General features: G+C 34.5%; 1 protein-coding gene and 1 long non-coding RNA gene across 5 annotated transcripts in view; both read left to right on the top strand.

Annotated features, from left to right (window-relative positions):
• Positions 1–7432: 7432 nt before the first annotated feature.
• On the top strand, positions 7433–50731 carry LOC111893565 (probable serine/threonine-protein kinase PBL6). 3 transcript variants are annotated; one of them, XM_023889650.2, is made up of 10 exons: positions 7433–7721; positions 8412–8629; positions 23125–23225; positions 48434–48552; positions 48627–48720; positions 48820–48909; positions 49013–49099; positions 49186–49296; positions 49369–50286; positions 50410–50731. In XM_023889650.2, the coding sequence occupies exons 2-10, from the start codon at positions 8461–8463 to the stop codon at positions 50440–50442; spliced, it is 1722 nt and encodes a 573-aa protein (XP_023745418.1). In that variant the 5' UTR covers positions 7433–7721; positions 8412–8460; the 3' UTR covers positions 50443–50731. The 3 variants fall into 3 exon arrangements, with proteins under 3 accessions (XP_023745418.1, XP_042758337.1, XP_023745417.1); XM_042902403.2 differs by lacking the exon at positions 7433–7721 and adding an exon at positions 7738–8003 and having other exon boundaries at positions 49378–50286; XM_023889649.3 differs by lacking the exon at positions 7433–7721 and adding an exon at positions 7739–8003.
• Positions 50732–71147: 20416 nt separating this feature from the next.
• The window catches only part of LOC111893560 (uncharacterized), a 4693-nt gene continuing 3751 nt past the window's right edge, over positions 71148–72089 (top strand). The window contains exon 1 of one of the 2 annotated variants that reach the window (XR_008223933.1): positions 71148–71517. This is a non-coding gene — a long non-coding RNA (uncharacterized LOC111893560). Of the gene's footprint in view, positions 71518–72002 lie in introns of those variants that run through there. The other variant, XR_008223934.1, reaches the window with a different exon arrangement.

Raw genomic sequence — 72089 nt, forward strand, 5'->3', positions numbered from 1 at the left:
GATATCTTCCCAACATCCCTACAATGAAAGATATGTCGGGACGTGTACACACTTGAGCATACATAAGACTCCCAACAACCGATGCATCAGGAATCTTCTGCATCTCTTTAACTTCAAGGTCATTTTTAGGGCATTGATCGAGACTGAATTTGTCTCCTTTTGAAATAGGGGTGTCTCCTGGTTTGCAGTTTTGCATGCCAAATCTTTCAAGGATCTTTTCAATATAGCTCTTTTGTGATAATCCTAGAATTCCACAAGATCTGTCTCGTTGAATTTGGATTCCTAATACAAATGAGGCTTCCCCAAGATCTTTCATCTTAAAATGCTTCAAAAGAAATTTCTTGGTCTCATATAAGACCCCCTAAATCATTGGTGGCAAGTAATATATCATCAACATACAAGACCAGAAAAATATATTTACTCCCACTGAACTTGTGATATACACAATCATCTACTATATTTGCCTCAAAACCAAATGAGACAATGATCTGATGAAACTTGTGGTACCACTGGCGGGAGGCTTACTTAAGTCCATAGATAGATTTATTTAGTTTGCAAACCATTTCCTTTGATTCTTTCAATACGAAGTTTTCTGGTTGCACCATATATATAGTTTCATCAATGTCACCATTGAGAAATGCTATCTTAACATCCATCTGATGTAACTCAAGATTGTAATGTGCAACTAGTGCCATGATCAACCTAAAAGAGTCTTTTGTTGAAACTGGAGAAAATGTCTCTTTAAAATCAATTCCTTCCTTTTGATTATAGCCCTTAGCAACAAGACGTGCCTTATGTCTTTCCACATTACCTTTTGAATCCCTTTTGGTCTTAAAAATCCATTTGCAACCAATAGGCTTCGTACCTTCAGGTAATGGAACAAGATCCCAAACTTTATTGTCTTGCATGGACTTATACTCCTCGTTCATGGCATCAATCCACTTTTGAGAATTTGAACTTTGCATGGCCTGAGAGAAGTTGATTGGATCATTTTCAATCATTCCATCTGGTTCTTGATTTTCTTGGAGATATACATGGAAATCCGAATGGATTGTACTTCTCCTTTCTCTAGTGGATCTCCTAAGTTGAGGTTGTTGAGGTTGTTCATTATGAACAGGAGAGTGAATAACATTGCCTTGTTGAGGTTCCTGAATTACTTCTTCTCCGACAGGCACAATAATTTGTGTATTGTCAAAAGTAACAGTAGGAATCAAGATTGATTCCTCCTCAAAGACAATATCTCTAACCTTATTTCTCCCCCCAAACTCAACATCCTCAAAAAAACGTTGCAGTTCCTGTTTCAAAAATTGATTTTGTTGTAGGATCATAAAACTTATAACCCCTGGATCGTTCAGAATAGCCAATGAAGTAGCTGCTAACGATTTTGGAGTCCAATTTCTTTTCATTAGGCCTATAAGGCCTTGCCTCAGCTGGACATCCCCAGATACGAAGATGAGTTAAACAAGGCTTTTTCCCTGTCCAAAGCTCATAAGGTGTTTTAACAACTGCTTTAGTTGGTACTCTATTAAGAATGTAAGCTGCAGTCTTAAGTGCTTCACCCCAGAGTGACTCTGGTAAAGTACAATGACTTATCATACTCCTTACCATATCCTAAAGAGTTTTGTTGCGTCTTTCAGATACACCATTCATGCTAGGCGAACCTGGCATTGTGTATTGTGGGACGATTCCACATTCCTCTAGGAATTTAGCAAAAGGTGCTGGACGTTGTTCACCTGATCCGTCATATCTACCATAGTACTCACCACCACGGTCAGATCTAACACATTTAATCTTTTTATTAACTTGGTTCTCAACTTCAAGTTTAAAAGAGTTAAACACTTCCAGTGACTGAGATTTTTCATGAATAAGATATAGATACCCATAACGTGAGTAATCGTCTATGAATGATATAAAATATTGTTGACCATTCCAAGAAGCCGAAGGGAATGGTCCACAAATATTTGTATGTATCAATTCTAAGACATCTGTAGACCTAGTGGCATCTAATCTTTTGGTTTTTGTCTGTTTTCCCTTGATGCATTCAACACAAATTTTTAAATCTGTGAAGTTGAGGTTACTTAACACTCCATCTGACACAAGCCTATCAATTCTCATTTTTGAGATATGGCCTAAGCGTTTGTGCCATAATGTTGCTAAATTTTCATTATTTAATTTTCGCTTAGTACCACGTGAATCCACGTGCAAGGTTTCATTATATGAAGTAATAATATCAAGCATATATAACTTATCACAATACGTTAGAGAACCAGTACCGATAACATTTGAATTTAAAGACAAACTGAATTCACCATTTCCAAAAGAACAATAACAACCAAATTTATCCAATTTAGAATAGAAACCAAATTGCATCTAAAAGACGGTACAATGCAAGTGTCTTGAAAATCCAAATAAAAACCAGTATCTAGTAATAAACGAAATGTGCCAACTGCTTTGACTTCTACCTTCTTTCCATCACCCACATAGATATATCTTTTAACATCATTTGGTTTTCGGTAGTTCAGGCAACCCTGCATAGAAACACTTACGTGAGTAGTAGCACCAGAATCTATCCACCAAGTATTTCTAGGTACAGAAACTAAATTAACCTCAGAACAGACCAAAGCACGGATTATACCTTTCTTAACTCGCCAAGCGTGGTATTTTGGACAATCCGGCTTCAAGTGACCAGGCTCTTGACAAAAGAAGCATTTAGGAGGTCCCGATTCCTTTTTCTTTTGATCATTGCCGAAATGTTGTTTCTTTTGCACTGGTCCCTTATTAGCAGCTTCTTTTCTATTTCTTTTGCCCTTACCTTTAGAAGTACTAGCAAAATGAGCACTTTCAGTTGTTTCCTGCTTCATCCTTTCTTCTTCTTGCACACAAAAGGAAATGAGCTCATTAAGAGTCCATTTGTCCCTTTGGCAGTTGTAACAGACCTTGAACTGGTTAAATTGTGCAAGAAGAGAAAGCAATACCAAATGAATTAGAAAATCATCAGAAATTTCTAGTTTCAATGCCTTAAGTTTTGAAGCCAGATGAGACATCTCCATGATGTGCTCCCTTATGTTTCCTTTTCCTTTATACTTCATTGAAATCATCTTTTGCAAAAAGGTACTTGTTTCAACCTTACCATTTTTTGCAAAACGTTGTTCAATTTCAGCAAGAAAATCTTTAGCATTAATAGATTGCTCGTTTGCACCTCTAAAGGCTTCTGGAACACCGCGCTTAATGGTCATTAGACTCATGCGATTTGAGCGATCCCATTTTTCAGCATCCCTTTTATTCTCCACTGAACTTGTGGCAGTAAGGATGGGTTGCTCAATCTGAAGTGCAAGGTCAAGATCCATGCAGCCGAGAACTAACATAATGTTCTCTTTCCATTCCTTGAAGTTAGTCCCATTGAGAACTGAAATGTGATTCAAGTTGGAAGATATTATGCCACAATTAGCATTCACTGTATTTCAAAACAAAATATTAATTCGTTTTTTTTATGCTCATTAAACCATAAATATAATCAATAAAATTCAAATTATGACATCACAAGGTATCAACACAACATTAATATCAAGTCTTTAAACAACAATATTAACTTTTAAGAGATATCTTGTTTAAGTAGTAAAAATATTGACAATAAAACATGTTAATTAATAAACCCCTCTTTGGATTGACTAATTAATCACATGAAACCCAAAAATTATCATATATTTACCACTATATATATATATATATATATATATATATATATATGTTTATCCGACCAAATATTAACCTACCTTTGGGTCGATTAATATCCGCATTGACATACACATAAACCATAAAATTTAATAATAATATTTGACAATAATTCATCCCGTTTAACAAGCCCCTCTTTGGATTGACTTGTTAACGATATGTAACCAAAAATAATTGTCACATATTCATTATCATATACGTGTTTATTCGACAAAATATCAACCTACCTTTGGGTCGATTGGTATCCGCAACAATAAACACATAAACCGTAATAAATAAGGTCATAACTGAATTTATTAACCAAAATATATAAAATAATATGAAAATAATTCCGTATTTAATCAACTTTGCATATCAAAAGGTCAAACTAATACGCATAAATTTGACAATATTGTGTCAAATATCATACAACTTATCAATGATTTAAAAATAAGAAGCATATGACACATTAACAATGAATTGAAAATATATCATCATTAATTAACTGTAGAACTAAAACTGTTGTTGGAACAAATAACCAGTACCAAGCATACGAATCCGTGAATACATATATAAATAAAATATGACGATGATTAACAATAGAGAACTAATAAATTTATTTTGACCATCAAGCAACAAGGTACAAAAGATATCTCATATGAAAATCTGAAGTCGTTACTTTAAAAAAATATATTAGTTTTACATGCACGGAATTATCATGAACCTTGAATTTCATTTACGTCATAGTGTCATAAATAAATGTATCAAAAGAAAATCACTCTTTAAACCCACGTGATTAAACAAACACCTAAAAAACCCAATTGGTTTCTTTCAAATAATAAAATAAATAAATAAATAAATAAATTCACTTATCAATACCTAAAATTAACAAAATATGATGACAACTATTGATAAGCAAAAGAAACATATCGTACGTCCAAATCAATAAGAAAATAGTATTTGAGATATTTAAAGGCTGACAAATCTTTTGATTTGTCACAATCATGAAAGGCTTTGCATTATTTATTGATTTTGATTTACTAGTTTTGTGTACGAATACGGAGATAAACCACAAACTTTCTTCGTTTAATAATAAAATATGAATTCAAAAGAAAAAAAACTCATTGATAACTTATGTCATAGATGCATACACAAAAGTCAAAAATATGTACTATTCAATAAAACTTTAAACCAAACAGTTCTTAAAATATCGCATGAACAAGAAACATATATACACAACTTATATTTTCTCATTGTACGTCAAGAAATCACGTGAAGCAATATTCAAGCAACAAAGAGAAGAGAAAATTTCTATTATCAAATTCGAGAATACCAATTGTAAGATTTTTATTAACTCATTCTATATATGCGGAAGCTTTCAAAACCAGATCTTAAACTCTCGAATCTGGATAAAAGAAAATACGTGAAGGAGATTGTGTACCTGCTTCTATTGAAGATTTTGGATCTGAAGAACAAGCTTGGTTTTCCAGTTGATCTCAAGACAACTCTAAGAACCCTTTGCACTCAAGAAAAATGAATTTGTGAATTAATATCGTCCTTTTTGATTTGCTCCTCATCACATATATTTATAAATGGAGATAAACCCTAATGTGACAGATGGAAGGGATCTTGAGGATCTTGAATCAAACCGGAAACTCAAGCCATAAATGGTAAGTGAATATCGGTCCATCAACAATCTTATACACTTGGCATAATATTTGGATTTAAATGATAACAATATATATGTTCATTTATAGAATGGTCCCACGATTTTCTAACACTAACTTCACAAAAAGGTTTGTTTTAGTTGTTTCACTATTTGCAAAGAACATGCCTGCAAATGGAATGGAAAGGATTATGTTTTATGCTTTCATCTATGAAATATATGTCATCTACAACCACATATTTTGCCAAGTTTTTTATGTACAACACAAAAATAAGACTTACAACATTATAATTTTACAAAAAGTAATGCAAACTTACAATAAGTGTAAACCTTAATTACTCTATAAAGGTAAGAATTACCATGTACCTTACTACATCCAACCTTTTCTTAGAAAGTATCAAGTAATTGTGAACATGAAATTTAATTACCTCAGCTAAAGACTCAAACACTAATTCACCACTAGAACGATCTGCAACAATGGAGTTTGTACACACACAAATTCCTGCATTAGAGTATACACACATAAAGATATATAAATCAACTAGTTTAGTTAAGAACCTTCCACTCCCATTCTTGAACCTTCCTCACAAACATCAAACAAAACATGCACCAACCAAAACAAACCAAAAAACTGAAAAAACTATCTAAATAACAAATATCATAAATATTTATTTTGTGTAATCAGACCAATTTAGAAAGAAAAAACAGAACAACTTTTGTTTCTATGAAATAAAAACACACAGTTAGATAGATAAAACCTTGGTGAGGAATTAAGATTTTCGTCAGAAAGGTTGAGACGGTGGTTCATGGGATTTCAGTCTCGGCGGTGATGAAGTGGTCAAAAGGAATCAGATGTGGTGGTCCTATTCTCGTCTTCATGTCTCTCTGTCCTTTGCTTCTTTCCATATCTAAAAGTCGGAATAGAAGAAAAGAAGCCACATACGAAGTGGAGAAGATAAGCCATTAAATCAACAACACATTAGCTACAGGAAAGAAGCCAAAGACATAAAAACTTACTAGGGTTAAATTTCATCGACAAGAAAGGTCGTTGTGATATCGAGGGTCTTGGCTAGGGTTTCCTTCTGTTGGAATCGAGTTTTAGGAACATAAAGAAGACGACTATTAGTATCGATTTGGGATGAGTGCCGATTTGCAAGACGAGTGTCGATTTAGGCTTTGGATTTCAGAAACAAGCATGAGAGATAACTGGTGAATGTCGATTTAGTAGGGAGAATGGGGGGAAATGAAAATAATTGGGATGAGGAGCGGGGGGAATGAAATATTTGGGAGGGGCTTAACAAAAATTAGCGACCGAAATATTTGTGAGTTTCTGATTCCGTCAGTAATCCCTTTCTAATCCCTCGCTAACATGCTAAAATTTACACCTTACCTACAAAAATGATTTTCGTCGTAGAATCTGTCACTAATTAGCTAGGGATTTATTCCGTTGCTTATTCTGTCGCCGATGCCTAGTTTTCTAATAGTGGTGTTCAGCCAAGAGTGGAACTCTTACGCGTCGTTCCCGAGTTTAACAAAAGAAAAGAAGAGAAGAGAAAAGAAAGTCACGAGAGAAAAGAAGAGAAAGGAAAGGAAAATAAAAATTTTCTTTTGTGTTCCCGAGTTGGAGAGAAGTGGAAAGAAAATGAATCATTTTGTTCTTTCTTTCCAAATCCTCCCAAATCGGAAGGAAAGTTAGGAGGGAAAGTGATCCTCCCATTTCCCTCCACTTCCTTCCACTTCCCTCCTTTAATGAAACTCGGGAACACCAATTTCTTCTATTTTTTTTTCACATTTCCACTCATTTCCTTTCCTTTCTCTCGTGAAGCTGAACTCGGGAACGGGGTGTTAACCCCAGTGAGGTAGGATGCATCACAATCAGCTAGGCTGGCAATCGCTTGCAACTTTTGTCCCTAAAAATAGAAAAAGGTAGAGGAGGAGATTTCTTTTTTATTATATACGGAGTATAACTTCAATTAAATTATATTTTATAAATAGAAAGCCTAGCCCCACTTCACCTACCGCTGATAAATTATTTAGTTTGAATCTGATGCAAATTTCGATTATTTTGCTTACAGTGTGATACAAATTTTGATTTCTTAGACTCTTAAATTCATTTTTTTAATTAGATGTTGTCATTCCACGATTCTGATTCTTGTTACATTTGGATTTATTATTCTAACACAGTTACACAGCTTATGAAAACCCTTATTTTTTATTTGTCCCGGATTTTAAATCGTCTTTGGATGGTTCTGCATAAACGGTGAAACAAAGCGATGAAATAAGGATCAAAACTTCAAGGAAACGTCTCTTGGAGTGAGTAGACTGCAGGGACGCGTTTTATATGGTAAAGTTCACTTTTTATCCGACCATGATCTCATACATATGACAAAGACTGCTTTACTCGTTTAGGATTTGAATCTCTCTCTCTCTCTCTCTCTCTCTCTCTCTCTCATATTTTGGCGATTCTTCGCTGTAGCTTCTCAACGCTTCTTCTTACTAGCTAACTTACTGCTTTAAAGCCTGCTTAAATACTCTCACATAAAAATTCATTTCTATTTTGCCAAACAAAAGACTACGGTGATGAGAAGTTAGTTTCCATCAGAAGTTTGACGCTTTCAGTTACTTGGTAATTTTTGTAACTATAAATCTCGTTATTTGAGCATTCTCTCACTATCTTAATGAATCTTTCCTGTTTTAAGAATACATAAAATATGGTAAGGCTTGTGATCTTTAATTCGAATAGTAAGTGGATTGATTTCATGGTTTCTATGAAATCAAGATGTTTGAAGAAATGGGTTTCATACGATTTTAATTATTTTAGTCAAGTAGTGACAAACTGAAGCGAATGAAGCTCTTCTTTTTAGGTTTAATCGGAGAATTTTGAGAATTTGGCGGTGGGCTTTTAACCTAGTTTCTAGAATGAATTTAAGCCATTGTGTAATCAATTCAATTAAATCTTTTCTGATCTAAAGTAGACTCCGTTTTCTTTTTCCTTTGGGATATTCTATATGATTCTACTTATGTGAACGAGCAGGTATATAAAGTGAGCTTAAGCAATTCCATAACAAGAATTTGAAGAAAAAATGGATTACAAGCGACGTGAATTTGCTGCGGCTCTTAACCTAGTTGGTAATTTCGGTACGGAGCACGTTATGGCAGACGTCGAGGTGGCTTCATTTCTTGGTGATATTTTGCCTATTTCTCGTGCTGCTAATGAAGTGGAACAGAGTAGCCCAAGGGTTGCCTATCTTTGTAAGTCCTTATTTCTTTGTCATTTGGTGTGGGTGGGGTTGGGGGCAAATGGGTTTTTTATTCCTTTCACATGTATACCATGAGAAAATACTAAAAATAATATTAACTTATTAACTACGTATATATTCTAGTCAAATTTTAGCCCTTTTGGCTTTTACATAGCCCAACTTATATGCCCATGTAGCAACACGCCACATGTTTATTTTCGATCCGCCACTAGTTGTGATTAATGTGGTTGATAAAATAATTTGAAATGGTTAAAGTTAGAAGTGCTTGTTAGTTTGTCCTATGCTTGAAGACTGTAGGAATTATACATAACATCAAAATCAAAGAAAAAGTTAAATATGTGTTTAATACAGTATCCTTAAAACAAATATGTCCAGAATGACACTTTTGTTTCTCATGATACAGTTAACAAGTAGAAGCAATTCTTTGAGACCGATGAACCTAACAAAACCTAGATATTGCTTTGGCTGCAGTGGGAAAACAGAATCAATGAAAGGGTTAGGTTGTATTTAGTGGGTAAGAATAATTACACGCATAAAAGGTAGGAGGTAATTTAATTTCTCTAGACATAAATATGTAACTCATAAAAATCAAATATAGATATTACTCACTAGATTAAAACATAAAATATGTGATTAATTTTGTGTTAAATCCATGTCTATAACTTAAATTGTAATAACGTTTCAAGTACGGAAAAATAAATAGTTCGTAAAAAACTATCCTCTTTTCTGATCGACTGATAGTGCATTTTTGTCCGTAGTAAACCTATTTTTTTCTAGTAATCCCCGACATAAATGAAAATTCTATCAAATATTTTCAAGAACATAGATAAAATCCAACAATTGTAGTATACGTAGGATATGTAGGTCTTACTCTTTAAACCTTCTCATATGAGACATGTTTATTTTACTAACAAACCAGTAAAGTCAATGTAATAAAATTGTTCTGTTATTTGTGTAAATAAGCAATATGTGTATCACATGATTCGTACTAACCTAGTTAGTGTCTTATTGTTATATTCTTTATGGCCATGAATATCTATATGGCTTTGTAAAGAGCTTATGGGAATTGTCCCCTTGACAATTCCCTATAAAACGACCCACCTTCTCTCTTATATAGACAATTCTAATAAATCGTTAAAACCTACTGCTTGATCATTTGCAATTACCATCAGTAGCTATAAATTAACTAGTATCATTGTCTACTTTCGAATAGGTTGGTTGACGTTGACCCCACAGTGATTCACTTTTGTTATATGCAATTAGGGTATCTAAGAAATTAGGTTGAATATTTCTTATGTAGTAACTTATTCTTTCATAGGCTTGAGTCTTATTCCCTTTAATAATCTTGAAATCAACTCCTTGTGTAACCCTTTTGTTAGACAATCCGCAATGTTGTCCTTTAAGTTTCTATAGTCGGTACAATAACACCAACAGTCATGGGATCGAATGGATGACTGACAAGTGCATAATATGAATAATAGTAAAGATAATTGAGATATAAGATGACATAAGTGACAGTTTGAAAAGATAATTGGACAGGACACTGCTCCGAATACGAACTCTACCAATCACCTTTACAATAAACAGTGACCATATCTTAATCCACAACCCAAAATACCCCAAGGTCAAACTTGGTCAAAATCCTAGTCAAATTTGAAAGTCAAAGGGCTCAACCGAGTCAACTCAGCTGAGTACACCCAACTTACTTAGCTTGTACGTGCGGCGTAATACGCATTTTGAACAAATTGCAAGGAGTTGACCACGTACGCGCGACGTACCATCAACTACGCCCAACATACATGTGTACCAACTTTCCTTTATAATAAGTGCTTAATCCATTTAGAGACTTTGTCTAAAACTCAAATGTAGTCCTCAAATGACGTTCTTAAGCATAAAGCTTCCATCTTTACGATCTTGCATGACTGTCAAGTGCCCAATACCAAAACCCTAACTTAACAAAATGGCTAAACCAATAAAGAGCATGCTTGGAGGGATATGAATAATCAATATTCCATTTTTATCACTCTAGACATCTTAAAATGTCCAGAAGGACAACTCATTTGGTATAGAGTAGCTCATAATCAAATGGACCAATGCTATGAGACTAATAAGCACAACACTCTACCTCTAACAATATCTAAAGGAATAATCAACAAGTTCAGAGCTTTATACCTTCGAATGAAGCTTGAAAGAAATATACTTTTGGATCCAAAGTGTTTTACTCTTCTAAGGTGGTTTCCTCTCCTTCTCCTTCCATCAAGGACACCACAAAGGCACACTTTCAAGATAAAAAAAATGCACACACAAGGAATTAGAGTTTTCTTGGGACGAAAATGGGATGGAGGTTGATGAATGAAGGAGGTCTTAGGATTTAAGCATGTTTAAATATAGTCCAAAACCTAAAAATTAGGGTTTTGTCCCTGACCACGTATGCCTAACGTACCAAGCATACACCCAACGTACCTAATAAACCCACGTTTTTCATTTAAAGGATAAAAGGGCCAACTTTGCAAACAATTCTCATACCGGGGTTAAAGACGTAAATTATCTAAATCAAGATGTTACATTATTAAATATAACTACAAATGTTAAGTGAATTTTGTTTTCTTATTCATAAAAAATCAACATTATCAAAGTAAATAACAAGTACTAATAACATGGTACGAATTAACAAAAATCAACTGCAATAATAATAATAATAATAATAATAATAATAATAATAATAATAATAATAATTATTATTATTATTATTATTATTATTATTTACATACCATTTAGTTTTGACTTTGTCAGGAAAGGCGGGATTACATCTTTTAAGTTCCTGCCAAAAGTCCATCTTCTTCAACCATATCATTGGCTTGTTAATAAGTATATACACAAGAAATAGGACAATGCCTCTCAAATTCGTCCATTCCAGCTTGAAATCATGAACATCTTAATAAGTTCATCATTTTGTATTATTTTTTATTGGTCTCGGTTTTGTCCATGTTAATATTCCATCCCGAAATTGATGAAGTTTCACAAGTTCATGCCTTTAAAGTTAATTATTTATTACGATGCTCGTGTAAATTGATTTAGCAGTTTACATATTGATTTCGCTGTTGCCCATGTACTTATAAAAGTTTGTTAGATTAAGCATGATATATTTTTTTCGAAATAGTTGGTAACTTTTATTAAGGTGCAACTAGCTAATAAGTTACTAGCAAGAGCACCAAATGCACGATTACAAGAGAGAATGGAGTAATGGTTCTCAAAGGCGAGACCCGACCCAATAGGGCGGGCAAGTTGGACGATGGCCCCATGCCTCTTTACGTTTGGGGCCCCAAAATTAATTTTGTTTCATATTATATAGATATAATTTATTTAAAAATATTATCAAAGTTCCAATACTTTAGTTGGTCACCGGCGTTTGTTTTAGGCGCTCCAATATCATAATCATACTAGTATTATTATAAATCTTTTTTATATACGTTTTAATACGCTAAAGAATTTACATTTGAATCATACCTACCAACTTCAATGAATTGAAATCTAAATTACAAAAATGGCCTTTGTATTCTTTTTTAATATACATAAATCATCTAAATTATAGAAATAATTATTTTTAACTCTTTTTATTTTTCACAAACCATTCAAACATTTTTTTAATACACATAAATCATACAAATTATAGAAATAAATTTTTTTTGACTCTTTTTTATTTTTGACAAACCACCCAAACAATCGTTTCATTTTAAAACTTTGGTATTTTTATGGCAAATTACCATTCATAATTTTTCTCTTTATATATAAGATTTTTAATTTTACACCGTCTTTTAATGTATAATAACTATTATTTATAGTTTTTTTTTTAAACAAAAATCATAGTAACCTACATGTTAGACCGGTCATTCTTCAATTGTTTTTATAGTCTTCATCAACATAAGATTTTTTTTGTTTTTTTCACCCAAACACACTTTTTTTTTCAAACGCCAAATTGGTCGTTTTTCAAAATGGTTCAGCTATTCGATTATTCAATTTTTTTTCATTAGTTTTTCTAAATCAAATCCTTTATATATATATATATATATATATATATATATATATATATATATATATATATATATATATATATATATATATATATATATATATATATATATATATATATATAGGGTTAGGTTATTTTGTTTTCACTATCTATTGTGTGCATGTATGACTGATTCTGAACCAATCATTTTAGTTATTTTAAGAAAGTAATTAATGCATATTACATATTGAAGATATAATAGGTATTAATTATATCTTCAGCATTTAATATGCATTAATTACTTTCTTAAAATAACTAAAATGATTGGTCCAGAATCAATTATACGGGCACACAATAGATAGTGAAAACATTTGAACCTAACTCTCTCTCTCTCTCTCTCTCTCTCTCTTTCTCTCTCTCTCTCTCTCTCTCTCTCTATATATATATATATATATATATATATATATATATATATATATATATATATATATATATATATATATATATAAGTCCTCCGGTACTCTTATCCACCAAAATCATTGAATTATTGTTTGTTATTACTAAATTTTGAAGGGCCTAATTTTTTGGTTTTGCCCCGAGTCTCATATCGACTTGGGACGGCCTCTCAAAGGCCCAAAGAAACAATATAGTATATTGCTAACTTCCTCTGCTTAATTGTCTGTGTGTGATATGTTAGAGTATGTGAGTATATCGGAAAAAAAAATTGTGATTGTGTGTATGCTTCTTTCAGGAAAAATGTGTGTTATTGTTTGTGTGTGATATGTTAGAGTATGGGTATAACTAATTTCTTCTTAGTGCACAAAACATATATGTGATTGTGTCATATGTGTTTTTATGTGACTGTTTGTGTATATGAAGTTAGGAAGCTATAATAGAGAATCAATGAAAGTACACTTCTATTTCATGTTTTGTAATTACAAAGCAGGAAGAAGGATCATACTTTCACATATTCTTTACTATAACTTCCTACTTTCACATACATATAATATTTTAGGTTTTGGTATTGTTTGTTTTAAGAGGAAACGACATGAAGAAAATTGAGGATAACGGGCATAATTATCATTTTGAATTACTCGGTTCATATTGTTCTTATTATTTAATTATACTTTGAAATTCTACTAGAGTCTAAAGTATAACATTAATTGCACTTTCATTTGTTTGAGAATGTTCACTACGATTTTCAAGTATTTGATGTCAGTGGGTGCTCTTGCCATTGGCCAAAGATATATCACCACTTCTTGATGATTTCCTTTTTGCTAACTATTTCGAGACAAATGTTCCCATAATCTTGTAGTTTAGTATGACTCTTAATGTACTAAAAATGACAAAAGGGTAAAAAAAAATTAAAATAAAACAACCATTTAGTTTTAGAATAATTCCATGCCTTGAGTGTTTTACGATCCCAACATATCACTTGCATTTTTACATGGTGTTAAAAGGTTATTCTGGTCCAAATACCTTTTTGGTTAGCACTGAATTGAAGGACAAATAAGAAAATTTGAAAAACGATCGATTTGTAGGTTTTTTTATTAATGGTAATAGCATGTGTATTAATTAGGTTGGTTTATTGTAGTATAAGACTATAAGTAAGGATCAAAATAGTTGTCATAACTCAATAGCTTAGCCCTCAAATGTCAATAAACTCTTAGCATAACTCATTTGTCAAAAAACCCTCTTGAAAAACAATCTCCAATTGCTGTCCTTAAGTCAAAAAACACGGTTACTATTGGAAAATCGGGTTATATACTTTTCCAACAAAAGGAAGCGGTTATAACAATAAATATGGGTTATTTAATTTGAACATATGTCCGGGTTTCTTACTTCTAACCGGGCCTTATGACACTTCCCATTATAAAACCCGGTTTTTGTATAATAAAGCCCGGTTTTTTCAACAACCGAGTCCTATATAACGTATCCTATGTGCCTTTTTGTAATAGTGATAATACATCGAAGAACAGTCTTTGAATGGAATTGCCTACCAAAGTTCTCTCCCTATCCTAATGACTATTGACTATGTTATGGGTGCATACATATAAATGATTTATTCTCCACTATTTATACAAGTAAGAGAATAAGTTTGACATAAAGAGAAACATGGTAACTTAAATATTACTCATTATTGTTTTATCTCTATCAGTCTCACCCTAAAATGATGGAAATGATGAGAGATACAAACAGGATAAAGCTACAATAAAAAATGTCTTACTAGCAAGTCTAATGCTAGAAAATGATAGTACACTAAGATCTTTGAATTATGAAACTTCTTTGATCTCTAGATCTAGGACATGAAATGTTAGAAAATAGGGGATGAATAGATTGCTTGGATTCTCTGAAAGTTGTGATTCACTATAAAATTGAAGTATTTCAATGGTACATATCGAACACTCAATTGGATGAAATTCAGAGAATGAAATCTAAGAATATATGTGAAAATGCTCTTCAAGATGTACCAGAAAAATGACCAAAAAACAGATATATCATTCCTATCTGAAAACTATAAATAGACAGTTACAAACTGTCATAAAACTACCAAACCTACCATTAAACGGATCTTAGCTCGATCCCAGCCAGGGGCTCTGCCCCTTGGACCCCGCCAGGGGCTGCCGCCCGTAGGACCCCGCTCCCAAGGGCGCTGCCCCCAGACCCCCGTTCGTTTAGGGGCTTCGCCCCTAAATAACAATGTACTTTGAATCTTGAAAAACTTGAACAAGTGTGCACTCCTACACCATCCTAACTTGTTCAATATTCAACAAGATCACTTCTAGTCAACAAATTTAATCCTATTACACTTAAATAATATTTGATGATATAAAATCACCAAGAAACCTCCCCCATTTAAGTGTAATCCTGATTAAACTTAAAACAAAACATAAACAAGAACAAACTGATGCATAAATGAAATGTCGTGACGATTGAATTTCATATTAGTATATTACTGAATCAAATATTCGAATATCAGGGTGTCTCTAAGGATTGACCCCTTTCTATTCAAAGTGAACACATGAAGATAATACACACACCAATTTACATTCTCATAATTTCCAACTTGACACTATATTTTACTAGCTTGTGTCCCATCCTTCAATAAGCATATCAAAGCCAAGTCCCAACTTCTTGAAGCAATTAAACTTCATGCTTATATAGGTAGTTCTTTTATTCTTGCACCTGCAAATGCAACTTTTGAAAGAACTATTAAGAAATAAATTTTCAACCTCCTTAACTTGCAGTACTGAACACATACCTTGGGATGATCATAAAAATGCGTTCCAATCTTTAATATCAAGCTTTCCACATTGAATTCAACATCTAATATTGCATTAGATGGGAATTGGATATCTTAATATAAAAGATTTTAAGTGGACTTTAAACTCATCCCTATAGCCACCTTGTGTACAAGATCTCTTGCTAACCATTTGGTTAGATGATCGGCTAAATTCAACTGAGTTCTTACAAACTCCACAGATATCACACCAGTTATGATGAGATCACGAATCATGCTATGTCTAACACCTAAATGTCTAGACTTCCCATTGTACACTTGACTATAAGCCTTAGCTAAGGTTGAGGCACTATCACATCTGATAGAATTGGTAGATATCGGTTTGGGCCATAATGGAATTTTATAAATCAAATTCCTTAACCACTCAGCTTCTTTACCAGCAGCAGACAATGCAACAAACTCAGACTCCATGGTTGAGTTAGTAATACAAGTTTGTTTCTTAGATGCCCAAGAAATGGCACCTCCTCCAACAAGAAACACCCAACCACTTGTAGAGGAGTGATCCTCTAAGTTGTTAATACAGCTGATATCTGAATAACCTTCCAAAACAGAAGGATATCCGCTATAAGTTAAACCATAATTCATGGTCCCTTTCAAGTACTTGAATACTCTACTCACAGCTTGCCAATGATGTGAACTAGGATTACTAGTATATCTACTAATCCTTCCCACAACATATGCTCTATCAAGCCTAGTACTAACCATGACATACATTAGACAACCAATAGCCCTAGAATATTCAAGTTGAGATGCTGGAGATCCTTTATTTGGTAAAAGCTTGAGACTAGGATCTATAGGAGTGCTAACATGAGAACAATTCTCAAAGTTAAAATTTTTCAATATCTTCTCAATGTAATGAGATTGATAAATTGAAATCTCATTGTTTCCTTGTTTAATTCTTATACCAAGAATTACCTCAGCCTCCCCCAGGTCTTTTGTTTCAAAATTGGATGATAATAATTTCTTGGTTTTATTAACTTCTTCTAAATCGGTACCAAAAATTAACATATCATCCACATATAAAAAAATCATAACTCCTTTACCAGAAGTATAAAATCTGCTATATACACACTTGTCAGCTTGGTTTAATGCAAAACCATTAGACAAGACAACATCATCAAACTTTTGATGCCATTGTTTTGGTGCATATTTCAAACCATATGATGATTTCTTCAACTTGCACACTTTGTGTTCATTTCCAGGCATGACAAACCCTTCAGGTTGTTTCATGTATATTTCCTCATCCAAGTCACCATTCAAGAATGCAGTTTTCACATCCATTTGGTGAATCACAAGATTATGTATAGCTGCAAGAGCTAATAACAATTTAATAGTAGAAATTCTGGCAACAAGAGCATAAGTATCAAAGAAATCAATGCCTTCCTTTTGTCTAAAGCCTTGGATAACCAATCTGGGGTTATACTTATCAATTGTGCCATCCACCTTCATTTTTCTTTTGAGGATCCATTTACATCTTAATGCCTTGCAACCAGGAGGTTAATCAGCTAATACCCAAGTATTGTTATGCATAATAGAATCAATCTCATCATGAATTGCCTCTTTCCATAAATGAAAATCCCTAGAAGCCATAGCTTCACTGAAAGTCTTTGGATCCTCTTCAATATTAAAACAATATTGATGTTGAGAAATAGTTTCATTCCTTCTTCCTTCAACTAAATATAGTTGAAAATCAGATCCAAAAGACTTAGCTTTTCTAGCTCTGATGTTTTTCCTAGGTTCAGGTATAGAAGTTGCACCACCAGAAACATCTTCAGCTTGATTAGTACTTTTGTTGGAAGATTGATGAATCGTGTCCCTTGGTCTAGGTATATATGTAAATCTATCTTCATCAAAGATAGTATCTCTTGACTCTATCACTGTGTTTTTAGACACAAAGTCATTAGATTCTAAAACATAGAATCTATATGCTTTGGAATGCTCAGCATATCCAATAAAGATACAATTTATACCTCTCTCACCCAATGTTTTCTTTTCGGGTTCAGTGAGCCTTACAACTGCTCTACAACCCCAAATTTTGAGATAACTCAAATTTGGTACCTTTTTACACCAAAGTTCATAAGGAGTAATCTTACTCCTTTTATTTGGAGTTCTATTCAAGATGTAACATGCAGTTAACATTGCCTCACCCCAAAACCCTTCACTTAAACCAGAATATGACAACATGGAATTAACCATTTCTTTCAAAGTCCTATTCTTCCTTTCAGCTACACCATTTTGTTGTGGTGTATATGGAGCTGTGGTTTGATGTATTATTCCAGTTTCATTCAAGATAAATTGGATCATAATACTCACCACCTCTATCTGCATGCAATACTTTTATTAATTCATTTTTATGAAGCTCAACTTGTTGTTTATAAATTTTAAATTTATCAAGTGATTCGTCCTTAGAATGTAGAAAATAGATATAACAATATCTAGATGCATCATCAATAAAAGTAACAACATACTTCTTGTTTCCAAGGGAAGGTGTTACATGGAAATCACATAAATCACTATGTATAAGATCTGGCACTGTGCTTTCCCTAACAACATCTTTGAAAGGTTGTCTAGTGATTTTATTTAGTTAGCATGCATGTTTTACATTTTTCATTATTTTGCATATCAAAAGCAGGAATTAAACTCATTTTAGACATGTCTTTTAATCTCTTGTAATTAATGTGTCCTAGTCTAGCATGCCATAATTCAGATTTATGAAAATTATTGCTAGTACTACTAGAAGCCATACAAACAGAATTATCACTAGAAGGATAATTAATATTAAGCCTAATCATTCCATTACATATATAGCCAAATCCCATAAAAGAACCATTTCTTGAGAATATATACTTGTCACTTTCTAACACTTGTTCGTAACCAGAATTATTTAATACAATTTCAGACACGAGATTCTTACGAATCCCTAGAACATATAAAACATTGTTCAAACACAAACATTTCCCAAAAGTAAAAGTAAGTAAAACAGATCCTATGCCCTTGATAGGTTCAGTTGCAACATTTCCCATCTTCACAACATACACATCTTCAATTGGTTGAAAGTCCTTGAACTAATATACATCTTTGCAAACATGACTTGTTGCTCCTGAATCAACCCACCATGCAACTGTATCATCCTGCACATAAAATGCTTCAGAAATCACAGAAATATAATTCTGAATATATTTAAAATTCTACAATGAAACAGATATCTGACCTTGTTGCTTTTCTGGATCCTTGGATCTACTTGGTCCATCACCATCCTTATTCACTTTGCGAAGATGACAATCTTTCTTGAAGTGACCCAGTTTGTAACAATTCCAACAAACCAACTTCGCCTTCTTGTTGGAAGACTTGTCATCCTTTCCTTTAAAATTCCTTTTTCCATTAGACTTCTTGGGATTCTTTGAACTTTCTCCTTACACCAGGTTCACAGAAGAGGAACCAACTTGTTTGTTGCCTTTAGGATTGTTATCAAGTTCTTGAGTCCTTAAGGACTCTTCAATCCGCAAATGACTTCCAAGTTGAGTCAAAGTTAGTTCCTCTTTGTTATGTTTTAGATTATGTTTAAAATCTTTCTAGGAAGGGGCAGTTTGTCAATTATCACAGCCACAACAATGACTTCATCCATTTTTAGATTGTGTTGAGCAAACTGTCCTAGGATCCTTAACATTTCATGGAATTGTTCCATAACAGGCCTAGAGTCAATCATCTTGTAACCCATAAAGTTACTGACAAGAAACTTCTTGCTAGAAGCATCTTCAACCATGTATTTGGAGTCAAGAGAATCCCAATGTTCTTTTGCAGATTCGAAATTTTGATAGATATCAAAAAGAGAGTCAGACATACCATTGAGAATATGACCACGACATATGTAATCATCATTTTCCCACTTGATCTCCTTATTGTTGCCTCCAAAGGTTCATCTTCAACAAATTCTGGTAAGACTGGCATCAGTGTACTCAGAACATACACCACTTTCATAGTGGTAAGGAGAAAGTGCATATTCTTCTGCCATCTACAAAAATCTTGCCCTTCAAACTTGTTCAATTTGTCAAACTTGCTTGTCATATCCTTCACAGAATCACCACTTTCCATGATTACAGATTACTTCCATTTAAGTAGGGGAGGTTTGTTGGTGATTTTATATCATCAAATATTATTTAAGTAGAATAGGATTAAATTTGTTGACAAAAAGTGATCTTGTTGAATATTGAACAAGTTAGGATGGTGTAGGTGTGCACACTTGTTCAAGTTTTTCAAGATTCACAGTACATTGTTATTTAGGGGCAAAGCCCCTAAACAAACGGGGGTCCGGGAGAAGCGTCCCTGGGAGCGAGGTCCCAAGGGCGGCAGCCCCTAGCGGGGTCCAAGGGTAGAGCTCCTGGCTGGATTTTTGATGCATTTTTAAATATAGCAACATAGTCCAAATAAAAAAATTTCGTGCTGACCTGGCCAGGGGCGCTGCCCCCGGACCCCCTTTCGTTTAGGGGCTTCGCCCGTAAATAACAATGTAGTTTGAATCTTGAAAAACTTGAACAAGTGTGCACTCCTATACCATCCTAATTTGTTCAATATTCAACAAGATCACTTTTTGTCAACAAATTTAATCCTATTACAGTTAAATAATATTTGATGATATAAAATCAAAAAATTTGTTGTGAAATGTCTTTGGCATCAAAGGAACCAACTCTGAGAAAAAACCAAAATCCCAATATTTAAAAGGTCATTATCCAGGCTGATTAAGTTTCAATCAAATCACACAAAGTCTTCAAAAATTCTTAACCATATCATGGTTCACGTCATCATAACACATAATAATTCTCTTAAAAAATAACGTAAAGAAAAGTATGAGAATCCAAAAAGTTTCATGTGGCGAATTAGTGTAAGGACTACCAAATAATTTTTATATCGGAACTGAAATCCTTCTCCGTGATTTCCAACAGAAGGTTTGTCCACTTATAAATTAAATGAACAAGTAGATAGCCCACCTACAAACGAATCTCCTTTTTTCCTAATTTTTTTAATAATCAATCTTACCAAAATCACATATTCCTTTTGGATGTCCACGATTCTACACTTATTTCTTATTTTTTTTATGGAAAGAAAAAAATCTATTGGACGTAAATGAGTATATATATATATATATATATATATATATATATATATATATATATATATATATATATATATATATATATATATATATATATATATATATATATATATATATATATATATATATATATATATGGTTAGGTTCATGTGAGACGGCCTAATTTTTTGTGAGATCGTGAGACGTATTTTTTTATTATTTTTATTTTTTTTAGTTAATTCAAGTTCCGAAAATAATATTTAAAAAAAGAATTTTTGAATTTTACCATTTATTTTGCATTTTAAAATTATTTTTTAGAATATGTACAGTGTAATATTTTATTAGAATATTTCACGTGTTTTTAAAAAAAAATGGATTTTTTTTAATTTTTTTTAGTTATTTCAAGTTCCGAAAATAATATTTAAAAAAATAATTTTTAGATTTTTCCATTTATTTTGCATTTTAAAATTATTTTTTAAAATATGTCAGTGTAATATTCTATTAGAATATTTTATGTATTTTTCAAAAAAACGGGATTTTTTTTTTATTTTTTTAAAAAAATCTTTTAGTTAATTGAAGTTCCGAAAATAATATTTAAAAAAGAATTTTTGGATTTTTCCATTTATTTTTCATTTTAAAATTATTTTTAGATTTGGTCTCACGGTCTCACAAAATTAGAATGGTCTTAAATGAACCTGAACCTATATATATATATATATATATATATATATATATATATATATATATATATATATATATATATATATATATATATATATATATATATATATATATAAACATGATCATTTGAGGATTCTTTTTACAGTAAGAACTTGTGAGGACATCTTAAAAAAATGAATTTTTTTAAAAAAAATACAAATCATAAAATCGAGCATAGTACTATATTGTGGAGAAAAAAAATTGGAAAAAAAATTATTTATCATTATAATTGAATCATGGATCATATTTGTGATCCATGATTCAATTTTAATTATAAAAAAAATCCAATTTTTTTTCTTTCCAATAGATTATTATGCTCGATTTCACGATTTGTATTTTTTTTTTTCAATTTTTAAGGTGTGTTCACGAATCCTCACTGAAAAAAGAGTCCTAACTTGATTTTCTTTCAAGATTTTCAAGATTTCACTATGATCATCCTGTGACATCACATCTTTGTGCCGAACACCTAATAGACTATATATATTATAGCTAAATATGAAAATTATCTAAGAGAAGATAAATGTGAAATTTATAAAAATATTGATAGTAAATGAAGTTAGTAGATAAACTATAAGAATATTGGACAATTACAATGTCCAATACATGTGTGTGTGAGAAGCTTTTGCTAGCAAAAATTTGTTAATGACATGTTACTATTTATAACACCATTTTTAGTGTTAGAAATGGTATTTGGTTAGAACATTTTTACACGAAAATGGTCAAAACATAATTTTTGGTGTTTGGGTTGTCGAGATACCTAGTCAAGTACATCCATGAAAATCGAATATCAGACGGAAACAACGATTCGCCATCTGTTATGTATTTTTTTGATCAAACAAAGTCAAACAAATATAGCCACACTTGCAAATACACAGGATTGAGGACCCTAAGATAACATTGATGTAGTTATAAGCAGCAAAATCACCCTTGTTATAACTCTAGTTCCTCAATCATTGGAAGCAATCAGTGATATTTGTCAGTGGAAATCTTGTCTGACTTTGATTTTATGTTGATTCCTTATGATTGGACTAGTTTAAAATTTTACATTGTTAGTGTCTTGAATATGATGACGGGAAAGAGGTGTATATGCCATATCGTGGAGAGGAGATGATAGAGAAAAGTCTATGGCAGTTTAATTTTACATAATTTTGTTGAGAGGTTTTGTTTGTTCCAGTTTGTTTCATTATTTTGGATATAGGGCAATTTAATCTTTGCTCTTGCTTCTTTTCCAGCCATGCCAAATGTCATCATAAATGGATTTTTTTTTTGTTTTGTGTTGTTCTAGTCTTATCTACCAAACACTACCTAAATGTGTGCCCAATTTGTTAAATAATAACTAAACTACATTTATATAAACTATTTCATCAGGTCGATTGCATGCCCTTGAGAAAGTTGGCAAACTAGATCCAAGATCAAGTGATCGTGGCGTTCATCAATTCAAGATTGACTTAATTCATCAGCTAAACGAGGTGCATATCTCTTATCCATAATTCATCAGTTATTATATCTTTTGTAGTCCCTCCTTACCATTTTGTTGACTGTTTTGAAACTTTTAGATTTATATGTACATTTGTATTATGTATAGGTCGTAATCTAATTTTCCCTTTGTTAGCCTAGGTATAAATACTTTCCCTCTTTCATCATTTTATGTTTAATGCATCAAAACATTATCTTATCAATGTTGATTCAAGATTTCAGCCTCATGACGATTTTATCATCAAATGAATCCTAACAGCAATCCTACTCGATTCTAAAGAAACCCTACCAATATCACTGGTTCATCGTCAAAACCACTTCCAATATTACATTCCAAAAAACTAACCCATACCACATTATACACAACTAGTACACTCTTGCATCCTACTATTCTTATAGTCATTGCAAGTTTGCAACCAATAGCAACCACTACAAGAAAGATGGGCATTAGCGGTGACTTGTGTCGCCGCAAAAGATAGGGTTTGTCGTCGGTAAAGGTATTAGCGGCAACATGTCACTCCAGAAAGGTCACCGTTAATGCTTCGTCACAAATGCTCTACAAGTCGCCGCTAATGCAAAACAATCACCGCTAGTGGCCTGTCGGCACTAATATCCACTTGTCGCCGCTAATGTGTTGTCGCCGCTAATAGGTAACTGACACCGCTAAAGGCGTCGCCGCAAAAATATTTTTTTTGTTTATTCAACATTAAAATTATAAAAGACAATATAACATGTATAAAAGCTGCTACAATTTTATAGAAATATTAACTCAAAATATTAATCTATACATAGCTAGTCCAAAATATTATTCCATACATACACAACCAATCCAAAATATTCTTTCAAAGAAAGTGCAACGTATCCAAAATATCTTCCAAACAAAACAGTTTATAAATTAACTACTAGTCCTCGTCACTCTCATTATTTATTTCATTATTATTTGGTGGTGGCAACGAGCGAAACCACTCTTCTAATGCCGCAGAATAGGACGGGTCCTTTAGTATTGTTTGTAGCATTTCCAACTACAAAGAAAACAAAATATATTACCAACATATCATGATAGCATTGTATTTTCCAAAAATTACCAAAATAAAAAAATACCAACATATCATTATAGCATTCTACTTTCCAAATACACAATATATACATTATAGCATTGTACTTTTTCATTTCTCTATAATAGCAATGTACTTTCCAAAAAATTACCAAACTACAAAATACCTACATCAAATTATACCAAAACACATGATACACAATATGACATGTGCATTAACATATCAAACCATAACCAACATAACATTTTAGCATTCTACTTTCCATTATAGCATTGTACTATATACTAAACAAACATTTACCAACATATCATTATAGCATCCTACTTTTTTCGTGTTTCCATTATAGCATTATACTTTTCAACGTAAACTAACAATTACCTGTGATTATGGTGGTTCCTATGTCATCGGTTGTTCCTGATCGTACATAGGCATAATCGTAGGAGGTTTACATCCAGTGCCTCTGATATGTCCGCATCGAATACCCAATATTCTTTCAAAATATTTTCTTATATCACTTGGTGTTAGACCGCTTGCTGAAGAATAAGCTTGGGATTATGTTTTTTCAAAAAAATGATAAACATCATAAAAATTAGATTACTAAATAACCTTAACAATATAAACACTTATACGAAAATAAAAATTAACCACTTACGTATTGTTGCTGACTATAAGACTATAAAATACCACTTGGCAACTAGAATTAGCCTTACGAAATGTTTATGTTCGAGTGATATCTTATTTAACATTAAAAATTAGATTAATTATACTTTAAATACCCAGTTATATATATATATATATATATATATATATATATATATATATATATATATATCATAACTAGCTTCTTTGAAACATGCATTGTTGTACGAGGTAGACCCCCCTATGTTTACAACTTGTTGTTTTGCATGAACATCTTTGTTTGACATCAAAAGCCTTAAAAATTCGGGCGTTTGAAAATGTTCGATTGCTTTCACCCAATTTTCAGGTGACATACCCTTCAGGGGAAGGGGTTGTTTAATGCCATTGGGATATCTGCAAGCCCCTCGATTTCCTTAAAATAAGAATGGGCTTTACTTTTTCGACCTCTGTAAACTTTTGCAAGACTCGAATCAATGCACCGCAAGAATTGAGCACGCTCCAGATCTAAGTTAACCTTATCCAAATCAAACTTATTCTACAAATATAAAAAAGTTAGTTAATTAAATAACAATCACAACTAAACTTAAAATATTATCCAAGTTATCTTTAGATGGACGACTGTTGCATTCCTTAAAGCCAGGAAAACATTGTCCAAACCAGATACGCTAAAAGGGATGTTCCGTAAATACCTCCAAATTTCATGTGCAAACAAATTAGTGGCTTACCAATAGGGGAATATGTGATCTCCCTGTCAAAATCCAGTTCCAAATTCTTTCCCTTGTTTTCCCATATCGACTTTCCTAGCTCAATGTTTTTTTTATAAACCCATTATTTTTCTTGGAAGCTCAGCTGAAAAAATACAATTAAAAATAGTAGTCACGATAACTTATAATAAATTAATAAAAACATCTAATAAATATATCATAATAAAACTTACCATCCTATTCATGCTAACCACGACCAAAGCCTCCTGGAGGTGGTGGATCACCAGCTCCATCACCTTCGTCTCCAAGGCCCATAACATCGGTCATCATGACAAAGAGTATCGCCAAAGTAAACCTCACTTGTAGCCTGTAAAATTACAATATGTACAATATAGAAGTAGAATATGAATAAAAGTTAGTTACACTGTAAAATTATAAGATATGTAATATAGACAAACAACATAAATAAAAGTTAGAAAAACAATATGAATAAAAGTTAGAATTCAAATAAAGTTATTGTAGGGTTTCAAAGTACTCCATGAATGAAAGTTAGACACCTTTAGCGGCGACAACCACTATTAATGGCGACATGTAACACGTCAATTACGTGTTGCCGCTAATAGTGGTTGTCGCCGCTAAAGACGTCGCCGCTAATGCTACCCTTACTTGTAGTGTACATCCCAATGTCCACTGATCAACATCTCGGTATCACTAAGCCAATCAAAATTTAGCAACCAACTCATTCAAATAGTTCTGACTATTCTTTAATGAATATTGTCTCCATAACCCTATTGCCAATTGAGATTAAGAAGAAACCCACCCATTATGAATGAAGGAGCTGGCTAGCCATTTTCACAAAATGACCGACTCACCCCGAATCACTATAATAGTTTTTGTCTCCCACAAGGCAGAATGGCGTTTCATGATTATTTCCTTGTGCCAATATTTACAGATGAACAAACTCATACTCCTTCTATAATTGTTTAACGTCCTCTTCTAACTCTGATGATTGCTTTTTGGGTGAAGAGGCCTTTCACAACAATATATATCGTTAATATTTATACAAGTCATTTTATTGTATGTCTCCTCCCTACAACTTACTGAAAGTGCGGGGTTATGCTTAAGGCGTCTTTGAATATGTCATCATGTTATTTTTTTGGGAAAAAAATGTTCTCTTCCATCTCAAAGTTATAGGTACCATGTTCTTCTATCACTCTCTCATTTGTTGATGCCATGTCTGTCTAGACTCACACCTAGTTGACACACACTCACACACACCCAACAATTTGATAACAATTAGAATGTTTATTTATGTTTGTTCAGACATTCGAGAGGTGAGAGACTCACGAAAGAAAAAGCAACTACAAAATATCAGAATGATTCCTTTTTCTAACTAACCCTCTTATTTATACAATTTTCTTCTTCTAAGTCCTTACTATATCAAAACTAACTAACCAACTAACCACCTTTAATCTCCAAATGGATTGACTAATCTACCCTTACCATTCATTAAAGAAGTGGAATAATATAAACACCCCTCATCTTATTTCTTTTTAGGGGGAAGCTCATCCCATTCTCTCTAAAGAAGTTTACATAAACCACAACATGACATCTTTTTCCATCAAATCATATTTTCCGGTTATGTAATGATATATATGGCTTCTAACAAGTTCCTCTTGTTTGGTTTGATAAAATTTTGTACCATGATATTTCTGTTGGGCATCTCATCCGTTCATTATGATTCTAGTTTGATTATTCATACCACTTTTAATGGTACCTTCTTTTTCTGCTACGTGTTGATGATATGATTATTAATAAGTAATGATATTAAGGCGTTCAAAGTCTTGGCTTGTTTTGAGATGACAGATTGTGGCACACTGCTCTCTCTGTTTGTTCCCCTTGCATCTAACTTATGTTAGGTAACTTACATCTTAGATCTCCTATTTACAACGACTATCATAGATAACAAGTTTTTTTTGACACCTCTACAACATAATCTACTCCTAGCTCCTCGTTTCACCCCCACTTCATGAGCCTACTTTATATGGTCATTTGGTTGGCTCTCTAGGCTACGCTACAATTACTCAATCGGAGCTTATGACTCTTTAGTCCAAGCCACAATTACTCAGTCGTTTCTTGATTACACGACATTAGTCGATTCCATTTTTCACCTTGCTATGATCATTATGTGATAGTGTTGTTAAAAGTCGATTTCTTGTTAGGAAAATCTTTCATGGTCTTCATTCATCCTCTAACTTATCCATAACTCTTCAGGCTGCTAGAGATTTGAAGAATTGTTGTTGTACGACAGGGTACTGTTTCTTCTTCAGTGATTCTCTTATTCTATACTTTATAGACTAGTAAGAAATAGTCCTTGATATCTAGATCTAATATTGAAGCAAAATCTCATTCATTTTTGGTGATACAACTCAAAAGTTGATACGGATCTGTTGACTTTTATGTAACAGTTGAAGTGTCATTCCGATTTCTCACAATGTTAGGCATATATGTTCATTTGTATTTTATAGTGGCTAATAATGCCATTTTCCTTTATGAAACTAGGTATAAATAGTTCTCCCATTTCCCTGTTTTATGTTTAATACATCAATAACATTCTTTTGTCAATGACTAAGTGGGAATTCTTTACACCTATGTTCATAGTTTGTGTGGAAAATAATTCTTCATGTCAAGAGAAACAAAATGAATTTAATTGGTGCAAATGGAATTTGTTGATGATGGTTATTATAACATCCCAATTTTCAACCATAATTTTTTTTTTTGAAAATTAGACTTTAGATTTTACTAAAAGGTTTTATTCATAACCGTTAACAAATCATAAAATCATATTTTCACGTAACATCAACATAATCTAGTAACAATGCGGAAGCTAAATCTTGTTTTGATAACTAAAAAATAACATAGAATGGATAAACTAAATGTCATGCCCCATTATTCATAATAGTGGTGGGTCCAGAACAACATTTCAAAGGTAGCATGTCACACCCCGAACTAGACGGCGGAAACGTCTGAAGGCTCGTGTGAATATAAATTGAAATATCATCACAATGCATATAAATGAAACATAACATCATCATCACCATGCATAATATAATACAACCTCCACTGTTTACATCAGGTAAATCTTTTAAATTACATGACCAAAACATTCAATGTAAGATGTTTAACAGTACACAAAACAAAATCCCAAATTCTTGTTGATTCTTCCGCTTAACGAGTCCCTGAGAATACAAGTTATTTTGAAAACGTCAACATATATAATGTTGGTGAGTTCATAAGCATGTTTGATTGAAAAGTTTTGTATGGTTCGTAAAACACCAGAAAACCCGATATTATCTGTAAAAGTAGTTTGAAAGTCATGTGTCAAAATCAAGTATTAATGCATGTGTGTTCTGCTTTTGAAATGTATAAATAAACAAAAATATAATCCAGATAAAAACCCTATATTTTCTGTTGTAAGTAGAAGGTAATGTATAAATGTATTTATCCGAGAAAATCCGATATTTTTTTATTATAAAAGTATCGTAATCATAAAATCCCAAGACCGAGTATCGATGTATGTTTTTAGTATAGTCAAGATTTGTATAAATATACCAAAATCTTTGATGAACTTAGTCTCTAAGTGAGCCATTACAACCATGTTTGATAATGACTAATGCGCCTGTCTTGGCATTTTCAGGCGCCGGTTTTGATGTAGGTAAGGTTTGTCGCCCTAGACTGACCTAGTCTAGCTGTAGCGAACAACTAAGGCGTGGGGGTCACCCCGTATAGATCTATACAAACTGCCGCTCTCCCTCCAGGAAACTCTGGTTATCACTACAGGCTACGATCAGATACTCAAATGTGTCAACCGACAAATCTCACTAGATTCTCAACTTGTTCACGAGTAATGTATTCCACCAAGTATAATGTTTACGTGTATGTTTTAAGTTTTCAAGTCCAAAAGTATGTATATGAATATATGAAGTTCAATAAATATGTAGAGGTATAGCTAAGGCCCAATGCACATGTAAAAGGGTAATTTAGGCCCAATAGGCATGTAAATGGGCCACTAAGGCCCAAAACATGTAAATGGGCAGCAAGGCCCAATAAACATGTCATGGAAAATATTAGGCCTAATATACACTTAGATGGGCCCCTTAAGGCCCATTGGCCATGTAACGAGAGTATTAGGCCCAATAAAAATTGTTATCGATGTATTTCGTCAATTCGTTATTATTTCGTTGTTTGTTTTAGCTCGAGGTTTATCAAGACAACAATAATATCTAATTTTTGTAATAGTGACATTTTTGGCCTACTAGGTCGAAAATATACATTTTTGTCACATTTTTGGAAAAATTGACACTTTAGATCCCTTAAGACTGAACGTCTTCACTTTATGGGCTTAATTCAAATATAATGACCATTTGTAGCCCATTTTGGTTAAATTTTACTTTCGGCCCAAAATTCATAAATATTTACAATTTTGGCAAAACTAAATATAATTTAACATTTTCGACCCAAATACATCTAAATGAATATTTTTGGCCTAAATATACAAATTTTCTGATTTCGACCCATTTCTACAAAAATTACATTTTCAGCCCATTTTTCATAGAAATGACAATTCCGGCCCAATTTTTTTTTTTATAAAAATAACATTTTTGGCTTAATTTTTGGAATAAGTGTCATTTTCAGCCTTTATTTTTGTTCATTTCCAGTTTTAGCTCAAGTTTTAATTAAATAACATTTTAGCCCTTAAAATTTCACATTTTTCGCATTTTGGGCCCAAAAATCGTAAGGCCCAATATTTAAGCCCATTATGCCAAAATTTACACTTTTGGTCCTTCGAAAATTGTGATTATCATAAAAACTCAATTTTATGCAAATATGACCTTTTTGATCCTTATAAACCGTAAGTGGCAAAAGTTATCCCAAATCTTTTGTTTACTTGTCAAAAATAATCCTTATACAAGGTCTTTGTTTTGTTTTTCACATCTTAGGCATGTATAACACTTTTATCATTGTAGTATGATGTTTAAAGTGTTTTAGTTTATGAATATTGCCCATTTTTGTTAGAGTATTCGAGATTCATCAAGATTTATTACATAATCACAACATAAACCAATAAAATCACACATAACATGCATAAATACATAGATCTACACATACACTTGTATTCTGCCCCAAAATAATGTAAAAACCGAAAACAAGGGGGTATGAACTCACCTTTGCTTTGATGTTTCGGTTTTAAAGAGGAAATGGAAGAAGATGATGTGATTTTTGGCTCTAGCTAGCTCCTTGAGTGGACTTTCGAACTTAGATGAGTTCTTGGGAGCATGATCACAAAATTAAGGTGGTAAGAAGAGTGAATGAGTTTAAAAAGATAATATGTTACTTAGGTTTGTAAGATCTTACCACTAGAGTGTAACTTGAAGTATTTTTGGATGCAAAACCTCATTGGAATGCTCTAAATCTCGAAAATTCTTGATGAAAGCGGAGAGATGTCCTTGAAAGTGTATTTGGAGAGAGTTTGATATTGTGTGTGTGTGTATGTTTCTTGCTCTCGGCCAAAGGGAAAAGAAGAGAGGGGAGAAAGGGGTGAGGATGTGATGGATACCTAGATGCATGAGATATATGGATAACTTAGTGGTTAATTTGCATGGAAGTCCATCATGTAATAATGATGTGTCTAATGCTAGTTAATCCTCTTAATTATTTTTTTACATGGGTCGAGAATTGGGCTAGGAGAAAGGAAGTGGATTAGTTTGGGCCATTCCTTGACTTAGCTTGAAATTATAAGGCCCAAATGAGTATTTTTTTTTGGTCTATTGGGCCCATTTAGACATTCATGGCCCAATTGAAGTCTATTAAGGTGAATGGAATCATTTATGGCCCATTAGGATTAACATGAACCATTTTAGGCCCACTTGGCCCAAAATGTTAAGTTTTATGAATATGGGTCCAATTAGAACTTAATTAGGGTTTTTAGGCCCAAAATAGTCGAATTAAATGCTTATTGGTCCGTTAGGCCTAATAAGAAAATCCTACTCCATAAAGAACTTGAACCGGGATTTCTAAGGTTTTCAGCCCTTAGTTGAACACATGAGATGTATTTGAATGAACATAGAGTACGCTATTCTCTTAGAGTACAAGTTGTTACACTAGGTGAATGATTACATGAGAGTAGAAGTTCCTAGCTAAAATGCTAGTTGTGACATAGCACACCTTTTTTACGGTGTAATATGCAATATGATTTTCTTTTTGGGTTTGGGTTAAACGTGTTCGGTTTTTCGGGTTCGGGTTAAACGAGTTCGGAATTTTGAGACTTTAACAGAAATGATTTGTGTTTCTGTCAAAGTACACGTTAATGTCAATAGAAACCTGATTTCAAGATATAGGCAATGGAAATCTAATTTAAAGCGTTAAGATGAAGTTTGGAATTATGATTTTCTTAAAATTGATGCAATTGAAACCTAAGGACATGTTAATTTCAGTGGAAACCTAGTAAAGTAGTCAAGTACAGAACTGCTTTCTAACTTCAAAGAAAAAATTGGAAACTTACTTGTTTCAAGATTCGGATTTTGGAGGTTGAGATCTCTAAACATCCAATGATTTCTTTCGTGTGCACTTTCTTCTTCCATCGCGTGCTTATAGTGATCTTCTAGGTTAGGCAACAATAATTTTATATTTTTGTTCCTTGATTTGTGTCATGATTTCCGTCGGTCCTCCCACTCCTTCACAATTATTCACAATTAGTCTTCCAACCTTTTGAATCAGCCCAAATTATTCACAATTAGTCTTCCAACCTTTTGGATTTTGCAACAACTTAAACTAAAACGGAAAAAAATTATAATAATTATGAATTTTTTAGGAGTAGCCCGTGCTGCACAGGCACCAACATAGCTCCACCAATTGTTCAGATATCCCAATCATACAAGCTCCATGCCCTTCAATCCAGAAGAACCTGCAACTAAAAACATGAATTAGCAACTATCAGCGTAAGACTTCGTGATTAATCATAAAAACTAATGGGTTTTGAGCATAACATATAATTCTATGTGTTCATGCAACCCTAATTGAAGATCTATGTTTTCTCTAATTGAACACACAATAATGAACAACAAAGTATAAACCCTAGATCTATGGATAATAATCAAAAATCAAATAAGAAGGGTTATGATACATACATTTTAGATTGTTATTGTAAACAATCTTGAATCCTTGATTGAAAGAACTTTGGTAGCAAGCGCCATAAGTGTCGTGCCTCAAATCGTTCACAAACAAACTCAAGCAACCAAGCAAAACTATATATATATATATATATATATATATATATATATATATATATATATATATATATATAGAGAGAGAGAGAGAGAGAGAGAGAGAGAGTAATGTAAGAGAAATTTCGGCCCTTAGGTTCTTAGAGGAGTCATTACCGAAATTTAACCCTAAGGAGGGTTTATGTACGTGTTAGGACGGTATTGGATAAGGAAGGTGTATCCAAGATAACCATAATCCCTTAACTTCCTCCCTAAGGCATCCAATGCACCCTTAGTGCCCAAGGAAACCCCATAGATGCTCTATATTTCGTTCCCCCCTCTTTAAGGAGGTTCTAGAATTACCCAATGCTCAACTATTGAGCATTGTCACCTTTAGTCCTTGTAGTTTTAATTAATTCCTTTAATCCCAATATTAATTCCAAATTAATTTGTGATTAAATATTAATTAAATAATATGATTTCTACTTAATATATTATTTCCATAATACATTAATAAATCATTTATTTTGATTTCTAATTATTTTATTAACCAAGTAATAAATTAATAAATCATTCTTCTCTCTCCAAAAGATATCCTATTCAATTGTCAGGTTTGAAGGCAACCCAAAATGACCGTGCTAATATCAATTCAAGTATATACCATTTGTAGTTATGGGATTAGACACCTAATCCAATAGTCTCCCACTTGGATAAGTGTAATAATTATAACTGCAAGTATAACAACTAAATCGACTAGCAAATTATAGCTACCAAAAGTCGTTGTTGAACTCTGACCTATTCAATAATGTGTTCTTAGATAAGTGATCAAATACTCTTCCGTTCTACAATATATTGTATGAACATGAGACATGGATTATAATCAATCTCTCTGTCCAATATTTTTTTCCCGATTTCTGATATATGACGATTGGAATCAGACTACTAGTTGAACACATTAATTCAGTCTTGGCTTGGCCAAATGCTTTAGATGTCATCATCAAATCATTGAGGAGCCCATAAATATCGCTTTTGTAATGCCCATTTTTCTAGCTAAGCATTAGTAGTATGATGTAATAGTTAGGTTCAACAACTATAACCTACTTTGAAGTAATAAAAAGGAATTATTTAAATATTATGTGAATTATGTGATTTAATGTGCATTATACTTATTTCTAAGATATAATAAATTAAGAATGAAAAATAATCATCAAAAATAAAATGATAGATAGACCTAATATTTATAAAGGAAGTTGTAGTGGTCGTGACATGGATTCCAAAGATATAAAGAACATCGAAATATGAGTTATAACGAAGAAGTTATGACCTGTCGAAGCTTCGCGACAAAACCGGCACGCCGCTGTGTGACGTAAAAAGTGAGTTTACGATAAAGTTCTATTTAGCCTTAGTGATCTAAATGAAAGTTGAATTATACGTTAAACTGAGAGCATTCCAAAAAAGAACGCCCAAATCTACTTCGTATGAGGAAGTTATGATTTTTCTAAGATTCGGCATAAGCTCGGAGTTCGAATATTAGGTTGACTAATTTTTAGCCGACATAGCCTCAAGGAGAATCGAAGATCTCGTTAATAGTATCTCAACGGTAAAAAAACGATGAAAACGGACGTCAGATGAGAAAGTTATGAATTTTTAACGGACTTTTCCTATCCCGGCCTATTAAAAATATAACTTTAAAAATAAATTCAAAATTAGCCAACAAAGTCTAAAGAAAAGTTGTAGAATACGTCCCCACCTACCTGTGGATATAAAGAACATCAAAAATAGAGCTCATATGCGAAAATCATGAAATTTAGAAGTTCGAGGTGGGTTTTTGCAAAGTGTGATGACGTGGCATGATTCGGACCCTTCCTTGCTCCCCACGGTCCTCGCCTCGGATGCTGACATGTGGTCTTCGCACACCTAGCGTAACATCTAAGACTCCCTATGTAACGAGTATGCCCCGCGTAGACCGAAGGTATGCCACGCGGTCTCCTATTGTGCGGTTTTGAAGCAAGCCACGATGCCCTGTCCAAAATCCGACATGTGCCCCTTACGCGCAGTGTACCACCAAGGGTAGCGCCAACATACTACGAGGCTCCGACACTATAAATAGAGGTACAAGGCTCTCATATTTCTCACACCTTAAATTCATTTCTTTCTCTCTCTACTCTCTCTCTCTCTCTCTCTCTCTCTCTCTTTCTCTCTTTAACCCTCCTAAACACCCCAAGCCCTAGGAAACTTCCTTAGTGCAAGAAGAAAGCCCAAGAGTGCCCGAAGGCTCCAAGAAAAAGAGCTTTTTGGCACGGGATGCTCTGCGCCCGCATAGCCCGGTTTTTAGCATAACCTGTTGTAAGTGAGTTATGCTTACCCTACTTTAAGTATAACTTTTGTTTAAGTTCATTATCATTATTATGAACCTAGAAACAAGATTTATCATTGATTCTGAGGCGTTATACTGATTGATCTACTTACGGGGATGATGTCTAGGTTGTGAGTTAGTGATGTGTTTAAAGTGGGATTTCCAAACAGTATACTTCGTATACCAAATAGACCCTACCTCTGATATGATCCTACCTGGTTGTTCCTTACTTGATAGATCATGAAATTAGACTTTGATTTAATGATGAATCTAGACTAATAATTAGTCGCAATAAATATTAGACTAAAAACTAGTGGTAATAATACTAGGTGTCGTCAGAGGGAAAGACAAGTGCTAGAAGCGAAGCGCTGCTCGAATTTCGAGTCGTCACTTTAACAAGTGAGTGCATAATTACTTTCATCTTACACATAGATATGAATTATTTTATATAATTTACGTGTTATGTGTGCATATTATCAGTTTACTTGATATCTATGCTGGATGAATGATTTATACATGTTTTAAATGATTTAAAATGTATATGTATTTTATATCTACGAATATGTTGGGTAGAACATGGGTAGATGAAATAGTTGATATGTGATGAAATAAAGTGATGAGAGGTCTCGATTTTGATGATGATCCAGTCATCTAGCAGATTATAGATGACGACCACAGACTATTCTAGACAGTCTAGTGGAACGCTATCAAGCTCACAACTGCAGATGTTTGTGAACAATGTGTTCATCGGTGTACTCCATCCCCCCTCATGGTTGCCTTACGGACATATATCGCTGAGGAATCCCCTTAGCAGTAGTGTCCATCTCGATGAAAATCCTTAGGCTAGGTCCCTTGAATTAGATGCTTTAGGGACAGAAATTGAGGATAACAGGAATGGGTAATCGGGTTGATTGATGTGATGAAAGTAATAAACTTAATTATTGTGGGTTGAAAACCCTATGTGCTCACCAGGATCTAAAGCCTGACCCACTCAGTTTCTTGTATTACAGGTAGTGGCACAAGAGTATAGATGTGATGATCGGATGAGAGTTTATGGATTATAGTCCAGTAGATATAAATAAATGTTGTAAGGCCTAAGTTGTTTTGGTTTATGCTTTTGATCTATATTGACAATGACATCCCGAGGTCTTAATATAATATAAAATACATTTCTTCGGAAATGCTTTGATAAAATCTTTATCATATTTTTGGGAACAAATTCTGCAACACTTTCTTTAAAAAGTTAGTATGAGTTTCAAATAAAACATAAACAAAATCGGTCTTTTTTGGCCGTGAAATTGGGGATGTCACAGTTGGTATCAGAGCATTAGTTTAAGAGAAATAGGAATTTGTAGGAGTTCTAGGCTTAAGCTTAGAATTCTTAGCGATGATTGTAAGATGAGTGTCGATTATATTTTAGACTCGAGCACTAGTTTATTTTAAGAAAGATGCCTAAATTGCTATTATGTGCTAAATGATTTATGTTATAGCTATAAAGATGCCTTATATGCTACTATTTGTTTAGATATATGGTTTATTGCCGACCGAATTCAGAAACCTTATGTGTTCAGGATTCTAAGCCTTCGACTACGAAATTAGAACTAACATGTAACGTTTCGGAGTGGTAAGGAGAATTTAAACGTCTATCGTAAATAAAGATCTAAATTCACCTAATTTTGTGTATAGATCGAAATGGAAAGAACCCGAAGTGGAGTCGGAAATGCCAATGCAAATGGCAATCAATAGCCACAATCCCAAGTGATTGAGCAAGTGCCTATAGTAATAGTTGTAACTAGCCAATCACAATGGCTGGAGTACAAGCCATGATTCGGGCTATGATGGTCGAACAAATAGAATAGATGAGGCAGATGTTGCATGAAAATATGGATGAACCTATAGTACCCATTGTGCAACCTGATTTGATCGTTGAACGGTCAGAGGAAGGGAATTATAGTCATATTGTCAGTCAAGTTGAACCCCCAGTGGCAAGAAGGAATGTCCCGGAGAGGGGAATCGACAGAGATAGATGTATGTATAACAACTTCTTGGGTGCCAAGCCACCAAGTCTTTCTAGAAGCCCAAATCCAATAGAGATTATGGACTGGATCTCCAAAATGGAGATGGTATTTGGAAGCTACAACTGTAGTGATAAACAGAAAATCGTCTTTGCGTCAGACAACTGAAGACCAGAGTTTTAAGTTAGTGGAAGTTATTGGCAGATACGATGCCACGAGGATAAACCCTGAAGATGTCTTGGGAAGCGTTCATGGAGCAGTTGAAAATGCATTACTACTCCGAAATAGATCTGATAGATCTAAACAATGAGTTCCAAAACCTGATGAAGGGGAGAATGAGCATTGATGACTATGCTACTGCATTCACCGAGAAGATGAATTTATTTCAATACTTGGTGCCTACTGAACTCGCGAAGATAGAGAAGTTTGCTAACGGATTGCCATCATACTTTGCCCAATAGTCAAAATGGAAAGAATGTTGAAGGCAGCCATTAGAGAAGCCAATAATGTTGAGACAAATTAAGAGAAAGAGGTCTAGAGAGAGCTGAGGTTGGTGAGAAAAGGAAGTTTGATAGATCTTCGAGGTCCAGCAAGAAAAGTAAACTCTCGACGTATGGTTTGAAGAAACTTGGAGGAGGATGAAGAGGAGGTGAAGCGAAGTGGTGCGAAAAGTGCAAGAAGAAGCACCATTGGAAATGTGACGGAGAGGTTACTTGTTTTAAGTGTGGAAAGCCGATGTTGACGATGATCCAGTCATCTAGCGGAGTATAGATGATAACCACAAACTATTCTAAACAGTCTAGTTGAACGTTAGTAGGCTCGCAACCTGTAGGTGTTTGTGAACGATGTGTTCACTGGTGTACTCCATCCCCCCTCATGGTTGCCTTACAGACATATATCTGTGAGGAATCCCTTTAGCAGTAGTGTCTATCCCAATGAAAAGCCTTAGGCTAGGTCCCTTAAATTAGATGCTTTAGGGATAGAAAGTGAGGATAACGGGAATGGGTAATCGGTTTGATTGATGTGATGAAAGTAATAAACTTATTTATTATGGTTTGAAAACCCTATGTGCTCACCAGGCTCTCAAGCCTGACCGACTCAGTTTCTTGTATTACAGGTAGATGCACAAGAGCATAGATGTGATGATCGGATAAGAATTTATAGATTATAGGCCAGTAGATAGAAATAAATGTTGTATGACCTATGTTGTTTCGGTTTATGCTTTTGATCTGTATTGACAATGACATCCCGAGGTTTTAATATAATATGGAATACATTTCTTTGGAAATGCTTTGACAAAATCTTTATCTTAAATTTAGGAACAAATTCCGCAACACTTTCTTAAAAAAGTTACTTTGATTTTCAAATAAAGCATACACAAAATCGGTCTTTTCTGGCCATGAAATTGGGGATGTCACTGCTTTTCCCGTTAAGGCAAAAGGAATGGATAAACTTAGACTTATATGCTTCTACTAATTATATACTCATCAAATCATGCACAACAATACATTTTATAACATCAAGTTACTGATACGTTTATGTATTATCAATGCACAAATAACATGAAAACAACAACTCATATATCTTTGTTTCAAGAATATAAGATATTATCGTCTCAAAATTACTTGTGATAAAATCCATGAAGTAATTCTTTGAGTGTGGATTAATCCAATACTTAAATCCCCATTGCTATGTCTAACCCCTTGGACAATCTAAAGTCCGATTCATGACAGTCTTAATTCACTACTTACTTCCATAAGTATAATCGATTGTGGATGTTTGAATAATCCAATTATTCAGGAAGTAAAACATACGAAGTGAAACAAAATATTAACCTAATTAACTATGGTCTCAAAACTATTGAATATAACTAAAACACTTATTATTTAATCACAATATTAATTAGACTTTATTAATTATATAATGTTTCGATTAATCAACTAAACACTTTTATTAAACATCAGTCATGGGATTTTATAAACATGCATACTGTGTCTCTACATGGTCCTTCCTTTGAGAACAGATCAATTGGACATAATTTCAATGATGCTTATATCACAATTCCAAATCCTTATTACAAGTGTGAGAATTCCAAATTCTTGTTACCACTAAATGTGTTAGAGTCTAACCTTGCATGCAACATCCTTTTGTGATGATGTCGCATCAAAGTCACCGAGACTTAGCCAACGATGTCACAAAAATACCCCATTGAAACTTTTTTACTAAAAGAATTTAATGGTGATGAAGTATGAAATGCAAGCTAACTCGTTGAACACCTTCCTTGCGTTAAGGTTTCTAACTCACATGTAGATTTCAATAACCAACTCTTATTATGGAAATATTTCCATATGACCATCAATTCTGAACAAGAATCGTCTTAATCCAAAACATGTCAATATGGTCCTTCCAAACAATATCGTAATTCCAACTGTCCACAAGTAAATATCATAGCACATGCAATCGATCCTATATCTGAAGCATCTAGGACTTGATCCATAACATCTTACATAAAGATCTTATATCTGATCAGTCTCTTGCTATAATATTTCTATATATCAAATTTCCTATGTTGAATCATTTCAACATAATATTCATATATTTTCAAGACTAAGTTCTATCAAAATTTTCAATCTAAACTTTTAGATTTGAAATGAAGTATGAGTGCCCTCTCCCCAAAGCCTATCACAGCGAAACAATTCTCAAACTTTGCAACTTGGAAATTTGTAAACTTTGTTTCCTACATATAGTATTTCCAACTTGCAACACTTACCATAACAATTACGCTTCAACTAGCATAACATTTATGCTTCTATCTGCATGACAATTATGCTCCCACTAGCTTTGACATGTACCCATAAATCACCTGGACTTCCAGAAATCAATACTTTTTGACTTTATTAAGAAAGTGCAAATTTATGATAAGTAATGCTTTGATGAGTCTTCAACTAGACTTCTTAAGCTCATACACCTTCATTAAATAACACATGTGTGTTTAAACCCCTTCAGAACTTATAGTTATAAGTCCTGAATGGTCAAAGTATTTCTTGCCATTTCTCACAATTCGAACTATAAAAAGGGATGTCGTAATCATATGCGAATTTGAGAACACAATTATCACAACCTCTAATCATAATGATATTTATTAAATCTTTGAAATCTACTAGCTAAAGAGGGGAAAACTACAATAAATTCTTTACATATTAGTCTCATAATCGATTTAGTCATTATATTTTTTTATTCAATTAAGTCCCAAAAACCGGTAATCGTATTCAATTTAACCCTGTTACCCGGTCAAAAAGTCATCCAACTTTCAAAAATAATATTTTTGGCCCAAATTTCAGAATTTATTACAATTTTTGGTCCAAAATTTTCACTTTTGGCCCAGATTTTAAACTTTATTATAAATTTGGTCTAAAATTTACCATTTTGCCCAGATTTTAGAATTTTGTTATGAATTCATCATGACTTTAGTTGGTTTTACAATTTTTTTTTCAAATTTTTGTTTCAAATATATTTTTTCTTTATAAAATCATATTTATACAAAAACCACCCACAACCATCACAAACTACCAACTCTAACCACTCATCTTCCCTTTCACCACCATCTTTCACTACTTTTTTCTTTCTTATGAAATACCCATCAACCAACATTACCCATCCCTATTATTATCTTCACCTACTCTACTAACTTCGTTGGAGAACTATACATTAAAAACCACCAAATTCCATCTTTTACCACTAATCTCTATCTTACTGCTCACCAACATTACCCATCTATGTGGTTAAGTGGATCGTGGTATTTGTTGGTGTTTTGGAGATGTTCTCAAACTTCGATGTTGGTTGTGATGAAGGTAATGACCGAAGAGGATTGTGATGTAGATGTTTGGGTTAGAGTGATGACGGTGGTTCAAGTTATTAAGGCTGAGATAGTGTGTTATATGACTGTGAAAGGATTTATCAAATTATAGGATTTTAAATTAATAATATTTAATTGATTTAAGTTGTCTGAATTAGTGGAAAGTTTTAAAGAGACTAAATGATTATTGTGTTAATTTACCTATATATCCTTATTTGTTGATTGGTTGAAAATGAGTTATATAATTGCTTATATATGATCCTAGCTCTCTGTGTGTGTGTGTGTGTGTGCGTGTGTATATATATATATATATATATATATATATATATATATATATATATATATATATATATATATATATATTCCTTGGAATCATAAAGATTTTAAATTTATTAAATACTTAAGAAGTACCTATTTTTATAAACCGAAAATTTGTATACAAAAACGTTTTTTTAAGTTTCTATATATAAACTATATGATTTTTTTTATGTGAAAATATGTTTTTTGTTATGTAAATATGATTTTATAAAAAAAACCATATTCAAAATAAAATTTTGAGGAAAAAAAAGTTGTTAAAAAAACTAAGGTTAGGATGAATTCTTAACAAAATTCTAATATTTGGGCTGAAAGGTTAAATTTTGGACCAAATTTGTAATAAATTTAAAATTTCGGCCAAAAGGGTAAATTTTGGACCAAATTTGTAGTAAATTTCAAAATTTGGGCCAAAAATGTAATTTTTTAAAGTTTGATGACGTAGTTGACCAGGTAAAAGGGTTAAATTAAATATGATTACCAGTTTTGGGGACTTAACTGAATAAAAAAAGATATAAGGACTAAATCGATTATGAGGCGCTTATGTAAGGACTTTATTGCAGTTTTCTCAGCTAAAGTGTTTCTTCATAATCATTTAGATCAAAAATTTTCCACCTAGATTTTATGGTGTATGCATTCCTGTCTATGTGAATTTATCAATTCCAACCTACAATCATAAGATATGGTTGAGGACAAAATCAAAGTCAATTTTAGTTTTTTTTTTCATGGACTGACCTTGCTTAATTTCTTGCCTTCTGGTAGCATAAGAGCCTACCAATGCATCAATGTTGTTAAGTAGCTCACTTCCATTGACCAATGTACTATCACTGACCAACGTGATTTGCCTTTTTTAGTCAAATGAGGACCATAGAACTCATAAGCATTGCCAACTCAACTTGAAGATGCACATAAACAAGAATGTGTCAACTTAACAAGATAGGTTATCAACTTTAAGTCGTGTGCTAGTGATAACTAAAATGTTTATTCTCAATTTACTCCTAAGACTCTTCAGGATCAATAAGAGTCCCACTGACTTCTTGACGTATAAGTTTCTTTCTCAAGGAGAGAAACTTATATATTGATTCTCATCAAGAAAACACTTCACAAAATTAGTTTTAGTTTATCCTTTGTTTTAACCAAAACATCACAACTACCAATTTCAAATGTTCCAGAGTAAGAAAACATTATTACTCTACATTTCATGAGGTGTTATTAACCTACTTAGTTTGAAATAAGCTCCAAGATACGATTTGAAGTAACAAGAGTATGACTCTAGAACTTGATTGGAAACGAAGTATGACTCATCTCTCGATTGAACCATTTCAAGACTATCCGATTCCTCTTCTTAGTCAAAACAATTTCACTAAGATGTTCTTTAGGGATCAATTTGTGACATAGTTCCATAATCATTAAGATGATCATAAAATATGATATTAAAGTACTCTCATTCCTTTTAGATTGGAGAAACATTTATCTCTATGCCTAATAGATTCTTCTTGTTCGTTCTATGACACTTTGAAAACTTTTCAAAGTGTTAGAATTTTGCTTAATCTTATAAACACAACCATGTTCGCTAAAACATCGGTAAACCATAACGAATAGAGATATCGTTCTTTGTGGTGGATCTAAATAGTCCACATCAATGTGTACTAGATCCTTTAGTCCTTCACTTCACTCACATAAACATGTGATCAACGAATTAGTCATGATCTTCCAATGATCAAGATTCTCAAACATCACACAATACGAATTGTATGACTCCAAGTTTCTATCCAATTGAAACTTGGGTGGTGAGAATTCCTTTTCATTTGATAAATGCCATTGCAAGGAAATACAAAGTAAATAAATCAAAAAATTCACTTTATTGATAATATGCGGACAAATTTTTCCTTACAATGCAAATATATGAAAACTATGTTTCTAGATATTTCCTAAGCAATATATGATCTATCATAACTCCTATGCAACAGCTTCCAAAATCTGATCATTGAACCATGCAATCGAAATCCATCTCTCACGATCAGATTCAGCTTACTCTTCTTAAGCTTCCTTCTTTCTCTAAGATTCTATAAAACATCAAAATCTGACTATCACATCATGTATTAAGAATCTATGAATAAGAACTTAATAAAATAATGGAGTTATATAGTGGATGTACCCGAAGTAGAATCACACAACTTGACTTTACTATCTCTATGATCTTTCAAGTAGTATGGACAGCTTCGCATCCAATGCCCCTTCAATTGGCAATAGAAACACATGGACCTTTTGGGAATAGCACATGGAATTATCTCAGAATTAGCCTTTCTCTTTACTATATGGTCAAACGGTTTGACCTTGGCCGATCCCTTTCCATTGGGAATAGAAACCTTTTCAGGACTACCAATATTGCCATTTCAATGTCCATGGAAACATCGGAGACAGATCCTTCAAACATATTTGCTTGAGTTGCACTCTTAAGCATTTATGCTTCAACAACAATATATGTCTGATTGATTAGGTTCACGTCGTGGTCCCTCTCATAGAAGTCTTTAATGAACTGAATATATGAGTCAGGAAGTGAAAGTAGAACCAAATCAATGGCTAGCTCCCTTGGGAAAATGACGTCCAACATTCCCAATCTGTCAATCTGCGATTTCATGCGCATACACGGACTTTCCATCTCGATGTTTACTACCCAATAGGGCTTGAGTGACTTCGTATTTTTCAGCTTGAAGAAAATATGGCTCAGGGGAAATTATTGGAGGATGTGGAGGAAGAATTGGAGAAGCACAATTTCTAGTTCCATCAATTCTCGAAGAAAGGAACATTCTTTCACCTTTATCAACATGTCAAAGATCATCTTCAGAAGGAAAAACATTTCTAGAAGGACGAGGAAGACCATTGTTGTCTGAATTCGACATCTATAATAGGAGAAAAGAGAATTCAAGTTAGTTGATTTTAATCCTTAATTATTAACCCAAAAATTTTAATTAAGGTTAGTATCCATATTTTCGATTCGAATTCTGAAGATGGATGCCATAATCAACTTCAATTCTATTTTAGGTAGGTAAATCATTTACCAATTTCAATCTTATGAAACTCCTAGATATTTTGAGATTCATTAAACTATTCAATGGCATGTTTAATCTTAATTATGCTCTCACTTTGTGACTGGGATGTCGAGGATCACAAACGAGATGTGAATAATCATGCAAATTAGTTTGCTACTCCCGATGTCATTTATCATTTGAAATTAACGTGCCGGTTAATCACACGTGCTCCATTAATTCAATGATAATTTACGAAACACCCATTGCCAACAATATTAGTCTCATAGTAGTGTGCCGGTTAACCACACATGCTCCACTAACGACCAATAAGGTGCAATGTGCAATTTCGTGGGTTAGCATCAAAATCACATTTTTCCTTAAGTAACTAAGAGTGAAATTTTTGGGAAAAATGATTTAGTTACTTTATAATTCATTATACTTATTAATGGGAATCCTTTTGTCCTATCAAACCCGTTCGACTAATGACCCTCCACTAGTCAAGAAAGCAGCGGGTGAGTCTGGACACCCATTCAATCGGCATTGTATAGGCAATTTCCTTATACCCCCTTATAGACCAGTTTCATGAATGATGCCTAATAATGGTAAAAGTGACTTTTCTTATACATATATAATATTAAACATTTAATTTTATAATATATATATATATATATATATATATATATATATATATATATATATATATATATATATATTTATATAGATATATACACACACACACATATATAAGGTACATTTTAAAACATTTTAAAATAGCAAGGGTTTAATCCTTTAATAAATTAAACCTTTTAACTAAATTAAATTTAAACCAATTATGGATTTATTAATTATCTTTTAATTAATCAATTAATTAAATTAATAATAAAATCCATAAAGATGTAATTTAGGGTTTACATTTTAAATTTCAAAAATTAAACTTTTAATTTAAATCTCAAACAAACCTAAAATTAGCATTAATTATTAAGTCCAATTAATAATTAAATTAACCAATTATGGATATACTAATTATCTTTTAATTAAACAACTAATTAAATGATTAATCATATCCATAATGATAATTATAATTAAATAAAATCAACATTATCCAATTCATAGTTATCTCCTAATATTTAGGTCTTATTTAAGTATCTAATATTAACAAAAATCGGATTATGGTAGCTTTAACAAAAGATAATTACCAAATATTAACCAAATAAATCAAGTTAGGCAAGAAAATTGAAAATCAGGATCTGACACGCAAACATGTCGAGTTGGAGGACCAACACGTCATGTTGCAGTCCAACACGTCGAGTTTGAAGAACAACTCGACGAGTTTGAAGAACAGAATGACGATTCTGTTTTCTCCTCCTTGTTCAAGTTCATTTAAGTATCAATTCAGTAGAAAAGTAAACCTAGGCTCTAATACCACTGATGGGTTTTTGAGCATAACATACAATCCTATGTGTGCATGCAACCCTAATTGAAGATCTACGTTTTCTCTAATTGAACATACAATAATAAACAACAAAGTATAGACCCTAGATCTATGGATAATAATAAAAAATCACATAAGAAGGCTTATGATACATACCTTTTTAGATTGTTATTGTAAATAATCTTTGAATCCTTGCTTGAAAGACCTTTAGTTGCAAGCGCCACAAGTATCGTGTCTCTAATGGTTCACAAATAAACTCAAGCAACCAAGGAAAATATATATATATATATATATATATATATATATATATATATATATATATATATATATATATATATATATATATATATATATATATAGAGAGAGAGAGAGAGAGAGAGAGAGTAATGGAAGAGAAATTTGGGCCCTTAGGTTCTTATATGAGTCATTACCAAAATTTAACCCTAAGGAGGGTTTATGGATGTGTCCTCTAGATTTCGTTCCCCCCTCTTTAGGGAGGTTCTAGAATTGCTCAATGCTCAAATATGGAACATTGTCACCTTTAGTCCCTATAGTTTTAATTAATTCCTTTGATTCCAAAATTAATTCCAAATTAAATATTAATTAAATAATATGATTTCTAATTAATATATTATTTCCATAATACATTAATAAATCATTTATTTTGATTTTTAATTAATTTATTAACCAAATAATAAATGAATAAATCATTCTTCTCTCTCCAAAAGTTATCCTATTCAGTTGTCAGGTTTGAAGGCAACCCAAAAGGATTATGCTACTATCAATTCAAGTATATACCAATTATAGTTATGTGCTCATACATATAATCCAACAACAATAAACTATTATAAAGATCATATGCATTTCACATCTTACACATAACATCAAATAATAGTCACATATAACTAATCACATAACATACGCTAGCACACATAACCCAGTGAACTAGATTCCCTTTCTGAGAGGCTTTTCTCAAGTTGACCTACCATTGATCACTTCCCTTTCTAAGAGGCTTTTCGAGATCTTAGATTCATTTAATTCAACTAGATTCCCTTTCTAAGAGACTTCTCCCAGTTAACATACATCTAACATATAGTCTATATAATAAGTAAGTTCATGAGAACTCACCTAATACCGACAAGATGAAATCCACAAAACAAAGCTAGTGGCTTCAAGTCTTCCTCAAATCACTACACAACACATAACCCTAATTAGCAATTAAGGTAAAAACATTCAAACAAATAAAAAAAATTCAACTATCCAATTCATCACGTCGCTACCACCTTAGGGTTGCGACGCTAATAGCTAGGCAACAAAATAGTCTCGATTTTCCCCAAAACTCACGACGCGATTTCAACAATTCAACCCGATTTCATCCAAGGTTTTAATTATTTGAGATCTAATCTCTAAACCTCCATATCACTTCAAAATGTATAGTCTTAGTGGATAGAATTTTAAACTTTATCCATTTGCATATCCTTAACAACGTTGTTCCATGTCTAGGTCAAAAGTGGGACCAAAATGCTCCGAAATTCATGTACGGACAAAATGCCAATATAAACCTCTCATCTTCTTTCCACAGTGGGTCTAGAAGGCATGAAAACACAACCTCTAAGGATGGAGCTCTTCAAACAACAACCCAACGTCATTCCAACTACCAATACAAGCAAAAAAAACCTTAGATCTAGACCTAATAACTTATAAAGCTCAAAGTTTGAAGACTTACATAGGTCCAGAAGATGCTAAAAAGGTTGAAACTAACTTGCTATGTGACTCCTTGCTCACTAAATGCAAACTCTTCCCCCTCAAGGTGCCTAAACAAGCATGATAAGATCAAAGATCAAAGGGAAAGGCTAGGGTTTGATGAAGAAGCTCTAAGGGTGATGGGGGATGAGGGTGGAGCAAACCCTAGACCTAACATTCTTTAAAAGGGCTCAAAATTTGAGAACTAGGGTTGTGGGCCCTGACGGCTTTGCGGTGCTAACCTTAAATCTCACGGCCCAAAGGTCGGCACGCCTCCTCACGGCATTATATAAACCTTGTTACGGTGCGACTTAATTATTGAAACCCTAAAACCTCAAAGTTAACAATCCAAAATAATCAAATTAGTTCATACTTGAAAAGTAGGTGTTACAGCTAAATTCGAATTTTCTCTTTTTTGGGTGACATGCATCATCGCCATATTAATGTCAAATTCTATCATGTAGTGTCTCACTTATAAGTTATTTTGCACTATAATTTGTTAGCGATTATTAGTCATAACCTTTGAAAAGAGAAGATGGAGTCGTACAGGTTAACCTGTTCTAGCTTTTGTATGAAGTATTGTATTTCATGGATATTTCTAAAACATATAATCAGTGCATTCCAAAAATGTCAAACATATAACAATCTTTTGTTCTTCACCTTTTCATGCTAGACGCCTTAGTTTCCTCTATGAAATTGACCAACTGCATAAATGGCCACCTTTACTATCCTGCCACTTATCCTGTTTTACTCGATTTTATAAAATTATGAACCCCATCTATGTATTCAATTCAGCAATTCTTAGCAACATTAGGAGTACAACGAAACAGTGATGCTCAGGAAATGCATGCCTTTTATCGGCATTATTGTGGAAACTACATTCAAGGATTGCAAAATACTGATGAAGTTGACAGGTAGTCATCTAGTTGTTTCTATATCTTCTTTTTCTATTTTTCCCTGTCTTGATTGCGAAAATTTCCAATGTCAGTATCCATCTTGAAAAAGCATATAAAACTGCTGCTGTTCTGTTTGAGGTTTTGAAGGCTGTCAGTTGGCAAGAATCCGTTGCGGTGATGAATGAGGTAAATGTTGGATATTTCTTTTCCTTAAGAAATCATTTGATCACTGCTTATATCTGTTAATGCGATTTTGGTTAACTGTTACTATGGACCTGTGCATAGATATTTAAAATACACGAAGAAATGAGTACTCGTAAGATATTGCAACTTCAACCTAAATATTCAGATCAAGCGCTACCAAGACATCCAGAGGTTAGTCCTAGAAACTCATTTGATGATTGCTTATAAATTTTGATGAAATTTTGGTGAATTACTACTCTGTATGTATGTATCATTATTGAAAACACATGCACAGATTGAAGAGGAGGCAGAAATGTATACTGATGATATATTTTCATTTCACACTGAAAGTTCAGTTCAACCTTCAGTTAGACATTCAGAGGTTAATTCTGGAATTCATTCTACCGATTGCTAATAGTTTTTGATGCACTTCTGGCAACTTAATTATTACTGTTTATGTGTGCATAGATACTGAAAGCACACACAGAGGTTGCTGAGAAGGCAGAAATGTATACTCATAATAATATACTTCCAATCGAACCTGAAAATGAAGATCAAGCAATACTAAGACATCCAGAGGTTAGTTCCAGAATTAATTGTTGTATGTAGATTTGTTGTATCATTAATTTATCCAGATCATTTAATTCCCAGATGAAACAGCAAAACCACCTCAGAATCCCTCTCCAGGTCATAAAAAGTTGTACCCAAGACTTCAATGAAAGAAATTCTATCGGGAGGGGTGGATATGGAAAGGTCTACATGGGAATCCTCACCTGGGGGGATCATGTAAACCAGCTAGTTGCTGTAAAACGGCAAAATATCAAAGGAGGTCAAGGTAAGAAGGAGTTCCACACCGAGGTTACAATGCTTTCTGCATATCAACACAAGAACATTATAACCCTTATAGGGTTTTGTGATGAGGACGAGGAGATGATCCTTGTCTATGAATACGCTAGCCATGGTAGCCTTGACACATATATACATAAAAGTGCTGTGCAGGGTGGACTGCCATTGCCACAACTCCTCAAAACATGCATTGGAGTTGCTTCTGCATTGAACTATCTTCATAATCATGTGGCAGAAAAACACAGAATAATTCATCGTGATATAAAATGCGCGAATATTTTGTTGGATGAGAATTGGAATGCAAAACTTGCGGATTTTGGGTTGGCTAGGATAGGACTAGCAAATCAAGAGAACACATTTGTGATAACTAATCTTGCCGGCACACATGGTTATTGTGATCCAGAATACGAAAAAACAGGGTTCTTAACAAAAGAATCCGATGTGTATTCATTTGGTGTGGTTTTGTTTGAAGTTTTATGTGGAAGGTTGGCATGTGCTTATAATTACCATGATGAGCGGCGATTCCTCCATCATTTGGCCCGAACCCGGTACAAAAATGGGGAGCTAGAGAAGATTATCGATCCCAACATAAGGAAAGTTATCAAACCAAGAACGTTGTTAATATTTTCAGCTATTGCTTATCGATGCTTGCAAGAAACTCGGGAAGCTAGACCAACAATTGCAGAGGTTGAATCCCAACTTAAGGACGCCATGAAAGCTCAAGTAAGTTTGAATATAGTTTTTATCAGTTCCATCGATATGAAATTTTTTTGAGGGAAAAAATAGCATCTACAGGACGTCACTTACTACTTACTGATCACATACCATTTTTTTAATCATCATCAGTTAGAAGATTCGAACTCCCAAATGAATGGATGAATTTACTCTTGAGAATAGCACCACCATCATTACTTCCCACCATCCTCCAACACTAACTCCTTCAGAGCGTACGGACAAGGCATAGCTAGATACTCTCAACGTACTGTTTGATGCTCACCTTCTTGATTTTGTTATAGGCTGTTCGATGTTTCTCTATGATCCATGGCATATCTCCTTGTTTTATTTAATCTATAATTATATAGTTTTGTTTATTATCTTTTTCTTAGACAAATTATGTAACTTTTCCCGAGTATACAAACCTATTTTTCCTAAAAGGATTATTCATTAACATTTGTAAACATACAAAAAGTACGTAGGTTTGCCTTGTGGAAATTTACAACAAAAGTTAATTCGAGCTAGGCATGCTTAATGTTTGATTACATCACAATGTGGTTGAATCAAAGCATCATATTTTTGTTTTTTTTCTAAAGAACAAATATATTGATAAATAGCCCATCAAAGTGCCACATAAAGCTATTCTAAAGAAAAGAGGTGTTGGGGGATACAAACTGGTTATTTACATGAAAAAGAAACATCAAAAAACACAGCTGAAAGTAATTACAACACCACACTACTACAAAAAAGAGTAAAAGAACCCGGTTAAAAAGCCTAATATAACCCAGTTTACAACCGGGTTTTCTAACCGGAAAGTCCTATGTTGAAAACGTATATACAAAACCTGTTTTTAATTTTTTTCCAAATAAATACCTTGTATGTATGGCTTTATAACCTGGTTCTCATCCTTACAACCAGGTTCTATTATGACATTGAAAATTCAACTTGCTATAATGTACAATTGGATCCTTTAAAAGTTTTTTTTATTAAATCTATAATCCAAGTACTAAAATCCATATGGTTACAATTAGTAAACAAAATTTTTTGCATTTAATATAATCAAATAAATAAACTCATGTTAATTTCTAATGAATTTGTACATATTTTGCACCTATTAACACTAGGATCCGACATTAACAAAATGTTCTTATATGTACACCACTTGAAAGATTTTTTTGACATCAACTGCCTTGCCACACCCCACTTCCAACAAACATCAACTTGCATGTAATATTGCAATTATCCATGTTGCTCACTTGAAACATCCTAATATATACAAGCCAATGAAACTAGATATACACCGGAAGAATCATCTGCTTCCTGTTGATAGATGTCCATCAAGATCCTTAAACACCTGGCAGAGAGAAATCAAAACACATTTAAGCAAATTATGGAGAACACATTTAAGTAAATTATGGATGCAAAAGGGCTTTTAGACATGAACCATAATAAAATTACATACATTGCAACCCGTAGTATTTGAACCTGATCATATTGGTTTACTTTACAATAACTCGGTAACTATTTCAGTTACCCTCAATATATCTCACGTGAAGATCTCAATTAATAACTAAATGACTACAATTTCAGTTTTACCCTTATAAAGAATTCAATTGCCAATATCAGACGTGCACATCAAAATGGATCGAGCAACAATCATATAAATATGTAAGCTACTTGAATACTAAGTTCATTAACAAATAAAATATTATAGATTATGCATTTGTTCCTAATACTATTTCAATATGGTATGTAGTCGTACATACATGATGCCTTTCTGATCTTTATCAGTACCAATATTAGTTTAGTTAATTAACCAACTAACGTAGTTAGTCAATACTCACAAACCCTACTATCATGGATACTTTAAAATAATCTTTACATTCGAGATTAGGTAAATGAGCTCTTATTGTTCTAGCTAGTTGTATGGCAGCAACTGTGAAGAAATTACCAATTAAATTTTCCGTAAAGATACATAAATAAAAAAAAGGAGAGGAAGTACAAACCTCTTATCAACTGCAATGAAATGGCACCAGAAGGTGTAGAAGACTTCATGCTTGGAAACCACTTATGAGGCAGAAAATATAAGTAGAATGTTATATCAATAAAAAATGAAAAACTGACAAATGAACTGTAAAAAGAAACAAACACTACTGTCTATTGGAGAGAAAATGAAAGTAATATGCTAGATTGACAAACTAAACAAATAAACAAATTAGAAATAACACAACACTTTACACTATCACACAACTTTCTACTAGACATAAAATACAAGTATGATGTTATATTGAAAAAAATATATCCACCAAAAAAACACAAAAAATTGCAAGGGTAAATAGCATAAAAGGCACTCAGTTTATACCAAAATTCAAATTTGACACTGTATTTTCTTTCTCAAATTTGACACTGTGTTTTCTAATTTGTTACAATTCTAACCACTTGACCAGGCAACCAGGTTACATGATGACGTGTCAGTTTTGATAACATGGCATGCTGACATGATATGCTGACGTATCAAAATTGAATTTTTTGTTACACAAAAAACACTAATTTTCATTTTTTTTTTCGATTTTGACACTAAGTTTAATTTTTTCTTTTAATTTTGACAATATTTAATAGCAATCCAAATTTAAAAAACCACAAAGAGAAAAAAAATTATGATGTTATAATAAGTTTTATATATTATCTTTATAATATCCATTCTCTAAAGTTTAAAATTCAAGTTTTTTAAAGTAATATTATAGTAATGTACTTTCAATACAAAGCTTTATTATTATAAAACCCAATGAACTTAAATATATAAATGCCAAATAACTACATAAATCAAAATGAAAGTACATCAATTAAAACAAAAAATAGGTGCTATAAAAATCAACCGATACAAAGTACATTGCTATTATTTAACTTTAAACCTTCATATTGTAGGATGCCACAATAAATAACCATATCTATGGTTCTAATTTATATTAGATTATAGGGATATAAAGCTCTTCATCTATTTTTTTTGTTCACCCAAGAGTAAGCCATTGGTGTCGACGATCATCCGTTAGCCATAAGTAATCCACCAATTTTGTTATTCATTCATAACTTTCTCATTTGAATGAATAAGAGAGTTATGAATGAATAATATATTCTTGTTCCAAGGGTAAGGGTAATTTTGGCATCTCTGTTTGCATGACCATACTAAGTTTGCACTCTTCACATAACCAATCATGTTTGGGTACTTGACCTATAATGTTCTTCATACAATATGTGTGTTCAACATCATCCTCGCATCTACTACATATAGCAAGTAAATGCTCATAGCCTACATCTCCACATATATCACGCATAATCACATCACAGAACTGGTCATCAACAACCTCAACATCCATTACGGTGTTGATCTAACCTGCAAAAAGCAAAAACTTTGTACCTAGAAAATACATGGTGTTTCAAAAAAAACAAATGAAAATATTATATATAGTTTTCTGACTAACATTATATTACAAAAAAAATTATTTACCTATAACACAAAACACACACACACACACCATTATATTAGATATAATTTTTTTGTCTTACATTATATTAGATAAAGTTTTTTACAATATTATGTTATATTAAGATAATTTTTTTATTTACCTAATTGGACCTGAAATTTATTATTTTCTATAGGAATATAAGGTGGATTGCTAGTTTCTTCAGGATCTATAAACATAAAACACACACACACCATTATATTAAATACAGTTTCTTTACTTACATTATATTAGATATATAAAGTTTTTTACAATATTATGTTATATTAAGATACAATTTTTTTGATTTACCTTATTGCGACCTGAAATTTTCTATTTTCTGCTGGAATACTGGATTGCTAGCTGATAAAGTATTTTGTCTTTTTTTATGCAAGAACAGAAGATGATATGATGATTAAAAAGTAGTTTTGTAGAAAATAATATAAAATAAAATCAAAATTTGGCCAAAGTTATATACTCCTTCCATCCCAAAATTATTGTTTAAAGACAAAAAACGTACAGATTAAGGAAACATTAATTATCACTAATTGTGTGTTTAATTCTATAGTAGTTGCATTTAATTTCATTGTAGTTTAACTAATAATGATGTGTATTTTAGTAAAAATGATATTTAGTTTTAGAAGTAGACAATTATTTTAGGACAAACCAAAAGAGAAAAATGGACTATTAATATGAGACAGATGGAGGATAAGGCTATGAGGTGTCCTACCATTTTTACCTGTTGACACATAAGTTAAAAATGACATTTTTGCAATTAGGGCGTGGTAACTTACATTGTCGTCGACAAAAAATAAGAGAGGAAGAGTTATTTAAGTGGTAAATCAAGAGAGACAAATCTGTAGAAGTTCACCACCAACAAAAAATAGGTTAAGGGACAGTTTTTACCGTCAACAATAGGTGTCATGTAGGAATACCATTGTCAAGATTTATAAGACACTATTTAGCCAAATAAAATATTTTGGAAAAAGATTGTGAAACAAACAAAAGTAAGGGAAAAGTAATGAAAAAGAAAAAGTTTAATAAAAAACTATTAAAATATTATTCTTAAATATACATGTTATAATTTATAAAGAAAATGTTTTCTCCTAGGTTGTAATACTGATGAACTTGTAACACCCATAAAATTCGAGCCAATTAAAACTTTTTAAACCATTTGAAACCATTCAATTATTACAATTTGTTTTCAAAATAGTTTAAACCTCAGAGTTCCCAGAAATCATAATCGTCAATCAAGGAAGTGTACGGTCACGCCTTCGCCTACCCACGACCATCCACTGAACATGAAACAATAAACTGAAACTGTAAGCCCGAAAGCTTAGTGAGTTACCCCCAAAATACCAACGATGTGCAGATATAACCATATCATATAAATGTATAAGCAAAAAGCATGCATAATGAGCCATCAGTCTCACTGGACCGAATATTGGTCCTCAGTCTATCTGGACTGCTCTTCGAGCCTTCAGCACGTCTGGACCGCCCTCAATGGGGCCTTCGGCCTATCCGGACCGCTCTCCGAGCCTTCGGCACGTCTGGACCGCCCTCCTCGGGGCCTTCAGCCTATCCGGACCGCTCACTGAGCCTTCAGCCTGACTAGATTTGCCCGGCCCGGGCCTGTAGTCTACCTGGTCCACCCGGGGTGTCTTGGCCTACTACACACAACACATACATAAAAACAAGTAAACATGCTGATCTAACAGATCACTAACATGGAAACCATCCTATAACCAGGATATCGATCTAACCGATATCTAGCATATCAACCATCGTAAACCAGGATGAAATCTAACATAGCAACATCCTAAACAAGGATGAAATCTAGCATATCAACCATCCTAAACCAGGATGAAATCTAGCATATCAAACATCCTAAACCAGGATGAAATCTAGCATATCAATAACATAGCAACCATCCTAAACAAGGATGTAAATCATAAAGGACCGGCCTTGGTGGCGTAGAACCTGTTGATATAATGAGGATAACTCACCTTGCAATGCCGGACTGAACCATGAAGTCACGCTCCCGAAACACTACCCCAAACTCCAACACCTATAACCATCAATGATCCAATTCATAAATACTAACTTACCGATTATCTTCAAAAGTCAAAAACGGTCAACCCTTGGTCAAAGTCAAAGTCAACTATCAAGGTCAACAGTCCATGTTGACCTCAACTCTTCGAGTACCCTCAGCTACTCGCCGAGTTCCTTGCATAATTTGCCAACTCGCTGAGTCACCATGCCACTCGCCGAGTTGTTCATCCAACCCGTTGAGTTGATGAACATCTTCATATGACTTGCCGAGTCTACCATGCAACTCGTCGAGTCCCTTCAGTCCTTCATCCATACAAATGCTTTTTAAGCCATGCTAAGGCTCCATACTATAACTTCCCAAGGCATGCTTATCACGTAAAGTTGCAAACTTTACGTGCATGCAAGGCTCTAATGACTCAAAATGCCAAAACCAAGCTTGAAAAGGGGTTTCAAACTTAAGGAGGGGTTCATACTTGCCAATACTGATAGCTTTATGGACTTAAAAATCAAAGAGAGTTCAGATCTGAAGTTACAACTTCAAATCTGAGCTCATACCTAAGAATAGCTTCATAACCAAGCCAAGAAGCCCTAAACTTCATCCAAAGAGATCTAGAAAGGAATGAGACCAAAATCATGAATTGATACCTCAAATGAATCTAGTTGAGATAGACTTCAGACCCACAAACGTTCTTGCCTCCAACTTCTTGATCTTCAAGCTTCTTGCATCAAGGTCTTCTTTCCAATCTTGAAATTTAAATTAATATGGAGCATACACACGAATTAGGGTTTATGGACTCTCAAGAGGTTGCAAAGGAACTAAGGGAGGCTAACGATCCCTTAAATAGGGTGCCAAACCCCGAAAATTAGGGTTTCATCCTCCAGCTCCAACTCGTCGAGTCACTTTTCTGACTCGGCGAGTTGGTCACTTAACATGTGACCCAAACTAGCTGCTAATCGACGAGTCAGGCAACCAACTCGTCGAGTAAATCTTGAATTCATGAGAATTTATACCCATAAATTGGTTCTCGAGAATCGGGGCATTACAATTCTCCCCACCTTTAACTAGACTTCGTCCTCGAAGTCTGTTGTGGTAAACATCCTCGGATAGTGCTCCCGCAACTCTGCCTCTGGCTCCCACATCCACTCGGACCCTCTTTGGTGTCCCACTATACCCTTACCAAAGGTACCTCCTTGTCCTGCAGAACCTTCACTCCTCTCTCCAGAATGGCCACATGCCTCTCCATATAATCCAGGCACTCACCGACCTGAATGTCATCCAACGATACTACCACCTCCTAATCCATGACGCACTTTCCCAAGTGCGAATCGTGAAAGGTGATGTGAATCCCAATTGAACCTTTTCATAAGGTCTATCGTTCGTGCCACTTAGCCTACTTGACAAAATCCTTATGATCCAAGGTATCAGAAACCCAACTTTCCCTCTTTCCTAGAGTGAATCCTTTTTGTTGACATGATAATGCATCCTTCAGCTCTCTGAATATCATACATAATCAATCCACTAATGAATACGAACACTCATGCCTGGTCCCAATCAGCCTCGGGCTGGAATACCAGGTGAGCCTACGACGACTCCAATCATCCCTAGGATGGAATACCCTCGTATCCCTCACATGTTTGGCCCAAACAACCCTCGAGTTGGAATACCAAACATGTCAAATCCAGTCAATCATACAGTCCGGTCATCCTCATATTCCTCACAACTGAGTGCACATCCCCCGAATCTTCAACAATACATCCAATCCGAACGCGCTCCTACAACAGACATAACCAACACAATATCTATGCCCACAGCCTATGAATGGAATACCCTTACGTGGTCCTCAGCATAGGTTTGGATTGCCTTGGATCCCACAGCATGAGTCTGGTATGCCCTCCATGGCCCTCGACTCATGACTGGAATGTTCCCGATGACCGATCGACACTACTGTCGTCACTTCAGTTGCCCAACACTCCGACCATGTAGATATCCACTTTCCTCCGCTACTCGAAGGGCCTAATTGACGCTCCTCTCATCAGCGAACAACATAACAATACAAAAACTACTACCACACATGAATCCTAAGTCATAAACCCACTTTAACTCTTCCTACGACCATATGACGTTTCTCGAGCGAATTCGAAACCTCCTTGGTTCCAATTTGTCTACCCACAACCTGAATATTCGACACTTCACCGATTATTGAACCAAAACACACACACACACACACACATACAAACAACATGCCCACACGTCTTATCGAAAAGAAATCGACTGGCTAGCCTTGCTTCCACTCCCTGCCACTAACTCCTGCCAACATAATGAATATTACATGACCCATATCACCCCCTTTGGGTTAGAATACCAACATGTCTAATTGATTCAGCTATCGAGTTGAAATTCTCAGGGTTTGTTGGCCTACCGCCTTAACCCTACCGCTCCCTTCAAGCCTCCGGGCTTACGACTTACAGTCGGCCCGCACCGAGTATCTTGGCCTACTACATAGAGCTAGACCGCCTCAACCCCATCCAAATGCCATCAACGATCAAGAAAAGATGTAACCCAGTTCCCAGAACTTGAATGACGGAATATTCTAATCCCAAACCTTCCCAAAATGACGAATACCCATTCAGATCCACTCTTAGTCCCCAACTGGAGTATTACCCGATCTAAGAAGATGAAACCTCGGAGACACTCCGGACTGATGAGATCACCAAGATCCTTTGAACTCCGTCCGACCACTAATAACAACTTCCGATCAACCAAAAAAAACACCGGAGTCCTCAGCCTACTCTAACAGCATGATTAATACTTGGAACAGACCTATTGTGCTATAGCATAGCAGCCTACTCAATACCCGAACATAGATCTACAAACATATACAAAGTCTTCAACATGACTGGACCGCCCTACCAGGCCTTCAGTCTATCTATCCAAAAACCCTCAGAGTCGAGTGCACCCTCGACGGGATACTCGACTGAACTCAATCCCTAACTAGAACTCCAACATTTTCCCCCAATTTATGCTATCAGGCACCATGAAGACATGTTCCTTATGATGGGGAGTTTTGTTGAACCCCTAATCAACACAACTCTCAAACCAAGCAGCCACTATGGCCTCCATTCTCCTTGTCCGGTTGTGAAACTTATCCCCATTTCAAAACCTCTCCCACTTCCGCATCTTGGGGTAACACTCCCCCACTTAGATTCGATTAAGCCTTCATAATACATGAAAATTGGAGGATTCCCAATCCTTCTCACTTCCCAACGATCGATCCAATGACAACCAAATATTTCCCACTAGTGCTCCAAACAAGTTTCCCGCTCTCGGGCTCAAGAAATCATTTTATTCAGGGTTTGCACCCTGACTCACCCACTTGTTCAACGTCCACAGCTGAATTCTAGTAGCTGAAGCAACCTCTGCCCTATACCGGGCTACAACTACTCCCAAGACATAGTCTTCAATCCCAAAAGTGCAATAGGCCTTGATTTTGGAAAGGTCCACGTGTATTCCTTCTTCGCTAACAACATGGCCCAAAAATTCGACTCGTCGGATCCAAAATTCGCACTTGGGGAACTTCGCATAGAGCTTCTCCGCTCGCAATGTTTCTAAGATTCTATGGAGATGTTGACTATGTTCCTCCTTACTTCGAGAGTAGATGAGTATGTCATCGATGAAGACGATGAAGAACTGATCCAAGTAAGGACGACACACCCTATTCATCAGATCCATGAATACCGCGGGTGCGTTAGTTAATCCGAATGGCATCACTACAAACTCGTAGTGTCCATAACGAGTTTCGGTAGGCTATCTTGGGAACATCCTCCTCTAACACTCGTAGCTGGTGATATCCAAATCGTAGATCTATCTTCAAGAAGTAGTTGGCTCCTTGAAGTTGATTAAATAAATCATCAATGCGGGGCAAAGGATAACGATTTTTAATGGTAAGCTTGTTGAGTTCTCTATAGTTGATGCACATACGAAATGATCCATATTTCTTCTTGACGAATAAGACCGGTGCTCCCCATGGTGAGAAGCTTGGCCTAATGAATCCCTTCTTGAGAAGTTCATTAAGTTGACTGGAAAGTTCCTGCATCTCAGCCGGTGCCAGACAATAAGGAGATTTGGCTACTAGAGTAGCTCCTGGCACTAAGTCGATTCTGAATTCGACTTGGCGTTGTGGTGGTAAACCGGGAAGTTCTTCTGGGAAAATGTCGGGAAAGTCGCGTACTTCGGGGATTTTCTGAATGTCTTTCAACTCTTGACTCGTATCGACTACGTGTGCGAGGAATGCATGATATTCCTTTCGCAAGCACTTCTAGGCTTGAATGCACGAAATGATGCGAAGACTCGTACTAGGTTTGTCGTCGTAGATAACTAATGTTTCGTTGTTAGCAAGGTTAAGACGAACTGTTTTTCAAAGCACATGATGTCGGCGCGAAGAAGACTCAACCAATCCATGCCAATGATAAAGTCGAAACATTTAATTGGGACCGGAATGAGGTCTATCTTGAAAGTATGGCCATCTAAAGTTAAGGTACAACCTACGTAAATGCAATTAGTACTCTCTGTTATCCCGTTAGCCATTTCCACCGTGAAGGTGTTATCTAATGCGCATGGTTTTTGTTTAAGTAGGTGTGAAAATTTGTGACTTACGAAACTTTTCTCTGCTCCACTGTCGAAAAGTATGCAAGCATATGAGTTATCGAGGAGAAACGTACCAGTAACTACCGTAGGATCAGCTACCGCTTCCTTGTGGCCCAGGGCCATAACTCTTCCTACTCCTCCAGCCATCCCCGCTTTAGGGCAGTTCCTCTTGTAGTGGCCCACTTCGCCACAACCATAGCAAGCTTGGCCCATACCAACGTTAGGAACCCGGGCGGCCTGAGCTGTTGGAGTCTTGCAGAAACGGACTGTATGCCCCTTCCTGTTGCAGTTAGAGCACTGCATCTCCTTGCAAGGTCTGTGGTGGTGGAAGTTGCACTTGGTGCACTTCGGGAGAGTTCCAGCATAAGTTTTTGCTGGTAAGGGGTTCGCAGGGACAACGGGAGTTACCGTGGCGGCATTGATTGCCACAAGTTGTTGTCTCTTGGAGGATTCTGGTGAAGCCCCTCTTTTCCTCTTGTTCCCCCCCTTCTTGTTGTTTTCGGGGTTGGACTTTGGTGGTACGGATGTAGGGATTGTTGGGTTCTGAGGTTTCCTATGATCTATGAGAGATTGTGCCAGCTCCTTGGGACTATCAAAAGTGACAGGCTTAGAAGCTAACACACTTGACTGGATCTGGGGAGATAGTCCTCAGATATATCTTTCTATCTTCTTGCTTTCGAGAGCAACCATATCAGGGCATAGGATTGCCAGATCACAGAACCTATTTGTGTAGGTTCCTATGTCGGATCCAACCATTTGCAGGCTCCAGAGTTCCTGATCAAGTTTTTGTATTTCTCCCCGAGGACAGTACTCTCTCATCAGCATGTCCTTCAAGTGTTCCCAGCTGATGGAATATGCAACCACCAGAGTCAGATATTTAACATGGTCGTTCCACCATGTTAGTGCTCTGTCAGAGAAGGTACAAGCTGCGAATTTGACCTTGTTGCCCTCCTAGCAAGCACAAATTTCAAAGACGGATTCCATCTTTTCAATCCATTGTCTCAACACCATAACACCCCCAGTTCCATTGAAGCTGCGGGGTTTGGCGTTCGTGAAGTCCTTGTAGGTGCATTCCTAAGGGTGTCCATGGTTTTCGTCGTGGTTTGAGGGAAGTGCACATGTTCCTGATCCACTAGGGACAGGAGTATTGATGGCTAACACAGCAGCTGCTACTGCTGCTGTGAAGGCTGACTGGAACATAGTGGCATCAAAAGGAAAAGGTGGTTGAGGAGGTTGAGGTGGTGGTGGTATCAGTGTTTCGTTGTTTGGGTTACGCCTGGGATTCCTGCGTGGCGGCATCTTTAACTATACGTTTAAAAGATGACGACATGGATTAGAATAAATGAATAATGAATGTGTCTCATGGACTAACTCCCTATAGTCCAACAACAAAATGAATAGTATGACTAAATGAAGATGACAACATTTGGATAATAATTTCCATATGATTAGATATCTGTCAATAATACTGGGATTACATATGTAACAAGTTCAGGAAAATGGCCTATAAGTAGGCCTTACATCAACCAAGATAGGAAAATTTTGACAGAACTATGACTAGATCAAGACCTAACAGGTCTAAGATTTACAAAGATAGGAAATTAGACCAAAGTTTTTAGGTAAACTAGGTTATATTCAAAAGATGAGTCGACGAGATTCTATCGGCGACGAGAACTGCTAGCATGAGTCCTTGATCCTGATAGTAGACGTTCCATGTCCCTCATACGCCTGTCAGTTCTTGCTTACTGAGCTCGAAGTTCCCTAACTTCAGCTTGAGTTTCAGCAAGTTCCCTCTGCAGAGCTACATTGCGGACCGGAGTCCTTTCGTGAGCAGACTCTAGTTGGCAAATGCGGACTGTGTTAACGCCAGAGTTGGCGTCAATCTCCAAGACTCGATTGATAGTTGATTGACCTAGTATTGTGTTCCTAGAAATTCTACGAACCATGATGGGTAGGACCCTGTCAGCAGAACCTCCCCCAGTGAGGTTGTAGAAGCTTCTGTCTCCATTGTAGGGGATAGGTTGGCCCTGTTCCTGACTCCATATATTCATGTTTGTGGCCCACAGAGGTGTGGGTCCTTGAAATGCGAGATGGGGGTTCAGGTTTGGGTTTTGAGCAGCTAGGGGTAGGTTGTTGACTTCAGGCTCCGAGTCAGAACTATCGGAAAAACCCTCAGCATGGTGATCATCCAAAGGGATTGGGTGATCATCTTCTGGTTCTTCCTCTAGCCATCCAGCGTTGCCTTGGTTTGGGAAGTACGGATCGCCATGGTCAAATCCAGCCATTTTAATCTACACGAGAAAAGGGATAGAAGAAATAGCTAATTAGACGAACTAACTAAGATAATTATAGTAAGACCAAATACCCCTATGATATTTCTTTATGGTTGTGTTGGTAATTTTTTAGACTTGTTGACACATCACAACCATTCTTGGGCATATGCTAATCACTCCTTGGACCAGCATAGTTGATCAGGCTATGCCATTCCTAAGACTGACCATATATCCCAGGCTTACTTGTGATATTCAACAATCATAATACTTTTGTTCTTGTCATTGTGACACTGGTTTTAGTATGAATGCAGACACGTATACTTACTTAAATATTTTATTATTTATAAGTATAACTCTTAGACAGAGTGTTTTAATCCATGGTATTTATAGTTAGTATATCTTTTATGGGTTGATATACTATATTCACTATAAACAATGCTCTGATACCAATCTGTCACACCCCAAAACCAAGAATGGCGGAAACGTTCCAGGGTGGAGGACGTCATGTACAGTATCACAACAGTGTAAAGTAGTAAACAAGAAACAACATCATCCAGTGCATTGAAAGTAAAGTTTTAATACATATGTGTTCTTTCATTGTAATAAGACACCAAAATAAACAATTCAAAATAAAAGACGAGTCTTGTATGTGCTCCGTCTTCTCAAAAACTGGCCACCATACCTGTCTACTGATGACCTGAGAATACAAGTTATTTTGAAAGCGGGTATGAGCTTATAGCTGGTGAATTCATAAGTATTTAAGTGTCATTGCCTTGTTTTGAAAAGCTGTTATGAATGTCATGTAAATCTTTAAATGCAGATTTTGATATAAGTATGAAAACCCTAGAAAATCCCTTATTTCCTATTAGTATGAGATGTAGTCTTCTGCCAAGACCCAAAGGTTTTGTAAGTAAAATGATAGTTTTTCCTTTCCATTGACTAGTACTAAGAGTACTTAGTCTAACTCTTCGTTTATGTGAATATATCACAAAATAAAGTAAATAGGAAAATGTACTAATGTAAGTGTTATCCCGAGGTACTAGGGCTAACACGCGATCGCGTAAAGCGAAATGTATAACCTAATGAACATCCGAAGATTGTCCAATTGTCCTCTGTAGCAGCAGCAGGGTGGAGGAAGGGTTAGTCCCGTAAACGAATCCTAATATAAGTCTTAACCGTAGGCATCCGTAGATGTTCATCAACCTCTGTAGCGAACAGTAGGCTCGAGGACTGGTTAGGCCCATAATTGACTCCTAATATAAGTAGTAACTGTAGGCATCCGTAGATGTTCATCAACCACTAGTGTTAATCAACTGGGATTTGGAATGGTTAGTCCCGTCTAGATATCCCGTTGAACTGGGATAAGCAAGATAATTTACACAGAAGGTACTAATAAATCATCCTCGTGAATCACGATACAAGTATTCATGTAAGGTATTGATGTAAGGTATTCATGTATCATGTAAGCATATGTAACGTACTCATGTATCATGTAATGTACTGGTATAGACTCATGAATGAACTGACTCTTGTGTGATTCCTTGTAATAGGAATAATGTTTTGTATCTTCTAGCTATCCCTGTGATAATTAATTGGAAGGTAATTGGTTGTTCAAGTTGGTTAATACACCCTTGTTACCCAAGAGTGTGGGAAACTAAATGAAGGATGAAAACTATAACCTCAATACATATATAAGAACATACGTGTATAAGTATAGTTTTATTCAAGAATGTAAAAATGGTTTTGTAAGACATCCAAGAGTTTTGAACAATAATAAAGAGTGACTTGATATCATTTTAAATAAACATTTCAAAAGTAATACATTTGATAACAAAGTATTTTTAAGATAGAAAACCATTTCATGCATCACATTTTGTAGTATGTGAAATCCGCTGAATGAAAACACAGTTATAAATACATATGATTGATTTAATAACATGTTGTTTTCTACTTGTATTCCCCCCCCCCCCCCCCCCATTAATGCATTTAAAATCATTTAAAACATTGATGAAGGGGTATGAACTCACTTGAAAGATCGGAGAAAGCGAGATGAAAATCGAGCAGAACTTTGGCTTGTGAAAGTCGATTTTCTCGGAAATCTCGGGAGCGTAGAATCCTTCCTTCGGAACATGAGTGTGAAAACCGGGGCTTTGGGAGCTTAACCGTAGAGTTTCAGCATGAGAGATGGAAGAATGGAGCACCTAAACCCGGCACCCCAAGAGTTCTATTTATAGGGGGGATTTTTTAGTGCCACGTCGTGGCAAAGGGTGTGCCACGTCGTGGGGAGCAATTATATCCTCTTCCATTGATTGGACGCCCTCAGTCACTTGCCGGGTCGCCGCAATACTGTGCCATGTCGTGGCAAGCCTGACAGCCTCGGATTTTGGACCCCGAACTTGTAAAATTCATAACTTTCATGTACGAGCTCCGTTTTCGACGTTCTTTATATGAACGCGTAGCTGAAAATATGATCTACAACTCTTGTTTAGACTTCATTGGCTAATTTTGACTTTATTTTTAATTATTTATTTTTAACGGGTCGGGACACGAAAAATCCGTTAAAAATCTATAACTTCTTCATCCGATGTCCGTTTTCGTCAGACTTTTCGCCGTTGCGCTACTAATGTTGAGACCTTCGATTCTCATTTAGGTTGTTTTGGTCAAAAGTCTCTCGAGCTCTATTTCGAGTTTTTAGTTGTCTACTGCTATATTCGAATCTTGGAAAAATCATAACTTCCTCATACAAAGTCAGATTTGGACGTTCTTTTTATGTACGCTCACGGTTTAATGTTATATACAACTTTCATTTAGATACTTAAGGCTAAAAACTATTGTATTGAAACTTCGAGTTTTTCGTTTAATCGGTGTTGCCGGTTTTGTCGGAAATCTTAGAATGGTGATAACTTCTTCGTTATAACTTGGATTTTAGTGTTCTTAGTATTTCTATAAACCTTGACACATTATCTAGCATAATAGACATTCCTATGGAGACTTTTGCACATTTTATTTTCCAAGTTAATTTCATTATTTCAAAAGTAGCTACAATACTTGACTTTTTAGGTCATTACATAGAGTCGAAATATCGGGTTGTCACATGGCCTAAGGGATTAATACGTTTTCTTGGTTGGTTGTGGGTAGGGTCAGTACGCGAGAAGTACTAGGTTTCTTATGCGTACACTTAGCATACCCACTGAGTACACATGGTGTACTCAATTAGGAAGGATTTTGTATATTGGCCTTCGATTTGGGACATATTTTGGGCTTAGTTGTCTTGGGACCTGCTGGGCCATCAGGTTTTGGGCTGACAATTATTTTAAGAAGGCCTACAATTGGTTTGGGATCAATTTGGAAAGTTAAGCCATAGATTGGGCCTTGGGTGGTTTTTGGTATTTGGGCCTAAGTCTTGGTCCAAGCTAGGTTAGAGGTAAAATGGTCTTGTTACCTTAGGTATGGATTTATGGATATAGATTGGAACCTAATTGTTTATTGGGTGTTGTTTTGAATCTCACAGTTTAGGGATCTATCAGCTAGCAGCCAGGGATTTTCTGTATGATTCGGCATTGTGATGTGAGTTTCCTCATTGGGTTTAGCAGGTCTAAGGCACCAAAGCTGACCCTTGATTAGTTATGTTAATATACTTGTTGTCTGTGTGATACTTGTATGTGCTTATATAAGTATGCTTATTGGGCGGGACCCGTTATACTTGTGTGGGTGGGGCCCGTATCTCATTAGGCGGGGCCCGTTATGCAAGTGTGGGCGAGGTTCATATCTCATTTGGGCAGGGCCCGTTATATGATGTGTATGGTATGTGGTATCTTGGGGAACTCACTAACCTTTGTGCTTACAGTTTTTAGTTATGTTACAGGTACTTCGGTTTTCAAATGGAAGTGCTCGGGATGGTTGCAGGGCACACACCACATGTTTTTTGCATTCTGTGATTTACTCTGATTCGATGATGTTTTGCTAAATCTTGATTACCATGGTTTTATGGAAATGATACATATTAAGGATTTATATATTTGATAAACAAAAATTTATGTCATTATTTTTGGGATGTTACATTAACCGTACCTTGCTGATGATAAGTCCTTCCATATAAACAAAGATAACTACCAACGCGAGTCCCAACATATATGTCAGAAAAACATTCCAACACAACATGAAACTATATGGAAACCATCTAAGCTAGTCTAATGGCCTAATTACATACTAAAGGGCAACTACATCCTAACACACAAAGCATACACAATGGAGTATACTATATATTAAGAAAACTCACTTGAACAATTTCTCAAACGATTAATAGCTATATGGATGATCAAACTGGCAAGCAACGTGCCTAACCTACAATACTATCACTTATTAATCTTTATGTCAATTTGGAATTTAAAGCTAGAGCTTTTCATTAATTTCAGTAAGTACCGAAAGATCTATCAAATAAGGAACAACCAAGTAAAATAATATCAAAGGTAGGGTCCGTTTGTTATATAAAGTATACTGTTTGGAAATCACACTTTAAACACCTTCCTAAATCTAGCCTAAACATCATTCACGTAATTAGATCAATCAATATTATGGCTGGAGTTACTGACAATCTTATTTATACTTTCATAATAATGACTATGAATATAAATATAAGTTACACTTAAAAACAAATAAGTGTAGCTTAACTTACAAGAATTTCTAGCGAAAAACTAAGAAGATCGCAGGCAGGACTTCGACCCAAAAGCTTTTACTATTCGGGCCTTCTGATGCCTCAGTGTCTCTTTAGAGTGAAGTTTCCCAGATTCTCGAAAAGCCCCAAAAAGGTTAGAATTAGAGATATAGAGATAATAGATGATTGGCGTGTGGAGTTGAAAGGGTTTAGAGGATATTTATAGAAGCTCTGCAGGGGGCATAAGGAGCCTCGGGTAAGTAGCAGGGGTGGATCTGGTACATGGCATGTGGCGTGATGTGAGTGGTGTTGTGGCCCTATTCGGGTAAAATCACGAATCTTAAAAAATTCATATTTTTCGCATAAGAACTCTGTTTTCAACATTCTTTATATTAATACGTAGGTATTTGTAATATCCCAAAAATCCAAGGTAAAAATTTTATTTTTATTATAATTAAAACACTATTGTAACTTGGTTCAAAACATTGAAAAGCATTTCAAATAAAACAATTATCAGAGTCCAATCCCAAAGATCACGTATTGCGGAAAACACGGGTGTACGCGCTACGATCGCCTTGAGCTCTTCCATTTGAAACTGGTGTACCTGAAAGCAAAACTGAAAACCATAAGCACAAAGCTTAGTGAGTTCCCCAAATACCACATCCCATACATATCAACCGATCCATACAGGCCATACATAACCGCAAGCCATACATACCATTCACATATCATAATCAATAAGGGCGCTATGTGTCACACATAGTTTTGCCGTTATGCCACAAGCCACCTCGTGGTCTTTCTTGCCAGGCTGGGGGCCACAACCTTGGGTCTTACAGACAAGTGCCAAGAGGCACCTCTTGGTCTTCCATGCAAGCATCACAAAGACAACTAACATAAAAACTATACTACTTAACCAATTATTTGCCAGAGTTCAGACTCTGGTCTTGCATACAGGGTGCCAGGAGCCGCCTCCTGGTCTTTCATACATAATGCCAAGGGCTAACCCACAAGTGTTCCTACTATACGTAAACCAAATGGGCCGACATTGGTGCCTTCGACCCATATAAATAGTGAGGAGACTCACCTCAAATACTGAAGCTCACTGCAACAAATCCCTAGTTGCCACCCTGACGACTTCCCAAGCTAACAATTACCAAAACAACAACAAATTAGCAACTGAATTCCAAACCATGGTCTGTAATCTAAACTTGGGGTAAAATGACCATTTTACCCTTCGGCCAACAAGACTCTCAACCAAGGACCAAACCCAAAACCAACAAGGCCCAAAACTATAAGATCCATGAAAGCCCATTAATGGCCCAAATTCTAAATTGGGACCAACCCCATATGGCCTTACCCTAAAGCTCAACAATTTGTGGTCCAATACTAATTCTCCATTGGCCTAAAGGTCCAAGCCCATTGGCCCCACTAAAGACCAAAACCATTAGGCCCACCAAGGCCCAATACAAAATCTTGGCCCAACTAAACATGTCCAAACAAAAGTTGAAAACTCTAAGAACCCTCTGACCAAAAGGCCTAACATGAAAAAGCTCAATTCCAAGTTCGAAGCCCAATATGAACAAGCCTAAGAAGCCTACTGCTGGACCGAACACTGGGCGTTCGTTTCCTGACCGCTGATCTTGACTCGACGCCGGAACGCACGACGTTCCTGAGATGAACACTTACCGTTCCTGACTAAGGAACAAAAATTACATTTATGTCTGAATACTTTAAGTCCAAAGCTCAAATCTTCAAAATAGCTTCCTATCAGAGTCTTAAGCCATAAAGTCCTCAACTTGGCACCTTTTCATGGCCCAAAAAGGACCCAAACATCCATTAAAGCTTCATATCCATAAATCAAGACCCAAAACCTTTTCATGGTTGGTCCTCAACCATCAAGTTACCATTTTTATGACTCTAACAACTTAGAAATATAAGGATCTACAATCCTAGGCTTTTGGAGTGGTTAAATCTCCCAAAGAGAATCCACATGATCACAAGAAGAACAAGACAAGCCCTAATCTAGATCTTAATCTATAAGATATAAAGATAGAAACTTTATACCTTCTGAGACTTGAAAATGAGCTGGAGAACCTAGATCCAAAAGCTCTTCCTTGATCAATGAGACTCCAAGGTGGTCACCCTCAAGAACACCAAAATACACTCAAAGATGGTCTTCCAAGCTCACACACTCACAATTAGGGTTAGGGTTTCGAAAAGAGGCTTAAAATACAGAAGAGGCTGAGTGAATGAAGAGCCCTGGGTCTTAAGTTGTCTAAATAGCACACACTTACGGTGTTTGCGTGCAAACGGCGAATGCACTGCGTTCCTCCCTGGAATGCCCCACGCTCGTCTTGGCCTCCGTGTCTTACTTCATACGATGAACGTTGAGCGTTCAAGATATGAACTCCCTGTGTTCGAGCCTTGCCTCCAACACCAAGCTATCAGTTAAAAGTTCTAGGCTTGAAAAACCTCCATACTTAATTGGACCAAGATTATGCATGCAATATGAATCTTATAATTCCCGAGATGTTATAGTATTTGTAACTAATTGTCAGTCCATTTTAAATTTAACAGTCTAAGGAGATTACACTGCAAAAGACCGTGTAAAATTCGTAACTTTCTCGTACGAACTCCGTTCTTAACATTCTCTATATTGACAGAATCGTACTTACAAGATCTTGAACTTTGGTTTATGTTATTTTTGCTAACACTCAACTGATTTTAATTTCGACTTATATGTCGCACATTGTTGTTTATGAAATCATAACATAAAAAATTATTGTTGTGCTGAAAGTTCGAAAAATCGTAACTCCTCATACGAAGTCAAATTTAGATGTTCTTTATATATACTATACGAAATCATCATCATGACTACTACAACTTTTATCAAAACTATTTATCATAAATAGTCATCTATTAATGTCCAAATACATAAAACGCTTCAAGGTGAGTAATCATGTAGATTCTTATCTTGATAGTTGGTAATTAACCATATTGTTATATAATTATGTTTGAATTGTAAGATAAACAGTTACAATGATGGTTATACTGAAACCTGGCGACACTAATACCAACAATAAGGGTATATTAGCAATGACGATCAACATGGAGGCACTAATAGTGAAGTTATTTGAGTAGTATCTATGATGCAATTATAACGACCCATTAGAGACAAGATGTTGTCGTTAAAGCCTTTTGTGGCCGTTAATGTTCTGATTTGTTGTTGTGTATACTTAATATTATATTAATTGGAGTGTTTATAAACTTTTTTTTCATTCAATTATATGATTTTAAGCCCTTATTATGTTTATTTATACTTTTATTAGATTTTAGTAAAAAATTATTAGTTTATCAAAATTTCAAAATTTTCAATCGGATTTTGTAATTTTCTCTAAAAAAATAACTTTTGTGATTGATAATAATTATTCAAGACTTGTTGGTTATTCTGATAAAAAAAATAATATTTTTATATTATTTTATATAAATATATATCAAACTTTTTTAATATTTTAGTTAATTTCTTAATTTTTTATTTGTATTTTTTCGCTATAAAATATTTTATACAATAAGAGTTTCACTATCTTGGATTTTAATAATCTAGTAAATTAATCTTTTAAAAAATTATATTCCACAATTTAATAAAATAGAAAAAAAAAAAAAGTCTCATTTTTAACCGATATAAAATGCATTATATGCTCACCTTGGCTCTTGCATTACGTCAGGTAAAATTTTAAAGATCCCTGGAGGAATATACCGTCATTTCATATGGTTTAAAGGTTCTGTGCCCTATATTTCTATCCCTCTTTGCTCTTTTAAAATCATGGGTAGCGATTAGGGTTTGTTCCCCGCCGCTATTGACATGAGCTTTGCCAAAATTGTAGCCCTTGTCACGTGAACGTGCTTTTTTTTTTCCCGCATCCCAGCAACCGACTCAGCTTCTATTTACATTTATCTGTGAACTTTTTCAAATTCTTATTCAATTCTGCAAAAAGGAAATCGCTGATTAATTGACATGTATATATCGTTTTCGATGGATTTAGCTGATGAGATACCGAAGGTGGTTTTTTGCACTAGGGTTTGAAGTTCTTCAGCCGCAATTTCCCTGTTTAAAAGGTATGATTTATTGTGTTTACTAATTTGAACAAGTATTGGTGATTGTTGGTATAAGTTTTGAAGATTGAAGTTAGACTTTAAATTAGATAGACCTCATGTTTAACAGTTGGATAGGTCATGCATTTATTCTAAAATTAGTTTAGACCAACGAAACCAAAAAAATACGTCACCACCAATCAATATGAAATATATAGTTTGAATATCGGTCAAAAAAAGTAATAAAATAAGAACTCATATTCAATTTCTTAACTGCGACAAGGACACTGAATTAGATTTATATATTTTTTAATAATTTTCAAAAGATAGTTTTATTATACATGACAATGCATTTGTTTGTGATATGTTTTTCTTACCATTACATGAAAACTAATATTTGTAAATATCATAGAACGCTTGAAAAGGTACAAGTATGTACAATCAATTTAAAAGAATTGCATAAAAACAAAAATGTAAAATGAAGAAATTTTAAAACCATGGATAAAAACAAATTATCAAAACCATTTCTTCAAAAACAAAGTTGTGAAAAATAAATATGATAGCAGTTGTAAAATAAAAAACTAGTTTTTCAATCA

This window comes from Lactuca sativa, chromosome 1 (genome assembly GCF_002870075.4).
Source record: "Lactuca sativa cultivar Salinas chromosome 1, Lsat_Salinas_v11, whole genome shotgun sequence".
Classification (NCBI taxonomy): Eukaryota; Viridiplantae; Streptophyta; class Magnoliopsida; order Asterales; family Asteraceae; genus Lactuca; species Lactuca sativa.

What these genes read in the sequence shown, in the direction of transcription:
- LOC111893565 (XM_023889650.2), top strand. Translation starts at nt 8,461, where the DNA reads ATGGATTACAAGCGACGTGAATTTGCTGCGGCTCTTAACCTAGTTGGT. An exon ending in TAATTCATCAGCTAAACGAG is followed by an intron (nt 23,226 to 48,433) that starts GTGCATATCTCT and finishes TATTCAATTCAG; the next exon opens with CAATTCTTAGCAACATTAGG. An exon ending in CTTCAGTTAGACATTCAGAG is followed by an intron (nt 49,100 to 49,185) that starts GTTAATTCTGGA and finishes ATGTGTGCATAG; the next exon opens with ATACTGAAAGCACACACAGA.